This window comes from Prionailurus bengalensis, chromosome E2, assembly GCF_016509475.1.
Source record: "Prionailurus bengalensis isolate Pbe53 chromosome E2, Fcat_Pben_1.1_paternal_pri, whole genome shotgun sequence".
In the NCBI taxonomy this organism is placed as follows: Eukaryota; Metazoa; Chordata; class Mammalia; order Carnivora; family Felidae; genus Prionailurus; species Prionailurus bengalensis.
Window position 1 is genome coordinate 62,416,108 of NC_057352.1, and position 72,089 is coordinate 62,488,196.

At 43.2% G+C, this 72,089-nt stretch overlaps 1 protein-coding gene and 2 long non-coding RNA genes across 4 annotated transcripts; 2 read left to right on the plus strand and 1 right to left on the minus strand.

Annotated features, from left to right (window-relative positions):
- Positions 1 to 2,228: 2,228 nt before the first annotated feature.
- LOC122494640 lies at positions 2,229 to 11,445 on the plus strand. Of its 2 annotated transcripts, none has more exons than XR_006300229.1 (6): positions 2,229 to 2,423; positions 5,898 to 5,990; positions 6,072 to 7,280; positions 8,450 to 8,609; positions 10,099 to 10,261; positions 11,165 to 11,445. It is a non-coding gene; the product is annotated as an uncharacterized LOC122494640 (long non-coding RNA). The 2 variants fall into 2 exon arrangements; XR_006300228.1 differs by having other exon boundaries at positions 2,240 to 2,423; positions 7,035 to 7,280.
- LOC122494641 lies at positions 10,260 to 45,249 on the minus strand. Its single transcript, XR_006300230.1, has 5 exons — positions 44,917 to 45,249; positions 14,277 to 14,416; positions 11,997 to 12,053; positions 10,551 to 10,611; positions 10,260 to 10,436 (listed from the first exon to the last, which is right to left on the minus strand). It is a non-coding gene; the product is annotated as an uncharacterized LOC122494641 (long non-coding RNA).
- LOC122494639 (histone-lysine N-methyltransferase SMYD3) lies at positions 36,428 to 37,948 on the plus strand. Its single transcript, XM_043599971.1, has one exon. It carries the CDS (start codon positions 36,468 to 36,470, stop codon positions 37,752 to 37,754), a length of 1,287 nt encoding a protein of 428 aa, XP_043455906.1. The 5' UTR covers positions 36,428 to 36,467; the 3' UTR covers positions 37,755 to 37,948.
- Positions 45,250 to 72,089: the final 26,840 nt, after the last annotated feature.

Sequence of the window (72,089 nt, forward strand, 5' to 3'; positions counted from 1 at the left end):
TTGTCATCCATTCTTAGACCCTACCTCTCTAGATTGGAGCATTCACTCCATTTCCTTTCAAAATTGATTGATAGGTATATATGTATTGCCATTTTATTGCCTGTTTTGTTGTGGTTTCTAATGAGTTTCTCTGATCCTTTCTTGCCTTTCTTTCATGTATTGCTTATTTTCTTTAGTGATATATTTTGATTTCTTTATCTCTATTCTTAGCATACGTATGACTGGTTTTAGGATATGGCTACTGTTATGTGTTTATATAACCTCTTCTGCATTTAGCAGTTTGTATTAAGTTGATGGTCATTTACCTTTGAACCCATTACTTTCTCCTCCCTAGGTTTTTGGTAGATGTTATTATATTTCAAATCCATTTCTCTGAGTACTGTAACTGATTTTTTTCCAGAAATGTTCATTTTTTACTTGAATTGTGTCTTCTACCTCTATACTGTCACTGTTGGTCTCTCCTTTCCACTCAAAGAATCCCTCTTAATATTTCTTGCAGGACTGGTTTTGTGGTACAAACTCCTTTAGTTTTTGTTTGGGAAAGTCTGTGCCTCCTTCATCCTGAAAGATAGCCTTGCTGAATAGAGTATTCTTGGCCGCTGATTTTTCCATTCAGCACTTTGAATATGTGATGTCACTCATATCTGGCTTGCCAAGTTTCTGTTCAGAAATATGTAGCTAGCCTTATGGGTCTTCTCTTCTAAGTTAAGGACTGTTTTGCTGCTTTTACGAGTTTTTCTTTATTCTCACCCTAATTTGTAACTTTGCTTACAAAAGTTTGTGTGTTGGCCTGATTTTGATGGGAGTTCTCTAGTCTCCTGGATGTGGATGTTTGTGTCCCTCCCCCAATTAGGGAAGTTTTCAGCTATTGTTTCCTCAAATAAATTTTCTTCCCCATTTTCTCTTCCTTCTGGACTCCTACAATACGAATACTATTATCTTTGCTGTAGTCACTGAGTTCACTTAGTCTCATCTCATGTTGCAGAATTCTGTTCGCTCTCTTTGGTTCAATGTGATTAATTTCCATCACTCAGTCTTCGAGGTCACTAGTTTGTTCGCCTGCTTCTTCCATCCCTCTGTTCATTCCAGCAAGCGTGTTTCTCCTTTATTGTGTCCTCAGTGTCTACTGTGTTATTTCTTATCTCCATGTCAGGGGTCTCACTCTTCTACTCATTTCACAACTCCAGTGAGTATCCTTATGATCATTGCTTCAAATTCTGTATCAGGTATGTTCCTTATATCTCTTTGGCTTAGATCTCTGGCTGTGGCTTTGACTAGGTCTTTCATTGTGGATACACATCTCTGTGTGTGCATTTTGTCTGGCTCTCTGGCTCTATTTCTCTGTGTTAAGAAAGTCAGCTGTGCCTTCTCATCTTGAAATTAATGCCGTTATGAAAAAGAGGTCCTGGAGTCCTCAGCAGTGCACGTCTCCTTTTATAGGCCCTGGACCTTCAGGAGGATATCATATGGGTGTTGCTCACTCCCTGCTGTTGTGTCTGGGTTACTTTTCCTTTCAGTGCAGGGGTCTGCACTGATTGCGTGCCTGTTGTGGGCTGTGCTTGCTCTCAGTGGTGTCAGTGGGACCCAGGCAGGCCAGCTGAGTCAAGAATCAGCATGAATACATGTGTCTCCTGTGGCCTAAGCATTGTGTGAAATGCCATGTTTACGTTGCGTCTCTACACAGGCAGGGACCTGGCTATCACTCATCCTCCTGGATCACCCAGTGCTGGGTCAGCTGACCTCCAAAGCACCAGGATCTAAACTCAAGGGAATTCAGCCCCCTTGGGTTTTAATGCCAAATGTTATGGAGATTAGTCTTCCCTGTGTCAGCTCCTTGGTGCGAGGGCTCACTTTCTCTGCTCCTTCTGCAGGCAGCCAGCCTCCAACTTTCTGACCTTCCTAACCTTCCTGATGCAGCTTCTATTTAGGTGTGGAGTTTGTTGTGCCAGTCTTGGATCCCTCTCTGGTTCATGGACTTGGATGTGGAAGTTATGCAGTTGAAAACATGGGAGAGGGTGGGCTCAGGGTCTGCTTAGTCTGCTATTATTAATTTTTTAAATGTCTTATTATTTTGGATTTTTGAGACATGGGCAGACAGACTCATCTCACCCATGCACTTCAGGATTTGAAAGGAACGTTCCCACATTTGCTTCTAGTATTTCTCTTTAATGAGGTATAGTTTACATATAACAAAGAGCCTCAAATTAAAGGGTATAATTTGATGAGACTTGTTCTCATGGATACAGCACCATGAAGTCATATGGTTGCTCTCTAAACCTTAATCATGATCCCTTTGTGTCTAGCGCTAATGTTGCTTTTGGAGTAAGGACTTTTTTTTTTTTTTTTACGTTTTCAGATATCGGCCAGGTGTCTGAAGGCCTGCACTAGGGTACCTACCTCCTTTTCGGATAGACTGTATTCCCGTAAGTATTGCTGTCGATCTACCTTTGGACTTTATCCTGCGTTGTATCTTTCAGTCTGTTCACTTAATTTTGTTGGAGTACTTTAATGCTGAGGGATGCATAATTGGATTGATTTTCACTAAATGCTACGAGCTGCAGTTCCAATCATGACAGAAAGCACGTGCTTCCTGTGTTAGGTACTCAAGAGCAAGGCAGATACCCTGGGCACTTGAGCTGAGTATGTCACTGTTTTTGCCAGCCCTCTTCCCTTCCCTGGGAGACAAGGGTCTCGTTTTGGTCACACAGAAATGTAGGTGAAGTCAGCAGAGAAGGGTCCCTTCTCTTCTCTTCCGTTTGTCTCTCAGACTCCCTGTCACTACCTTCTGCCTGTCCCTTTCCCTGACTCAATCCCCCAGGCCCACTGCTCCACTCCAGCCATGATCAGGGTGTCCTCCAGCTGCTGTCCTTCTGCTCTGGCCATCGCTCAGTGAGGAAACTGCAGGATGATTATGTAGTCCATGGGTCTGATCAAGAAATCTCTGCTCCTCAGAGTCCTCCTACACTTGGTGCTGTCTGTGGGGACCTGGCATCCTGGGCATGGGTCTGACCCTCACTCCTCTACCACAGTCACTGCTGGTCCCTCATCCTTCTCCACCATTAGATCTCAGCCATTTCCTAAGGACAGATACCTGTATGATCCCAAGGCACCATGGAGTCAGGGAATATTTCCAACATAATTGAGCATAAGCACCCCATCAATCTAGATATAGGAATTTCCCATCACCCCGGAAAACTCCCTCAGGTTCCCCTGCACAAAGGGTGATCTTGCTTCTATCCTCCATCACCACCATTTCTGGCACTTTGTTACCTGTGTGTACAGGAACCCCACTGTGTGCACTCAATGGGGACTGAGAGTAGATGGAGCTAGAAGCAGACGCTGACACAGAGACAAAACGATGAAAGGTAGATTAGGGGACAGTAGGAAGGACAAAGTGCAGGGGACAGGATGGGCAGGGAAAGCATTCAGGTAGATCTGACACCTTCTTAAAATGTATATATAATCACCATAGTCTGTCACCGTGCATAGTCCTGTTCAAATTTCAAAAGAGTTGTCCTACAAGGCAAAGAGATTTTGGTTTATTTCCCTCTGATCTTATGTTTTCCTACATGCATTCTGTCTTCTGTAGTTTATCTGTGGCCTCAGATGAACATTTTAGTGTGTGGCTGCATCTGTGAGATGATGTGTAATAGAAAATGATTGTCTTCAGATCTAGGTCTCTGAATGTACACATTCTCATAATTATCTTTTCTTTCATGGTGTGGCAGGGCCCGAATTCTAATAGAAAAACGAGGGACATTGTCTTATTTTTTAAAACAGTGATTCCCACTGCCTGGGCTGAGTTGTTAACAGTCTTAGTTTAATGAACTCCCGTGACCATCTTTTTTGGAGGATCATTGTGTGGAGATATCTTCATTGAAACTGTGAGAAGCGTGAGGGGACCCTTCCCAGAGATTTTGCAGACGCTTTATGCACTGAATGTCTTCTTTTTCTCTTGTTCTTAGAAACAAATATTACCCCTGTTTTCCCAGATAACACAGCTGAGGCTCTGTGTAGGTCCCACTGAGAACTGGTATTAGGGCTGAGACAGCAGGAACACAGGCAAAGCGTCATCATATTGTGAGACAAGTTTGAGGAGATGCAAAGCTGTAGTCAGGGTGATGACAGGGGTCCAGCAGTGGTGTCATCTGGCCAGCCCTGAATTGTAGGATGACTCAGCTGATCTAGACCCTGTCTCCACTTTTAGTCTCTTGAGGGATATGAACTTGGGCATACAGCATTTTCATAAGACCAAGTTAAATACCCCATATATCCAGGGCTCTTTTCCCCCCACAAATATCCAGAACCTTCAGGAAAATCCAGGGAGACGAGAATCTTTTTAGGTGATTACCTGCATGCACTTTGGCAACACACTGACATTTTGGAGATGAACGCTGCATTGTGCACTGAGAGCGATCCCACATAGCAGCTCCATATGGACCTCACACTCCCTGCTCAGGCTGTGGCCGGAATGACCTCCAGCTGGATGTCACTGACCCCAACACCCTCCCCTCTGCACCACCTCAAACTCTGCTTACTGTGCTCAACTTCCCTTCTATTCCTGTATGATTCAAGGCTCCCCCGGTTTTGCCCTGGATCCTCACTGGTGTTTCCATGTTGGTGATCACAAGGTCTGCATCGTTTAATGAATGTCCCTCTGTCACACAGGACACCTGGTGCTCTAAAAGTTAGGGTGCACCTCATTCATTACAGAACCCAACACATTGTGTCTCCAACATACGCCCCAGTACTGCTGATACATCTGCTTTTGTGTAAAAACTCCTCTTTCATTTGACAAGAGAAACGTATAGCTCACTGTATTACAGGGACATGCCACTGCCCATTGTATGTATGGCCTGAGAAACTTGAGATATGCTACAGTGTCCTCAGGCAGTTTGTAGTTGGATTGCCAAGACTCACAACCGTCTCTACATCATTCCCACAAAGTCAATCATGAAGAAGATGAATATACTTTACCAGCCACTCAGCCAGTTCAGGTCATCTTAACAAATAGAGTAGGTGGAGGAGCTGGTAGAGGAGGGGGAGTTGGCCCATAGCCCATGACTGGTGGTGAAGGGTGGTCCACGGGGTTCAGCCTGCAAGGCGATCCTGGGAAAGGACCAGGACTCTTGCATACAAAATAGCCTGGGGAAAAGAAATGAGAGGTATGTTCATAGGACAGAACAGAGCACCAACACCAGCAAAAAGCGGAAACCCAAAGCAGCAGTGCTCATATCCTACTAGCTTCCCCACCACCAGGTTCCAAGAGTATGGGTATGGGTAGAGACCCATATTTGGGTTCCACTTACAGCTTTGGGGTGGGGAATACTAGTGTCCCCACGTGTCTGGAAACGTAGAAACAGCACGGGCCATTTTCCTAGAAGATTTATAGGCGGAATACTAAATTAACAAAGTAGCATATTCCAGATAGGAAGGCAACTATGTCCAGGATCACACTCCACCCTTCATCCTCTCCACCCCAGAGGCTGTTTATTGTGTCTGTGAAGAACTACAGAATGAGAAGGAATGACAATACCAGTGTCCACACATGGAATCATAGTCCTCGTGGCTCAAAGCTCTGCCTCTAAGCCCCTGCCTGTGCCCAAACTACTGTCCCGACAATGGGGTCTTCTCCTCTCTGGAAGTGCTATCCATGGGCACAGAGGCATATGGAGAGATGGGGATCCTGAGGGCCTGTAGAGGACCTGGGAAAGCATGCTCTTAGAGAAACAGGTAACCTATACATGTTAGTTGGGTTCAACTAATTTATTTTACTTCAGAGGTACTTCTCAGCTTAAGTGCAGTACACTTTGCAGGGGAATTGTGTTCTCTGGAAAAATGAGCTGAAATTCTAAAAGACAAAATTAACACAAATGCACTTTGATGTCTGGTGTAAGTTTCCATGTTTTAGCTGTACCTGTGACACAGGACACGAGAGAACGTGCTCATGTGAACACAAGTGAAGGACACCGTGGGCACTTGCCACACAGGTACTTTTGGATTTTTTCTCTTCACAACTTAAGTTTCAGTGCATGTTTTCCATGACAAATATGCCACCTCTTATAGTTCAGATATTTGTGCCCAGGGCACACCTGAAGGGACTCTGGACAGCATGTTTACCAAAATGCTGATGGGTATGAAATTTACTTTGTCTAAGACCATTGTAAAGGACACATACAAAAATATGAGTTGGAGTGAAGGCAGTTCGCATTTTCAAATTGTAACGATACCCACAGATTTTTCTGAGCACGTTAAAATCCTCAATAGAAGGAAACAGGAGAGGAAGACACAGCAAGAGCAATGATTCCACATTGAGGAGATCCACAAAGAATGAGGCAAGGTAGGAGACTTCCAAGTGGAGTGTGGTGTCATCCTCCTTGATTTATTCCAGGAACACATTAGAAAAGCTCTATGGTCCCCACCTTTAGGCATGCTTAGCTGCTCAAGTTACCACAAACAGATGCCAGCTGGGAAACAGGGAAGCCCGTAGACTCGGCAGTAAAGGTTTTGCATTTGGGAAAAAAAAAAAACAGCAGACAGACCATACGACACACAAACCAGAGACAATGGCAGGAGAGTGTCCTGTACAGAAAGATGTGGCAGTCCGTAAAGACTTAGAACTGAAAATGGCCACAGCATTTACTTTGTGCTTCTCGGCAGTTTTGGCAGAGCCAGTGTCGATGTCACTCTTGGTTGTGATACCTACTTCTGGATCTTCAAAAAGCCCCAGAAGGGATGCAGGTTTATTCTGATTTGAGTAGACTGTTGGGAGGTCAAAAACAAAACAAAAAACCCTCCCCTCATACTTCCGACAACTTAAAGTCTTTGTCCCAGTGAGATCCCAAATTACATGCACAGGGTGTCCCACATGCCTCTGGTGATACCCAAAAAGAACTTGAAGAACCATCCCTTATAACTTGATGAAGACTCCTAAAAGCCCTGACTCAGATGTATTCATCACTCATCGAACAACTATGGATGGCTGGGGGCACAACTAAATGGACATACATTCCGTTGTGCCTCATGCCTCACAGATCCCAGCACGTGGACTGTGTACAGGGCATTTCTGCTGAAGCGCTATGTCTGATTTTCTGCATACGGCCCCATTCCTTCTCCACAAGAGACGCCTGTACCAACCCATGGTGGGGGAAAAGACGAAGATGAGATCCTGAGCAACTTGAGGATTATGGTAATGGCAGCAGACACATTCCCCTTGCATCACAATGGTCTGTGGTACCGCCTCTGCACCTTGGCCCAGGACCTAACAGCAACAAAATAAGGTGAGTGTGTTTTACAAGTCAACTCCTAGTGCTCAGATCATCTTACCAAGTGTTGCAGGTGGAGGGGTTCCGGGTGGCCTCAGGGCCACTAAGGTTCAGGAGGTGGACGTGCCTAATAGTCCATGGGGGTGGGGCATGAAAAATCGTCCAGTTAACGGAGGAGGTCCCCAGGATCCAGACTGCCCTGCAGAACAGAAGTGACAGCTACATCCATATGCCAGACAAGAGAACCAATACCAAAAGCAGCTGTAACCCAGAGAAGAGTGTGTCAGCACCTGCCACCTTCTCTGCCACCAGGATCCAAGAGAGTAGCATCAGTACCTGAAAACTCTGTCCCTGCCACTGGATGCCACCACACATCACTGCCCATGTCTGCAGAAGTAAACTGGCAAGGGTCCTGTCCTAGAGGGTTAACAGAAGTAATTACAGATTAATGAAGTAGCATTCTCCAGACAGGCAGCCATCGATGTCCAGGTTCACCCTGCATCCCTCCTCTACGCCAACTCCAGATGCTCTGCTTTTGCTATATTAAGAACACAAAAAAATGAGTGGGAATAAATGGCTCATATTCTGCTCATGGAATCACAGCTACTCCTGGCAACATATTCTGCAGCCGGACCCTCACTGTGCCTCCTCTGCTCCTCTCCCTGAGAAAGGAGTCTGCCCTCTTGAAGTGTTGTCAAAGGCCTCGGAGACCTCTGGGCAGTGGAGGATGCCTGGAATCTTGCAGGGGAAGGAGAGTCTTCTGTGAAGAACGAGTTACTTGTGGTGAATGTCTACAAAGCTCAAATGTGTTCATCTTAATTCATAGGGAATTCTGACTTTAAGCATACTACAAGACACAGAGTCATTATGTGCAATGGAAAAAGGGAGAAATTCACATAACAGATTTCATGCAAGTGTTTTGGTATAAAACTGGTATGTGTCATGAGACTATATCAGCTCTAACAGTGACTGGGGACACAACCAGAAACTGCTCCCAGAAACACAATTGAAGGACACAGTGTTCAACTTGTTTTTACCTAAGGTATAGCTGGAGGATTCCAGACAAGTCATTTACCGACAAAGACGGTAAGGTGATGAGTGATGATACTGGCTTTCTCTATGACCACTCTAAATGGCACAGGGCACATAATAGAAAGTTGGAGTCATGATGTCGTTTCTAACAGGTTCATCTCCTAGTCAGAATCAAGAAAGGAAGACACAGCAGCCACACTGTTCCCACAGAGGTGAGGTCTGGAAGGGATCACCCAGGCCGGGAGACATCTGTTTGGAGTGTGCAGTCATCCTCCTCTCATTATTTCCTGAAACTCACGGAAAAACCTTAAGGTACTCAGTCTCTAAGCGCTTTTGGCTTCTAAACTTACCACAGAAAGCTGGCAGACTAAAAATTGAGAAGCCTATGGGCTCCTGGATTATGAGTGTGCATTTGGAAAAGAAAGAACAGACATAGCACACAACATGCAAAACGAGACAAGGCCGGGAGAGCATACTGTACATAAAGATGAGGGTTTCCCAAAAGAGTTACAACTGAGAATGGCCCCGGCATTTACCTTACCCTTGTCTGCATTCTTGGTACAGTCAGAGCCGCTGTAACCCACAGAGGTTTCAGCAGTTTCTCGATTTACTAAAGACCCTAGAAGGGACAGAGGTTTATTCTGCTTTTAGAGGACTGTGCGGAATGAAAACAATCCCTCAACTCATTCCTCAAATATCTTAAACTTTTCCCTACAGTCAGGTCCCTCAGCAGAGGCAGAGGGTATCCCAAATGCCTCAGGTGACCCCCAAGGTTAAGGGGGAGAACCGTCCCCTCACCTTGATAAAGACCTCACGGTGCCCTAGTTCATGTTGTTTCATCATTAATCACATAACTGTGGACAGGTCAGGCGCAACTAGAAATTTAGAATTCACCAGTAAAACAGTTTTCTCAGTATACATCATGGGAAATCACGATTTCATTGCAGATCAGGAATTAGTCTGAGGATGCTTGAATTCAGCATCCGACTCTTAATTTTGGCTCAGGTCACGATCTCACAACTTGTGAATTCAAGATCAGCGTTGGGTTCCTCACTGACCGTGTGATGCCTGCTTGGCATTCTGTCTATGCGTCTCTCAAAATAAATAAACTTAACAAAAAAGAATAACATTGAGAACACTGGTTTGGTGTATAGCCTCAATGAGTCCTCAAGAAGGGTGCATTTCTTCAGGCAAATTGTTCAATCTCCCAGCTTATCTACAAGCTGCCTTCCACATGAGAGCAGTTAGTATATAAGGAAAGACTAATTTGACACTATTGAGAAAAGGAAAACTGTCAGAAGTTAGCAGTGAAGCTGCAGAGTTGCACTGATACCATCAGAGGACTAAGCTAAGCTTTATGGAACTTGAGTGGACGGATGTAGGGCTACAGTTCCCAAAACAAACCAAAAGAAAGACTTTTCAAACTAGTGAATAAATGACCTTCTCCTCAAATAAACTAAAGTCTTCACATTGTATCCGGGTGGGAAGAAAGTTTCCAGGCTCTTCAGACAGGGGGATGCTAGAGGAGGTGGGAGGGTCACCGTCAGAGGAGGGGCATGAGCTCCACCAGTCACAGGGACAAGTGCCTCACTGTCTGTGGCACCAGAGGACAACACCCTTCTGTCACCCCTTCAGACCACCTGCCGTCCTTAGTGCGTGTGATTCTTTCCAGACCACACGATGGTCACACACAGGAACAGGTTGCACAGCAGAAATTAGACTGTGGCACATCACAACGTGCTCCTTACCTCTCCTTGAAGGGTTCTTGCAGTGATTGGTTTCTGCCTCGTGTATCCCTCAGGCAGCCTCTTTGGTTCCATCCCGTCCAGTCTTGGATACAGAAAAATAATGGACTTCTATAAGAGTTGCAACACCACGTCGTCTACTAGACAAGTAAGAGTGCAGGCGTCATCCCTGGAAACACCCATAAAAACGCAAGTCAAATGACCACACCTGTATTTCAAGTAAGCGACCTCCCTGCCCTGCTCCGCCATCTCCCTGTCCCAGATCTGAGTCTTGATCTGGGGGAGAAAAAACACATCCACCTTCAGTCGGAAGGTGGTGCCAGACTGTGCACCAAAGAAAGAGGAGGAAACAAGAAAACACTTACCAGGTTGTCCTGAGCATTCTTCTCATGAACTGCAAGCGGAAAAAGCCAACAATGAAAAGCCTGTGGTGAGGGATTCCAAGGGCCACTACACTCACCTGCGTGAGGTGCTAAGGGTTCAGTATGTCAGGCAGAACTCAGGTTACCTGGTATCTAAAGGTGAGCTCTGCCTGCTGCAGCTGTTCCCGTGTTTGTTCAATTTGTGGCCTGTGAGTTACAATTGCTCTTGTCAGATAAGGCCCAATATTGGGTATGATTTTAAATAAGCTGCCCAGGGGCGCCTGGGTGGCTCAGTCGGTTAAGCGTCTGACTTCACCTCAGGTCACGATCTCACGGTCCGTGAGTTTGAGCCCCGCGTCAGGCTCTGGGCTGATGGCTCAGAGCCTGGAGCCTGCTTCCGATTCTGTGTCTCCCTCTCTCTCTGCCCCTCCCCCATTCATGCTCTGTCTCTCTCTGTCTCAAAAATAAACGTTAAAAAATTTTTTAAAAAAATAAGCTGCCCACATTCCCAACAACCTCATATCTGTCCCCTGATACAATTTATTCTTACACATGAAACACTTTGCACATGATTATCAATGTACAGTAGGATCAAAGCTATTGTTACATCCTTTCCTTACTCATTATTCCATGCCTGTAGGGTTCAGAGTTCATAGAATTCCTTCCCATTTTCAATCTTTCTCTAACTCATCATGTGACAAGTGTCTTTTATCATAAAGATCTATTCTTCTATAATTTATATCCTCACCATGTTTCCCAGGGTTGCAAAGACAAGGGCCATGAAATGGCACTACCACGTTGATGGGTATGATTCATTGTACGACACACTGCTTTCCTACAGATTATGACAATTGACACCACCCCCGAGGAATGTTAGCATGGACAAAGTTTCCACACAGTCTGCTCACTACTTGAGATCTTCAAATGTTTAGAACCTTAATTGTTTTATTCCTTCTAAAACGTACCTTTTTTATCTGTTAATACTCTATGCATATGTTGACTTCAAACTTTTCAAAAAGATTAAAAACCAAAAAATAACAGCCGTTTCATGAGCTCCTGGTAATTACTAGCTGAACTCACTTGTACTTGTTTATTTCTTCTGTAGCTATTTTCTTTTTTTCCTAATGTTTGTTTATTTATTTATTTATTTATTTAATTTTTTTTTCAACATTTATTTATTTTTGGGACAGAGAGAGACAGAGCATGAACGGGGGAGGGGCAGAGAGAGGGAGACACAGAATCAGAAACAGGCTCCAGGCTCTGAGCCATCAGCCCAGAGCCCGACGCGGGGCTTGAACTCACGGACCGCAAGATCGTGACCTGGCTGAAGTCGGACGCTTAACTGACTGCGCCACCCAGGCACCCCATATTTATTTTTGAGACAGAGAGAGAGTGAGCACATGCATGAGCGGGGGAGGGACAGAGAGAGATGTAACAGAATCTGAAACAGGCTCCAGGCTCTGACCTGTCAGCACAGAGCCTGACACGGGGCTCGAACTCCCGGACTGTGAAATTATGACCTGAGCTGAAGTTGGATGCTTAAACGACTGAGCCACCCAGGCGCCCCTTCTGTAGCTATTTTCAAATTTTACCTGCAGCTGCTAGCTGATTCTTCTTTGCCGCCAGTTCACAGTGTCATTTTCAGCTTCCTAAGATGGGAAAGATACATACACAGTCAGGAACAAGGTCCAGAAGTTCTCCCTTTTTACCTCCCAGCACTCTTGAAGGCCTATGCAAATATCCCTTCCCCCACTTCTCCCATAAATGCACAGACTGACAACCCAATCAGAGAAATGAAGTGAACACCCCATTTAAGTTCAAGAAAATTCAACTTCTGTCTGCTGCCACGTCTCTACTATTGGAACTGTCTTTCTAGTTCTCGTTTCCTCTCCTTTATCATAAAGTCATCAAATAACATTGTACTTTGTGCCTTCCCAGAGTTGGTCTTTTGTTTGATATGGCGAAGACTCATTTCATCAGTGAGTGAAAAACCGTATCTGACCAACTGTACCCATTAGGATGAATCAAGGGATCATCACTAGTCTTACACCTCCATGGGGAGCCCTGATTCTCAGTCCAAAAGTTGTACCATGACACAGGCAATCACCTGAAAGACGACCTTCCAGAATATGGTTTCACTAACATTGCAGCTCACTCCCAGACATCGCTAGCGTTCAGGACTGCAACCCCTGCCTCCACCTTCAAAAGGCCATTCTTAGAACAACATCATCTCCTGACGTACAACCTGATATGAACTGTCACACAGTCTGGGTTTACTTCCAGGAAAGAGATTTCAGGTGGAAAACTCTCAACTTCATGGAGCCAAATCTACTTTAACAAGACTCATTCCATTGATAGTGAAGGCAGCAGAAGGCAATGCTTGGCAAGGCTGGGTTGCTGTGTTGCCCTCAGACTATTTTCTTTGTGGTGTTGACTGAGATGGTTTCAACTTGACACTTGATGTCCTCAAGAATCATACGCAAAATTGAAAATCTCTTAGCAAATGACACAAAAGCACTAGACAGAGAAAGGCACATGCATTTCCTTCTGGCCTCAGGCAGTACTTGGGCAAATGCTTGCTGGAGTGGTTGTAATGTAGTGGCTCTGTTGTAAGGGGTTGAAGATAGAGAGGTGGTCAGGGTGCTGTACCCACTCACAGAAAGAGCTTACGAGTTAACAAAAACAAGATGCCAGTGAGACAGAGCAAGCCCTAACCCCAGCTGTGGGAAGGACGAACATAAAGGTGAGTCTCCAGGGAAGAGAAGACTTCACTTTCCAACACGAGTGAGGGACTCTAAAGTCCCCCATCTCCTCCTGAGAACAAAAGGAAATACTGTACAAAGGAGGAAACATGGGACTGAATGCACCAAGTATCTGACAACCCCACAAAGACACACAAGACCAAGATGGAGAAGGAAGCCCAGGACAAAGCCAGCCTGGCAGTTGGACCCAAACTCCCTAGGACTCATCATTGATGTGGGGGGCATATATTTGAACGGCAAAGAAGCTGAACAACTTTATGGGCACAGACTTAGAAGTAAACAAGTGTAGTTCAGGGGCGGCCAGCAAAGATGAGCCCTAGTGAAGCTGCGGGCTTTGGCCAAGACTCAGAAGGGTTACACTTGAAAAATCAGGGGACAGGAAACAACTTGACTTTCTTAGGGATTGGGCCTGCAGTGAGCAATCTCACTGGCAGAATGGATGCAGGGATCCAGTACTGCTGGTACCCCTACCCACTTTCCAGAAAGCAACTTCCATTGTTTCTGCAGCAAGATAATTCATTTTTTTTCCCACACATTTTTGACCCATGTCTGGTCCTGAACAAAAATGACCTAATTGCTGGGTGACAAAACAGTGTGATGCGATTGAAATCTATAGGACAGTGTAGGTGGATCCAGGTATTAAAGTTATTAATGATGGTACCTTCCCTCTGCCGCCCCCAAAACATGACACAATGTGTGGCAAGCACTTAGGAGAAAGGAAAATGCAGGTTACGTTACAGAAAGCAAGGTAGGAAGGGAAGGTCCAATTCTACTGAATGCATTGGGCAAAAATACTCTGGACCCAGTTCCAAAAGAAATACAATTATCTCTACTGGCTGCCATGTTCTCCCATACAATACGGTCCTTGTGACAGTTCTCACATGAACATCTTACTTTTCTAATTTTTTTTAACGTTTATTCATTTTTTGATAGAGACAGAGTGCGAGTTGGGTAGGGCCAGAGGAAGATATAGAATCCAAAGCAAGCTCCAGGCTCTGAACTGTCAACACAGAGCCCGACATGGGGCTTGAACTCATGGACTGTGAGATCATGACCTGAGCCGAATTTGGACGTTCAACCGACTGAGCCACCCAAGCGCCCCCATCTTACTTTTTTGTAGGCACTTTTCTTTGTTCATAGAATTCTTCCAGGTTATGTGCTTTCTCCTTTCAGCTGTTTGACTTTTGCTTCCTTTGTGGCTTTCACAGACCTCAATGCATTACACTTGTCTTCCAGGGCGTTTTTATTTTCTGGAAAAAAAAAGGTGTTTTCTTGATAAACATGCACATGACCTGAGTCTTGATTTTGGTGAGGCAGAAAAAGCACAAGAACCATGAAGGCATGAAAGTATTCTTTCCCTTACCAATGCAAAGTCATTGCCATCATATGGGGATTTCTCCCCAACAGAAAATATAACTTCTAGTTGACAGTTATTGGACCTCAAGGCTCTTAGCTCTACATCCTCGAATTCAACATTGGCACCTTGTGGTTAAGACAGATATGAGGAAAGACTTTCACGGAAAACTGATCACACAACAATTTGTACCTCACACAGCAAGATCGTGCATTGCAATCAACAAACACTAGAGGCATGAATATAACTAGAAGACAAAGATGATGGAAAATAGTTCATGTCTAACAACTCATGGCTTTCTTAGTGGTGTATGTATGTATGTATGTATGTATGTATGCCTGTTTATCCCCCATTCACGTTGAAAATTTACTATTCAGCATTCAGAGAGAAAGAGACTATTGAGCACCTGGGTGGCTCAGTCAGTTGAGCATCAGATTCTTGATTTTGTGTCAGGTCATGATTGTAGGATCATGTGATCCAGACCTGTGTTGGGCTCCACACTGAGTGTGAATCCTGCTTAAGATTCTCTCTCTTTCCCTCTGCCCCTCTCCCCCACTTGCATGCCCCCTCACTAAAATTAAAAAAAAATCATAAAGCATAATTTAAACATATTTTTTAAAGGGAAAGGATTATACACTTTGGCTATCACCCTTTCTCTCTCAACTATATTTGGGTATTTTCTACATATCTTGGAGGGCAGAGTTGAATGATGTGATAATTACCTAGTTGTGAAAATAAAAGATAACTCCTAGTCCTTGAAATAGCAAATCTCATCTTGGCGGTCCTAGTAAAATTCCAGCTCATTGGTCAGAAAGAGTTTTGGCTCCCAGAGGCCCGCTGTCTACTGTGGTAAATGGCAGGCAAATATGCTGTGCTCACTTCACCCAATGAACAAAAACCCTCCAAAGCCAAATTACGGTAAAACTCAGCAGCCAACTCTTAACCACTTCCTGATTCTTCACATTTCTTTCTCTCTCTCTGAGTTTGCAAGGTAGCAAGTGCACTTTGAACGGTGTCATTTAAAATGTCACTAAAGTGGGTGCCTGCGAGGCTCATTCAGTTAAGCATCTGACTTCAGCTCAGGTCGTCATCTCATGGTTTGTGAGTTTGAGCCCTGTGTCGGACTCTGTGCTGACAGCTCAGAGCCTGAGGCCTGCTTCGGATTCTGTGTCTCCCTCTCTCTCTGCCCCTGTCTCTCTCTCTCTAAAATAAATAAACATAAATAATTTTATGTTTACTTGTACTCAACAAGTACAAAAAGATAGAGATCATACCGTGCACAGTTTCAGACCCCAATGCTATGAAACTCTAAATCAACCACAAGAAAAAATTTGGAAAGATAACAAATACTTGTAGACTGAAGAACATCCTATGGAACAATGAATAGTGGAATGCAAGCTGCTGCAGCCACTCTGGAAAACAGTACGGAGGCTCCTCAAAAAGCTAAAAAGAGAACTATCCTACGACACAGCAATTGCAATACAAGGCATTTATCTAAGGGATACAGGTGTGCTGTTTTGAAGGGACACATGCACCCCCATGATTATAGCACCACGATCAACAATAGCCAAAGTATGGAAAAAGCCCAAATGTCCATTGATGGATGAATGGATAAAGAAGATGTGGTGTGTGTGTGTGTGTGTGTGTGTGTGTGTGTGTGTGTGTGTGATGGAGTATTACTCAGCAATCAAAAAGAATGAAATCTTGCCATTTGCAACTACATGGGTGGAACTAGAGGGTATTATGCTAAGTGAAATTAGTAGTCAGAGAAAGACAAATATCATATGACTTCACTCATAGGAGGTCTTTGAGACACAAAACAGATGAACATATAATGGAAGGGAAACAAAAATAATATAAAAACAGGGAGGTGTACAAAAGAAGCGGACACATAAATATGGAGAACAAACAGTGGGTTACTGGAGGGGTTTGTGGGGGGGGGATGGACTAAATGGGTAAGGGGCACTAAGGAATCTACTCATGAAATAACTGTTGCACTATACGGTAACTAATTTGGATGTAAATTGTAAATAATAAAAACTAAAATTAAAAAAAAAAGAATGAATGGGTGAACCAAGAAGTTAAAGGGAAAATTAAAAAGTACATGGAAGCCAACGAAACGGATAACACCACAGTCCAAAACCTCTGGGATGCAGCAAAGGTAGTCATAAGAGGAAGTTTAGCAATCCAGGCCTTCCTAAAGAGGGATGAAAAGTCCCAGTACACAACCTAAGCTTATACCTTAAAGTAATGGAAAAAAAGATCATCAAATAAAAACCAAATCCAGCAGAAGACAAGAAATGATAAAGATTACAGCAAAAATCAATGCTTTCAAAACTGAAAACAAAAACAAAAACAAACAACAACCCCCCCCCCCAAACAGAAGAGATCAATGTAACCAGAAGCTAGTTCTTTGAAATAATTAATAAAATTGATAAACCACCAGCCAGTTGGATCAAAAAGAATAAGGAAAGGACCCAAATAAATAAAATCAAGAATGAAAGAGGAGAGATCACAACCAACACAGCAGAAATACAAAAAAGAATAAGAGAATATTATCAGCAATTATATACCAATAAAATGGACAATCTGGAAGAAATGGACAAATTCCTAGAAATATACAAACTATGAAAACTGAAAGAGGAAGAAATAGAAAATTTGAACAGACCCATAACCAGTAAAGAATTGAATTAGTAATCAAAAATCTCCCAAAAAAACAAGAGCCCAGGGCCAGATGGCTCTCCAGGGGAATTCTACCAAACATTTAAGGAAGAGTTAACACCTATTCTCTTGAAGCTGTCCCAAAAATAGAAATGGAAGGAAACATCCAAACTCTTCCTATGAGTCGGCATTACCTGGATTCCAAAACTAGACAAAGATCCCACTAAAAAGTAGAAGTATAGACCAATTTTCATGATGAACATGGATGCAAAAATCTTCCACAAGATATTAGCCAACCAGATCCAATGATACATTTAAACTTTATTCACCACGACCAAGTGGGATTTAACCTGGAATGCAAGGCTGGATCGATATCCACAAAATAATCAATATGATTCATCACATCAATAAAAGAAGGGACAAGAACCACATGATGCACTCAATAGATGCAGAGAAAGCATTTGACAAAATACAGCATCCTTTCTTGATAAAAGGATTCCACCAAAAAACTGTTAAATGATCCATGAATTCAGCAAAGTGGCAGGGTATAAAATTAATGCACAGAAATTAGTTGCATTCTTGTACACAAACAAGGAAGCAACAGAAAGAGAAATCACAGAATCGATCCCGTTTACAATTGCACCAAAACCCATAAAATACCTAGGAATAAATCTAACCAAAGAGGTGAAAAATCTATACACTGAAATCTATAGAAAGATTATGAAAGAAATTGAAGATGACAAACACACAAAAACGAAAAACATTCCATGCTCCTGGATAGGAAGAACAACTATTGTTAAAATGTCAATAGTACCCAAAGCAATCTACATATTCAACGCAATGCCTATCGAAATAACACCAGCATTCTCCACAGAGTTACAACAAACAATCCTTCAATTTGTATGGAACCAGAAAAGACCCCGAATAGCCAAAGCAATCTTGAAAAAGAAAACCTAAGTAGGAGGTATCACAATCCTGGACTTCCAGCTGTATTACAAAGCTGTAATCATCAAGACAGTACGGTACTGGCACAAGAACAGACACTCAGATCAATGGAACAGAATAGGAACACAGAATTGGACCCACAGATGTATGGCCAACTAATCTTTGACCAAAAGAAAGAAGATCCAATGGAATAAAGACAGTCTCCTCAGCAAGTGTGCTGGGAAAACTGGACAGTGATATGCAGAAGAATGAGCCTGAACCACTTTCTCACACAAAAAGACACTCACAACGGATGAAAGACCTAAATGTAAGATAGGCAGCCATCAAAATCCTCAAGGGGAAAGCAGGCAAAAACCTCTTAATGTTGGCGTCCACATCTTACTCAACACGTCTCCAGAGGCAAGGGAAACAAAAGCAAAACTGAAGTATTAGGACCTCATCAAAATAAAAAGCTTCTGCACAGAGAAGGAAACAATCAGCAAAACTAAAAGGCAACCAACAGAATGGGAGAAGATATTTGCAAACGACATATGAGATAAAGGATTAGTATTCAAAATCTATAAGAACATACCAAACTCAACACCCAAAAAACAAGTAATCCAGTGAAGAAATGGGCAAAGACACGAGCAAACACTCCTCCAAGGAAGACATCCAGATGGCCAACTGACACGTGAAAAAATGCTCAAAATCACTCATCAAATACAAATTAAATTAAATACAAATTAAAACCACAATGAAACACCCCCTCACCCCTGTGAGAATGGCTAACATTAACAACGCAGGCAACAACAGATGTTGGCAAGGAAATGGAGAAAGAGGAACTCTTGCACTGCTGGTGCACTGGCTTGCACTGCTGGTGAAGCCACTCTGGAAAACAGTATGTAGGTTCCTCAAAAAATGAAAAAGAAGACTGTTCTACAACCCAGCAGGTGCACTAGTAGGTATTTATGCAAGGGATACAGATATGCTACTACGAAGGGACAAGTGAATCCCAAAGTTTATAGCAGTACTATCAACAATAGCTAAAGTATGGAAAAAGCCCAAATGTCCATCGATGGATGAATGGATAAAGACGTGGTATATATACACACATACATACACATACACACACACACACACACGCACACACACACACACACACACATATATATATATATATATATATATATAATATATATATATATAAAATGTATATGTGTGTGCGTGTGTGTTTGTATACACATACATACATACACACACCATGGAATATTACTTAGCCATCAAAAAGAATAAAATCTTGCCATTTGAAACTACATGGATGGAGAGCCTCCTGGGACCTAACACTAACTGTAAACATAACCCTAACCATAACCCTCACCCTCTAGCACATGAAAAGTAAACCAGATCCACAGCTGCACATGTGCCCTCACTTCAGCCCTCCATGAAATTAACAACATTGGTGTCGCTTCGGCCTTAGCAATTCCCTGTACAGAACTCTTACCCTAGCTAAGTGTCTATCCCCATGGGGACCCAATTCAAAAGTCTGACAACAGCACGCACACGGGTTCGAGAATCAGTGCAACAATACTCGGCATGGAACATGGAACATCACCATGTCTTTTGCAAAGTGTGATTGCAGCTGCACGACAGGATTCCTGAGGCCTATTCCAAGGGTGGCCCAAACATCTCTCTGGCCTTGGATCCTATGAACTGATACTGACCAGCATGCTCCCTTATGTACTCTACTCAGCCCTTTGGGGAGACAACTGCACTGTTGTGGGTTCAGTGCCTGGAGCCTCCTGGGACCTAAAACTAACCCTAACCATAACCCTAAACATAACCTTCAACTTACACCTAACCCTATCTCTAATTGAACCCTATACTTGACCCCCACCTTTTCTAGGGCCCTCAACACAGCCCTTGAGGGAGATCATGAGACTGGAGTCGCTTCAGCCCTGTCGACTTCCTTGGACTGAACCCTAACCTAGCTAAGGCTTTCTCCCCATGGGGACCCAATTCTAAAATATGACAACAGCCCCCACAAGGGTTCGAGAATCGGTGCAAAAATAACTCAGCATGGAACGTGGAACATAACCATGTCATTTCAAAAGCATGACTGCAGTTGCACAAGAGGATTCCTGAGGCCTACCTGAAGGGTGGCCCATACATTTGCCTGGCCTTGGAACCCAAAGACTAATCCTGACAGGCACCCTCCCTTGTGTCCTACACTCAGCCCTTCGGGGAGACAATTGTTCTGCTGTGCGTTCAGTGCCTGGAGCTTGCTGGGTTAGGACCTAACCCTAACCCTAATCATAACCCTAATCGTAAACTTCAATCTACACCTAACCCTATCTCTAACCCAAACACTACACTTGACCCGCACACTCGCATGGGCACTCAATTCAGCCCTCCAGCAAGATCACGAGACTGGAGTCTCTTCGGCCGTGGCCACACTGCTGGAACGAACTCTAACCCTAGCTATGGCTCTGTATGCATTGGGACCCAATTCCAATGTCTGACAACAGCTCTCACACTGGTTCAAGAATTGGTCCAGAAATAGTTGGCATGGAACTTGGAACATCACCATGTCACTTCCAAAGCACGAGTGCAGCTGCACGGGAGGAATCCTGAGGCCTACCCAAAGGGTGGCCCATACATTTGTTTGGTCTTGGAACCCAAATACGAAGACTGACAGGCACCCTCCCTTGTGTACTACACTCAGCTCTTCAGGTTGACACCTGCTCTGTTTGGGGTCAGTGTCTGGAGTCTCATGGGACCTAACCCTAACCCTAACATAACCCTAACCATAAATATCACCCTACACTGAACCCTATCTATCTCATTAAGTCTACACCAGACCCACAGCTGCGCATGTGCCCTGACTTCAGAGCTCCATGGAATTCACAACCCTGGAGTTGCTTCGGCCCTGGTGACATTCCTGGACCAAACCCTAAACCTATCTAAGTGTCTCTCCCATGGGGAAACAAGTCCAAAAGCTGACAATAGCACACACAAGCATTCGAAAACAGGTGTAGAAATACTTGGCATGGAATATATATCATCACCATGTTATTTCCAAACTGTAACCCTAAACGTATCCCTAACAATTACCCTCACCCTACACCTACCCCTATATCTAACCCTACCCTACATTGAACCACACCCTTGCATGTGCCCTCAATTCAGCCCTCGAGGGAGATCACAAAACTGGAGTTGCTTCGGGCCTGGCGACTTCCCTGGACCAAATCCCAATGCTAGCTAAGGCTCGGGGACCCAATTCCAAAGTCTGACAACAGGACGCACACAGGCTCGAGAATCAGTGCAGAAATACTTGGCACGGAACGTGGAACATCACCATGTCATTTCCAAAGTGCGACTGCAGCTGCACGAGAAGCTTCCTGAGTCCTACACGAAGGGTGACACATACATTTCTCTGGCCTTGTTAGTCAAAGGCTAATCCTGACAGGCACCCTCCCTTGTGTACTCCACTCAGCCCCTCGGGTTAACACCAGCTCTGCTGTGGGATCAGTGTCTGGAGTCTTCTGGGACCTAAACCTAACCCTAATTCTAAACATAATCCTTACCCTACACCTAACCCTATCAACCTCAATAATCTACACTACACGCATAGCCATGCATGTACCCTCACTTCAGCCCCCTATGGAATTCACAACACTGCTATGGCTTCTGCCATGGTGACGCCCCTGCACCGAACCTAACCCTAACTGAGGCTCTGTCCCCATGGGGACCCAATTCCAAAGTCTGACAAGAGCATGCACATGGGTTCGAGTATCGGTGCAGAAATACTCGACATGGAATGTAGAACATCACTATGTCATTTTCAAAGCGGAACTGCAGCTAAACGAGAGGATTCCTGAGGCCTATATGAAGCTTGCCCAATATTTGTTTGGCATTGGAACACAAAGACTAATCCTAACTGGCACCTTCCTTTGTGTACTCCACTCAGCCCATCAGGGAGACAACTGCTCTGTGGTGGGGTCAGTGTCTAGAGACTCCTGGGACCTAACCCTACCCCTAACCAGAACCCTCAACCGAAACCTAACCCTATGTCGAAACCTAATGCTACACTTGACCCGCACCGTCACATGGGCCCTCACTTCAGCCCTCAAGGGAGATCATGAGACTTAAGTCTCTTTGCATCTGGGGACATCCCTGGACCGAACCCTAACCCTAGCTAGGGTTCACTCCCCATGGGGACCCACCAACGTCTCGCAACACCACGTGCTTGGGGTCCAGAAGCAATGTAGTATCATTCGGCATAGAAACTGGAACATCACCAAGTCATTTCCAAAGCCTGAGTACAGGTGCTCAAGAGAATTCCTGAGTCCTAACTGATGAGTGGTCCATAGAATTGTATGGCCTGGGACCCAAAGACTAATCCTGACCGGCACCCTCCCTTGTGCCCTCAACTCAGCCTTTCAGGGAGACAACTGCACCGGTGTGGGTTCAGAGCAGGGAGAATCCTGGGACCTAACCGTAACCCTAACCCTAACCAGAACCCTCAACAGAAACCTAACGGTATCTCGAACCCAAACCCATGACTCACACCGTTGCATGGACCCTCAAGCCATCGAGGGAGATCATGTGAGTGGAGTCGCTTCGGCCCTGGTGTCATCTCTGGACCGAACCTTAACCCTAGTTAAGGCTATCTCCCCATAAGGACCCAATACCAAACTGACAACACCACGCACCTATGGTCCAGAAGCGGTGCAGGATCACTCAGCATAGAATCTGGAACATCACCATGTCATTTCCAAGGTCCGGTGGCAGCTGTCTGAGAGTATTCCTGAGGTCTACCCAAACACTGGCCCACAGCGTTGACTGGCCTTGGAATCCAAAGACTCATCCTGAGGGCACCCTCCCTTGTGCCCTCAATTCAGCTCTTTGGGGAGTCAACTGCACTGCTGTGGCTTCAGCGCCTGGAGCCTGTTGGGACCTAACGCTAACCAGAACTCTCAACCAAAACCTAACCCTATCTCGAAAACTAACCCTACAGTTGAGCCACACCGTCGCATGGGCCCTCACTTCAGCCCTCGAGGGAGATCACAAGACTGGAGTTGCTTTGGCTCTGGTGACGTCCCTGGACTGAAACCTATCACAAGCTAAGATTCTTTCCCAATGGGGACCCCATACCAAAGTCTGACAACAGCAAGCGCCTGGGGTGCAGAAATGGTGCAGGATCACTCAACAAATAATCTGGATCATCACCATGTCGTTTCCAAAACCCAGCTGCAGCTATCTGAGAGGGATCCTGATGCCTACCCAACCAGTGGCCCAGAGAGATATCTGGCTAGGAACCCAAAGACTAATCCTGACCAGCACCCTCACTTGAGCCCTCAACTCAGCCCTTTGGGTAGACAACCACACTGCTGTAGGTTCAGTGCCTGGAGCCTCTTGGGACCTAACCGTAACCCTAACCCCAACCAGAACCGCCAACAAAAACCTAACCCAGTCTCGAAACCTAATGGTACACTTGACCCGTACCATCACACAGGCCCTCACTTCAGCCCTCGAGGAAGATCACGAGATGGGAGTTGCTTCAGCTCTGGTGACGTCCCTGGACCAAACCCTAACCCTAGCTAAGGCTCTCTTCCCATGGGGACCGAATACCAAAATATGACAACACCACGCACCTGGGGTCCAGAAGTGGTGCAGGATCACTCCACATAGAACCTGGAACATCACCATGTCATTTCCAAGGCTGGGATTCAGGTGCTCAAAAGTATTCCTGAGGCCTAACCAACCAGTGGCCCATAGAGTTGTCTGGCCTTGGAACCCAAAGACAAACCCTGACCGGCACCCTCCCTTGTGCCCTCAACTCAGCCCTTCAGGGAGACAAGTGCACTGTTATGTGTTTAGCGCCTTGAACCTCCTGGGAACAAGCCCGAACCCTACTTCTAACCCTAATCAGAAACCTCAACTGAAACCGAACCTAACTCGAACCCAAACCCTACAATTGCTCCACATCGTCATATTGGCCCTCACTTCAGACCTCGAGGGACATGACGAGAAGGTTTTGCTTGGAGCTGGAAATGTCACTGGACAGAACCCTAACCCTAGATAAGGCTCTCTCGATATTAGACCCAATAACAACGTATGACAACACCACATGCCTGGGGGAACACAAGCGGTGCAGCATGACTCCACATAGAACATGTAATATACTATGTCCTTTTGAAGGACAGTTGAAGCTCCAGAGAGATTTCCAGAGGCCTACCCGACTAGTGGCCCATACAGTTGTCTAGCCTTGGAACTCAAAGACTAATCCTAATCGACACCCTCCATTTTTCCTTCAAATTAGACTTTCGGGTACACAACTGCACTGCTCTGGTTTCAGCGCCTAGTGTCTCCTGGAAAATAACCCTAAACCTATGCCTAAACCTAAACAGAACCCTCAACCGAATCCTAACACTATCTCAACCCTAAACCTACAGTTGAAAAGCACCGTCGCATGGGTCCTCAATTCAGCCCTAGAGGGAGATCACAAAACAAGAGTCGCTTACGCCCAGGCGATGTCCCGGTAACAAACCATAACCCTAGTTAAGGCTCTCTACCCATGCGGACCCAATAAAAAAGTCTGACAACACCACACCCTGGGGTCCAGAAGTGGTACAGGATCACTCGGCTTAGAACCTGGAACATCACCATGTCATTTCCAAAACCTGGCTGCAGCTGCCCGAGAAAATTCCTGAGGCCTACCAGACCACTCTCCCATACAGTTGTCTGGATTGGAACCAAAAGACTAATCGTGACAGGCAACCGACATTGGAACCTCTCCTCAGCCCTTCGGGGAGACAACTGCAATGCTGTGGGTCCAGCCCCTGCAGTGTTCTAGGACCTAATCCTCACTACTAACCCTAACCCTAAACCAAACCCAAACCCTACCTTAATTCTAGCCCTAAATCCTATACCTAACCGAAACCATGGCACTAACCTACCCTAAACCCAAAAGCAACAATACTAACCCTAAACCCCAAATCCTAAAGCAAACCCTAACTGTAACCATAAACTTAAACCCTAGACCTAAACACTAAACTCTAACCATAATCCCTAAAGCATAAACACTAAACACTAACCCTAACCAAACATTGACCCTGACCGTAACCCTAAAACCTAACCACTAACACGTAACCACCAAAACCTAACCCCTACCCCAAAACCTAAAACCTAAACTCTAAACAATAAAACCTAAATCCTAATCCCTATCCCCTGACCCTGACACTACCCTGACCGTGGCCCTAACCCTGAAGCTAATGCTGATACTAACACTAACACCTAAGCCCTACCCTAACCCTAACCATCACCCCAACCCTAGCCCCTAAACCCTAAACCTAACCTTCACCGTAATCCTAACCCTTTAAATCTAACCATCTAATCTAACCCTAACCCTGAACCCCAAACCGCTAACCCTAACCCCTAACCCTAACCCCATGGACAGTCCTTCATCACCAGTCATGGGCTATGAACCACCCCCCCATCCTCCACCTCCTCTATTTGGGTAGATAAACTGAAGTGGTTAGGGATTTCTAAAGCATATTCATCTACTTCGTGAAACACTTTGTGGGAAAAATGTAGAGATGGTTGTTAGGGCTTGGCAATTCAACTGCAAAACTGCCTGAGGACTTTGTAACATATCTCAAGTTTCTCAGGACATATGTTCAATGGACTGTATCATTTCCCCGTAATGAGGTCAGCTTTAGGTTTCTCCTGTCAACAAGAAAGAGGATTTTTACACAAAGACAGATGTATCGGGCGTACTGGTGCATATTTTACAGACACAATGTTTTGAGTTCTGTGAAGGATGAGATGCACCCCTAAGTGTAGGTGACTTAGGTGTCCTGTGTGAAATGGGGCACATGCATTATATGACATAGACCTTGTGGTCACCATAATGGAAGCACCAGTGAAGGAGTGGGGGAAACTTGAATCACACAGGAATAGAAATTTGAGAAATTAGAGGACAGTAAGCAGAGTTTGAGGAAGTGCAGAGGGGAGGGTACTGGGTTCAGTGAGATGCAGTTGCAGGCCATTCCTGACCACAGCCTGAGCAGGGAGCATGAGTTCCACACGGAGCTACTATGTGGGATCACTCTCAGTGCACAATGCAAGGTTCCTCTCCAAAATGTCATATTTGTCAAAGTGCACCCAGGTGATCATCTAAAAAGGTTGTTGTCTCCCTGCGTTGTCTGAAGGTTCTGGATATTTATGGGTGAAAAAATGCCCTGGATATATAGAAAATTTAACTTGGTCTTAAGGAAATGCTTGTCTGCCTAAGTTCATATCCTTCAGTGAGACTAAAAGTGAAGACAGGATCTAGATCAGCTGAGTGCCTGCATTGGCCTTTAGCCTGGGTAAACCTACAATTCAGGGATGCCCAGATGCCACCCCTGCTGGACCCCTGCATCTATCTCCTTAAACTTCTCTCACAATATCCCGAGGGTTTCCCTGTGTTCCTGCTATCTCAGCCAGAATACCAATTCTCAGTGGGACCTACACAGAGCCTGAGATGGGTTATCTGTGAAAGAGGGGTAATATTTGTTTCTAAGGACATAATGAAAAGAAGACATTGAATACAGAATGCATCTGCAAAATGTCTGGGAAATATCCACTCACCCTTCTCACAGTTTCAATTAAGATATCTCCACACAAATGATCATCAAAAAAAGATGGTCACAGAAGTTCATTAAACTAAGACGGTTAACGCCTCAGCCCAGGGATTGGGGATTGCCACTTTAAAGAAGACAACGGCACACTTATTGTATTAAGATTCAGGCCCTGCCAGACAAAGAAAGAAAAAGATAATTACGAGAATGTGTATATCAGAGTTCTACATCTGAGATCTGAAGACAATCATATTCCATTACATATAGACTCGCAGATGCATCCACACACTAAAGTGTTCATCTGAGGCCACAGATTAAGTACCAAAGAGGGAATGCATGTAGGAAAACATAAGACCATAGGGAAATAACCCCAAATCTCATAAATCTCACTGCCTTATACGACAACTATTTTGAAATTTGAAGAGGACTGTGTGAGGTGACAGAGTATGGTGATTATATATCTTAAAAATGTGTCAGATCTGCCTGCATGCTTTCTCTGCTAACCCTGTGCTCTCCACTTTGTTTTTCTTAGTATCCCTTAATAGTACTTTCACTGTTCTGTCTCTGTTTCAGTGTTTGCTTCTAGGAGGACCTACTCTCACCCCCCATCGAATGCACACAGTGCGGTTCCTATACACACAGGTAACAAACTAGCAGAAATTGCAGTGATGTAGGATAGTAGCAAGATCTCCCTTTTTGCAGAGGAGCCCAAGAGAGTTTTCTGGGGTGATGGTAACTTCCTATATCTAGATGCATGGGGTGCTTGTGCTCATTTATTTTAGAAATATTCACTGACTCCTGGTGCTTGGGGTCAGATAGACAGGTACCTGACCCTAGCATATGGCTGATTTCTAATGGTGGGTAAGGATCAGGGACCAGCAGTGACTGTGGGAGATGAGTGAGGAGGCCACACATGGAGTCAGATCCTCCCTCAGGATGCCATGTCTCACGGACAGCAACCTTGTGCAGGAGGTCTCTGAGGATCACATATTTCTTGATCAGTCCTGAGAATGCATAATCCTACTCCAGATTTCTCACTGAGGGATGGACAGGGCAGAGGCCAGCAGCTGGAGGACACCCTGATCATGGCTGGAGTGGAACTGTGGGCCTGGGAGATTGAGTCAGAGAAAGGGAAAGGCAGAAGATAGTGGCAAGGATTTTGAGAGATAAAGGGAAGAGGAGAGAAGGCAATGTTTTCTACTGACTTCACCCACATTTCTGTGTGAACAAAAGGAGATTCTTGTCTCGCAGGGAAGGGAAGAGGGCCGGAAAAAAGACAGGGTGACATTCTCAGCTCAAGTGCTCAGGATATCTGCCTTGCTCTTGAATACATATCATAGGAAGCCTGTGCATTCTGTCATAAGTGGAACTGCAGCTCATACCATTTAGTGAAAATTAAAGCGATGATGAAGACCTCATCATTAAAGTATTGCAACGAGAGTATGTGAACATACAGAGAGATACAATAGAAGCAAAAGTCCAAGGGTAAACCAACTGCAAAACTTATGGGAATATAGACTATCGGAAAAGGAGATACCCCAATGCCAGCTTTCAGACACCTGGACAATATGTGAAAACGTGGAAAAAAAAGTAGTCCTTACTTCAAAAGCAACATTAGCATTAGACACAAAGGGATCATGATGGAAGGTTTAGGGAGAAACCATATGATTTCATGGTGCTGTACCCATGGTCCTGTACCCTCAATCTCATCAAAGTATACCCTTTAACTTGAGGTTTGTTATATGTAATTATACCTCATTAAAGAGAGTTTCAAAACATAAAATAATAGAAGCAAATGTGGGAAAGTTCCTTTCCAATCCTGAAGTGCATGTGTGATATGAGTCTGTCTTCCCATGTCTCAAAAATCCAAAATAAGAAGACATTTAAAAAATTAATAATAGCAAGTAAGAGGACCCTGAGCTCACCCTGTCCCATGTTTTCAACTGCATAACATCCACATCCAAGTCCATGAACCAAAGAGCGATCCAAAGACTGGCAGAACAAACTCCACACCGAAGTAGAGAGAAGCTGCATCAGAAAGGTTAGGAATGTCAGAAAGGTGGAGGCTGTCTGCCTGCAGAAGGGGCAGAAAAAGTGAGCCCCACACCAGGGAGGTCATACAGGGAAGACTAATCTCCATAACATTGGGCATTAGAACTTAGAGGGGCTGAATGCCTTTGTGTTCAGATACAGGAGCTTTGGAGGTCAGCTGACCCAGCACTGGGAGATCCAGGAGGATTAGTGATAGCCAGATCCCTGCGTGTGTAGAGAGGCAATGTAAATATGCCATTTTACACAATGCCAAGGGAACAGGAGACAGATGTATTCATGCTGATTCCTGAGTGTGTTGGAGGACTTCTCCAACAACGAGGGAGCTCACAGGCACCATTATTCTCCCCCAGCCTCCCAGAATAAGCATAGAAGCACCCACAAGAGGGTGAGGCTGCACAGACACTTTCTAACTAACCCATTAGCAGTGCTCCAGTCCCAAGGGTTCACTAGGGGACTCACCAAACCAAACCTGCTGGTCTCAGGCCAAACATTTTTCAAACCACAAGGGCACCCTGTCTGACAAGCTGCATGCATAGCTGCCACAACATGCTGTGCACATCTGCACCTCACCCAGCTGTACATATCCAGGCACCCTCATCTGTCTCACTAAGCCACATGTCCCCAGGCACAGACATGCTCTGTGCATATCCTCAAGCCCCTAGCTTCCACCGCTGGTCCACAGCCCCCAGCCACCAAAGAACATCGGGAAATCTGGCATAGGACTTGTAGCCCTGTGAAATTTTGCTAACACTCCTGCCCTGTGCCCAAGTTATCCAGCGGGCATACCACCCCACAGCTGGCCTGCCTGGGTCCCACTAACACCACTGAGACAAAGCACAGCCCACAACAGCATGCAATCAGTGCAGACACCTGCACTAAAAGGAAAAGTAACCCAGACACAGCAGCAGGCTGTGAACAGTACCCATACGATAGCCTCCTGAAGGTCCAGGTCCTCTAAACGGAGACATGCACTGCTGAGTTCTCCAGGACCTCTTCTTCATAACGTTATTAGTTTCAAGAGCAGAAGGTACAGCTGACTTTCTTAACACAGAGAAACAGAGACAGAGAGACAGACAAAATGGACACACAGAGATGTTTATCCACAATGAAAGACCTAGTGAAAGTCACAGCCAGAGATCTAAGCCAAAGAGATGTAGGTAACATACCTGATACAGATTTGAAAGCAATGATCATAAGGATACTCATTAGAGTTGTAAAATGAGTAGAAGAGTGAGACCCCTGACTAGAGATAAGAAATAGTACAGTAGACATTGAGGACACAATAAAGGAGAGACACACTTGCTGGAACTAACAAAGGGACGGAAGAAGCAGAGGAGCAAACCAGTGACCTCGAAGACTGAGTGATGGAAATGAATCACATTGAACCAAAGAGAGAGAACAGAATTCTGCAACGTGAGATGAGACTAAGGGAACTCAGTGACTGCAGCAAAGATAACAATATTGATATTGTAGGAGTCGCAGAAGAAAGAGAACAGGGGGCAGAAAATTTATTTGTGGAAACAATAGCTGAAAAATGCCCTAATTGGGGGAGGAAACAAACGTCCACATCCGGGAGGCTAGAGAATTCACATCGAAATGAACAAAATCAGGCCAACATCCAGACATATTGTAAGCAAACTTGCAAATTACAGTGACAATAAAGAAAAACTCTTAAATGCAGCAACACAAAGAGACCTTCACTTAGAAGGGAAGACCCATAAGGCTAGCTACCAGATTTCTGAACAGATACTTGGCAAGCGAGAAGCAAGTGACATCACATATTCAAAGTGCTGAATGGAAAAATCAGCAGCCAAGAATACTCTATCCAACAAGTCTATCATTCAGAATGGAAGGAGACACAGACTTTCCCAAACAAAAACTAAAGGTGTTTGTACCACTAAACCAGTCCTGCAAGAAATATGAAGAGGGACTCTTTGAGTGGAAAGGAGAGACCAAAAGTGACACTATAGATGTAAAAGACACAAATCAAGTAAAACATGAATATTTTTGTAAAAAATAGTTAAGGAACTCACAGATATGGATTTGAAATATAATAACATCTACCAAAAACCTAGGGAGGAGAAAATAATGGGTTCCAAGGTAAATGACCATCAGCTTAATACAAATTGCTAAACACAGAGGAGGTTATATAAATAACCCAGCAGTAACCATATATCAGAAACCAGTCACAAATATGCTAAGAATAAAGATAAATAAATTAAAATACTTCACTAAAGAAAATAAGCAAAACATGAAAGACAGACAAGAAAGGATCGGAGAAAATCATTAGAAACCACAAGAAAACAGGTAATATAATGGCAATACATACATACATAGCAATCATTTCTTTGAAGGTAAATGGAATGAACGCTCCAATCTAGAGACATAGGGTGTAAGAACGGATGAAAAAAAAAAAACTAGAGTAGAAATACTTGTATCAGAAAGAATACACTTAAAACAAAGTACATAACAAGAGACAGAGGAGGACGTTATATAACAGTAAAGGGTACAGTCCAAAAGGAGATATAACAACTGTAAATATATCCCACAATTAAGTGGGATTTATTCCCAAGCTGCAAGGGTGGTTCAGTATTTGCAAATCAATCAATGTGATACAATATATCAACAGGAGAAAGGATAAGAACCATATGATCGGGGCACCTGGGTGGCTCAATCCTTTAGCAGTCCGACATCAGCTCAGGACATGACCCCATGCTTCGTGATTTCAAGCCCCACATCAGGACTCTGTGCTGAAAGCTCAGAGCCAAGAGCCTCCATCGAACTCTGTGTCTCCCACTCTCTTTCTGCCCCTTCCCTGCTCACACTCTGTCTCTCTCAAAATTAATAAACGTTAAAAGAAAAGAACCATACGGTCATTTCAATACATGAAGAAAAAGCATTTGACATACTACAACACCCATTCATGATTATAACCCTCTAAAGTAGGTTTACAGGGAACATACATCAATGCAATAAATGTTTTCTATGAAAACCCTGCAGCTATAATCAACCTTAATGGAGAAAATCTGAGAGCTTTTCCTATAAGGTCAGGGAAAACACAAGGATGTTTACTCTTACCACTTTTAATAAACATAGCACTGGAAGTCCAAGCTACAGCCAGCAGAAAAATCAAACAAAATGAAACAAAACAAAACGAAACGAAACAAAACAATGTAAAGTAAATTAAAGTAAAGTAAAGTAAAAGAAAAGAAAAGAAAAGAAAAGAAAAGAAAAGAAAAGAAAAGAAAAGAAAAGAAAAAACTAATCCAAATCTGGAAGAAGTGAATCTTTCACACTTTGCAGATTACATGACACTATATATAGAAAACCCTAAAGAGTCCACCCAATAACTGCTAGAAGTGATAAATGAATACAGCAATGTCACCGGATACAAAATCATTGTACAGAAATCTGTTGCATTTCTAGACAATAACGAAGCAGTAGAGAGAGAAATTAAGAAAACAGTCCCATTTACAGTTGTACACCAAATAATAAGGTATCTATGAATAAATCTATCCAAGCTGGTGAGCGACCTATACTCTGAAAAGTATAAAACAGTGATGAAAGAAATACAAGATGACACAAAAAATGGAAGGATATTCCATACTCATGGATCGGAAGTACAAATTTCATGGAAATGTCTATACTTCCCAAAGCAACTGACACAATTAATGCAATCGCCATCAAAATAGCAACAACATTTTTCATAGAACTAGAACAGTCCTAAAATTTGTACAGAACCACAAAAGACCCAAATCTTCAGAGTAAACAACCTTTATGTGAAGTGATAATTATGGATGGAACTATGCCTCTGGATCTTCTGCTCCAAAACAAACACAGTAGTCAGCCTAAGCATTTGAACAAACGTTAGACATATCCCAACCAAGGATCATTCTACAAAATACATTCTACAAATGTACCCTGAAAACTTTGCAGATTATGAAAAATATGGAAAAATCTAAAAATCGCCATGGCCAAGTGAAGCCGAAGGAGACAGGATGACTGTCATGTGCCAGCTGGGATGAGTCTGGGACAGAAGAGGTTAAAACTGAAGCAATCTGAATACAAATATAAAGTTAGTTAATACTACCATATCTCTTTGGGATATTGATTGTGATCATGTATCAACTTAGAGGACATCAATAGTCAGAAAACACTCTGATGTATGTGGAGACTCAATAATATCTTCCCAATTTTTCTGGTAACTAGAAACCCACCACGATTGAAAAGATTATTAGTAATCATGGTTTTATGTTTTCAACACCTAATATTATATGACTAGTTCTAGTATTAGTTACTAGTGATGGCCATGTACCTATTCTTGTTGTTCTTACTATTGTGTAATTTAAATAATAGCATTCATGGTACAGAAAACTCAATGCACGATATACACTTCATAGAAACATCCACTTTACATATTTTAAGATAATAACGTATGTATACACTACTGTATTATGTGGTATGTAAATTAAGTGTTTTTCGGACCTTAAATGAACATGTCATTAAATGGCTTTCCATAAAGGCGGTTATCCTAGATAATGAATGATACTCAGATTTTACAGGATGTACTTCACATCATGCCTGAACAGTGTCCAAAAAAGAAAACATATGTACACATGGCCAGATGGATCATTGTGACTGGCTCACTTATTGTAAAGAATCCTTGCTTTAATATTTTCATGCATATTTTTAGCAGGAATACAAGAGAATGAAATATTTCCAAATCAAAGATATGTTCAAAGGCTGGGAGAATGATAGGGTGTTCAAGGGGTTTCAGAAGGAAAAGATGTGACCATGAAGTGGCAGTCACAGGCAAGCAGGTTTCTCTCGTCCACTTTGACAGGTTTTCATGAGGGGATGTCCATCACAGCATGTGATCTGCAAAAGGGTAAGACCCAGAAGTACCAGAGGGAAAGACACGCTTTAGGAAGAGGTGACTTGGAAAGGGTGCTTCTGTGCCTAAGTGATGGCTCAGAAACCTGGCTGGGTGTCCCTGGGTCAAAGATTTCAGGAGGCCAGCAGTAACCTAGACTCACAAAGATCGTAGTAACATACATCAATGTAATTTAGAGTCACAAAAATCTTAGAGCCACAGAGTTGATCTTCATCTATGATTAGGAGATGGTCAGTTTTACAGGATATGATCATTGGGCCGGCAGTAGATGGCTAAAATATTATTTAGGGTTATGTTTTTAATAAAAAAATTGATGTGCAAAAATATGGGTTTGGAATGTAAAGAAAACTCACAGGACCATCATGGAGTTACTTACGTTAAGGCCTCATGTCACTAACCCTAAATTCATTCCTATAGGAATGTAACCTTTAACCAGTCAGCAATGAAATTCCCAGTCAGTGCTGGAAATTTAACTGATGGACCCTTGCCATTCCCTCAGGGAGGAAATCTCGCCTAAATAAGGTATTCCATGCCACTAAATTTGTTTTAAGTTTATTTATTTTGAGAAAGAGAGAGAGAAAGAGAGCACATGCAAGGGAGGGGCAGGAATAGAGGGAGAGAGAGAAGCCCATGACCACGAGGTCATGATCTGAGCCAGGATCAAGACTCAGACACTTAACCAAGTGATCCAGACCCCAAGAATGTGGAGTTTCAAAGGTTAGTAGGCTTGGCTGGGATACAGCCCTGAGGGCACTGGCCTAATCCTTGAGAGAAGGCAGCAAACTACTTACAGGCAGATGGTATGGAAACAGTGACCTGTACATCACCTGGTGCACACAGTGGGGCAATTATACACTCATCATGGGGAGCATTCCTGAGAGGCAGTGTTCACAACAAGGCGACAAAGGAGCTAGGACAGAGGAGGTGTGTGGGACCATTTTCCTCCTCTTCCCCACAGCATAGACACAGAGCCATCTGCTGGAAACAATGTCATCCCCACACTGGCTGCCTAAGATGCTAACACCAACCCCACATTCCTGTGCTCTGGTGAGACTGGCCTTCTAGGTCAATCAGGCTTGCCTCAGTCCCAATGGAGGTGTCCCCTTCCCCAGGAGACCAGCGGAAGCCCATGACCACACCACCTCTCTTGACCAGACAGTTCTGCAGAGCTTCACTTCGAGTGGCAATCATTTCAAGTCTCATTTAAGAAGCAGATCAGAGCTGACCTAGATAAAACTCAGAACATTCTGGCCAAGGACCATACATTGTCCATGCAACTGGCCTGAAGGAGAGTGCAGCCAGAACACAAAACAGTGTATACAACACACACTACAGACACTCCCTGATGTGTCAGCCCCTGGACATTAGATGACCTCCTCTTCATAAAGCCATTCATCTCACAGGCAGGTAACATAATGAGCTTTTGTAACACAGAGAAGGCAAATACTCAGCCAAAATTCCAAGACAAGAGGAATGCATCCCAAATGAAAGAACAAGATAAGGTCATGGACAGAGAAATGGAAGGAACACTTTCAAACTCATTCTATGAGGCCAGCTTGGCCTTGAGTCCAAACTGGACAAAGACTCCACCAGAAAGGAAAACTACAGACCAATTTCCCGGATGAACCTGGATGCAAAAATTCTCAACAAAAAGTAGCAAAGCGGATCCAACAATACATACAAATAATTTTTCACCACAATGAATTGGATTATTCCTGGGATGCAATTCAATATCTGCAAATCAACTGATGTGATACATCACATTGATAAAAGGATAACAACCATATGATCCTCTCAATAGATGCAGAAAGAGCATTTGACACAATGCAGCATCCTTTCTTGATGAAAAAAAGCACTCATGAAAGGAAGGATAGAAAGATCTTGTCTGAATACCAGTATGTCCAGATACGAAAGTCCCACAGCTAATATCATCTTCAATGAGGAAAAACTGAGAGCTTTCCCCCTAAGGTCAGGAACACGACTGGAATGTCCACTCTCACCACTGTTATTCCACAAACTGTTGGAAGTCCTAACCTCAGCAAGCAGACAACAAAAAGAAATACGAGGCGTCCAAACTGGCAAGGAGGGTCAAACTTTCCCTCTTCGCAGACATGATACTTTCCAAGGAAATCCCAAAGACTCCATGGAAAAACTGTTAGGACTGATACTGGAATTCAGGAAAGTCTCAGGATATAAAATCAATATACAGAAGTTGACTGCATTTCTATATACCAATAATGAGTCAGCAGAGAGAAATCAAGGATTGATGTACTTTACAATTGCACTGAAAACCATCAAACACCCAGGGGTAAACATAACCAAAGAGGTAAAAGATCAGTACACTTAAAACAAAAGAGAGGCGCCTGGGTGGCTCAGTCGGTTAAGTGCCAACTTCGGTTCAGGACATGATCCCGCATTTGTGGGTCTGAGTCCCGTGATGGGCACTGTGCTGACAGCTCGGAGCCTGGAACCTGCTTCAGAGTCTGTGTCTCCCTCTCTCTCTCTTTCTGCCCCTCCCCTGCTCATGTGCTCTCTCTTTCTCTCTCTCTCTCTCTCAAATATAAACAAAGATTAAAAAAATAAAGGAACAAACCAAACAACATCTATGAAAGAAATGGAAGAAACACAAAGAAATAGAAAAACATTCCATGCTCATGGAAGAGAAGAACAAATATTATTAAAATGTCAATACTACTCAAAGCAATTGACACATTTAATGCAATCCCTATCAAAATAACAACAGCAGGCCAGCTGCGGGAAGCGGAGGACGACTGAGGTGCCGACCTGAGGTGATGGAGCCGCCGAAGGTGGAAAAGTTCAGCTCCGCCAACAGGGGAAATGGGCTGCGCGCCTTGGTGCAGCTGCGCCCCGGAGAGCTGCTCTTCCGCTCGGATCCCTTGGCGTACACGGTGTGCAAGGGGAGTCGTGGCGTCGTCTGCGACCGCTGCCTCCTCGGGAAGGAAAAACTGATGCGATGCTCTCAATGCCGAGTTGCCAAATACTGCAGTGCCAAGTGCCAGAAAAAAGCTTGGCAAGACCACAAGCGGGAATGCAAATGTCTTAAAAGCTGCAAACCCAGGTATCCCCCGGATTCTGTTCGACTTCTTGGCAGAGTTGTTTTCAAACTTATGGAAGAAACACCCTCTGAATCGGAGAAACTTTATTCATTTTATGATCTGGAGTCAAATATTAACAAACTGACCGAAGATAAGAAAGAGGGCCTCAGGCAACTTGTAATGACATTTCAACATTTCATGAGAGAAGAAATACAGGATGCTTCTCAGCTGCCACCTTCCTTTGACATTTTTGAAGCTTTTGCAAAAGTGATCTGCAACTCCTTCACCGTCTGTAATGCGGAGATGCAGGAAGTTGGCGTTGGCCTATATCCGAGTATGTCTTTGCTCAATCACAGCTGTGACCCCAACTGCTCCATCGTGTTCAACGGGCCCCACCTCTTGCTGCGAGCGGTCCGCGACATCGAGGCGGGAGAGGAGCTCACCATCTGCTACCTGGACATGCTGATGACCAGCGAGGAGCGCCGGAAGCAGCTGAGGGACCAGTACTGTTTTGAATGTGACTGTATTCGATGCCAAACCCAAGACAAGGATGCTGACATGCTTACTGGTGATGAGCAAGTATGGAAGGAAGTTCAAGAATCGCTGAAAAAAATTGAGGAACTGAAGGCACATTGGAAGTGGGAGCAGGTTCTGGCCATGTGCCAGGCGATCATCAGCAGCAACTCGGAACGGCTTCCCGATATCAACATCTACCAGCTGAAGGTGCTCGACTGCGCCATGGACGCCTGCATCAACCTGGGTCTGCTGGAGGAGGCCTTGTTCTACGGAATTCGGACCATGGAGCCGTACAGGATCTTCTTCCCAGGAAGCCACCCAGTCAGAGGCGTGCAGGTCATGAAGGTCGGCAAGCTGCAGCTGCACCAGGGCATGTTCCCGCAGGCCATGAAGAACCTGAGGCTGGCTTTTGACATTATGAGAGTGACACATGGCAGAGAGCACAGCCTGATTGAAGACTTGATCCTCCTCTTAGAAGAATGTGACGCCCACATAAGAGCATCCTAAGGGGCGCAGGCAAAGATGGCTCATATCCATATCGAATGCCTGGTGGAGGTCACATGTGCTGCACTGTTTGTGGGCCTCCCCTCTGGGAATGCTAGGCTGTGTTTATGTAGGTAAATAAGCAGGCATACCATGTGCAAACCACAAGAATCATTAGTTGTAGAGAAGCACAACAATAAATACAAAAAAAATTGGTTGAAAAAAAAAAAAATAAAAAAAAAAAAATAACAACAGCATTCCTCACAGAACTAGAACAAACAAACCTAAAATTTGTAGGGAGCCAGAAAAGACCCCAAATTGCCAAAGTCATGTTGAAAAAGAAAACAAAGCTGGAGACATTAAAATCAGGACTTTATGGTGTATTAGAAAACCGCAATCATCAAGACAGTATGGTACGGGCACAAAAACGGACACAGACATCCATGGAACGGAATAGGGAACCCATAAATGGACCCTCAAACATATGGCCGAGTAATCTTTGATAACACTGGAAAGAATATCCAATGGAAACACAAAAGTCTCTTCAGCAAATGGTACTGGGAAAACTGGACAGTGAGAAGATTGGACCTGGACTATGCTCTTAAACCACACACACAGACACACACACACACACACACACACACACACAAACACACACACACCTCAAAATGGATGAAAGATATAAATGTAAGAAAGGGACCATCAAAATCCTAGAGGAGAAAACACGCAATCTACCTCCTTGATCCTGGCCACAACAACTTCTTGCTTGTCATGTCTCCAAAGCAAGGGCAATAAAAACCAAAATGAACTATTAGGACCTCAAGATAAAAAGCTTCTGAACAGCAGAGGACACAATCAGCAAAACTGAAAGGCCACTGAATGAAATGGGAGAAGATTTTTGCAGGTGACATATCAGATAAAGGGTTAGTATCCAAAATCTATAAACAATTATCACACTCAACACCCAAAAACCAAAAAATCCGGTGAAGAAATGGGCAAAAGACGTGAACAGACACTTTAAGAAAGATGACATCCAGATTGGTCACACATGAAAAGATGCTCAATCTCACTTGTCATCACTGAAATACAAATCAAAACCACAATGAGATATCCCCACACACCTATCAGAATGGCTAAAATTAACATCTCCGAAAAAGACAGATGTTAGCAAGGATGCAGAGAAAGGGAACGCTTTTGAAATGCTGGTGGGCATGCAAAGTGGTGTAGCCACTCTGGAAATAGTATGGAGATTTGTCAGAAAAACTAAAAATAGAACTACACTAGACCCCAGCAATTGCACTACTACGTATTTATCCAAAGGATACACTAACGCTGAGTTGAAGTGGCACATGCACTGCAATGTTTATAGCAACATTATCAACAATAGCTAAATTATGCAAATAGCCCAAATGACCATTGAGAGATGAATGGATAAAGAAGATGTGGTATATTCATACAATGGAATATTACTCAGCGGTCAAAAAGAATGAAATCTTGCTATTTGAAACAACATGGATGGAAACGGACTTGATTATGCTAAGCAAAATATGTCAGAGAAAGACACACATCATATGATTTCTCTCATCTGTGGAATTTAATACAACTGATGAACGTAGTGAAAGGAAAGCAAAAATAAGATACAAACAGAGAGGGAGTCAAACGATAAGAGACTCTTAAATACAGAGAAGAAACTCAGGGTTCCAGGAGGGTTACTGAATAGGGTTATGGGCTAAATGGGTGATGGGCATTACAGGCACACTTGGGATGAGTATTGGGTATATTTTGTACTTGATGGATCACTAAATTCTACTGCTGAAACTGTATTCCACTATAAAGTAACTAACTTGGGCTTAAATAAAAAAAAAGAAATATTAAAAAGAAGTAAAGAAATGTACTACCAGTCAAAAGAAAAGAATATTTAAATCAGGCTCTTAGAGTGGAAATCTAGGACTAAAAGTGTTACAGACAAGAAAGGATCAGAGAAAACATCAAGAAACAATGGCAAAACAACTAGTAGAATGGCACTAAATATATACCTATTAATAATCACTCTAACGTTTTTTTTTTTAAATTTATTTTTTGGGGGATAGAGAGAGACAGAGCATGAATGGGGGAGGGGCAGAGAGAGAGGGAGACACAGAATCGGAAACAAGCTCCAGGCTCTGAGCCATCAGCCCAGAGCCTGACGCGGGGCTTGAACTCACGGACCGCGAGATCGTGACCTGGCTGAAGTCGGACACTTAACCGACTGCGCCACCCGGGCGCCCCAATAATCACTCTAAATGTACATGGACTAAATGCTCCAATCATAAGACATTGGATAGAGGATCAGAATGGACAAAACAAGCAAACAAACAAACAAAAACAACACCTATCTAGATGCTGCCTACAAAGTTTTATTTGGACTTAAGTCACCTTCAGATTTAAAGTGAGGGAACGAAGAAACATTTATTATGCCAATAATGTCAAAAGAAAGATATAAGTAACAATACTTATATCAGGCAAAATAACCTTTAAAACCGAGACTCTATTTTGGTACCCTTTGGGTAAATACCTAATAGTGACATTTCATGAACCCAGTATTTATAGCAGCATTATCAACAGTAACCAAACTATAGAGAAAGCCCAAGTATCCATCAACTGATGAAGGTATAAAGAAGTTGTGGTGTGTGTGTGTGTGTGTATGTATGTATACGCATATATACATATGTACATATGTGTACGTTCATATATACAAACATATGTATATACAAAGAAATATAACTCAACTTCAAGAAGAATGAAATCTTGCCATTTGCAATGATGTGGATGGAGCTAGAATGTATTATGCTAAGTGAAATATGTCAATCAGAGAAAGACAAATATATGATTTCACTCACGTGGAATTGAAGAAACAAAACAGATGAAAACATGGGAAGGGGGCAGGAAACGAGAAGAGTGGTAACAAACCACATGAGTCTCTTAATGTTAGAGAAAAAAACTGAAGGTTAATGGAGGGAAATGGGTCAGCGCTGGGCTAGATGTGGGATGAGTATTAAGGAGAGCACTTGTGATGAGCACTGGGTATTGTATGTAAGGGATGAATCACCAAATTTTACTCCCGAATCCGAGAATGCACTGTATGTCAACTATGACTTAAATTAAAATAAATAAATAAATGAATAAGTAAATAAAAAAATAAAGCTATAACAAGAGATGAAGATGGACGCTATCTCATACTAAAGGGGACAATGAAACAAGAAGATCCAATGATTGTAAATTTTGATGCACCCAACATGCGATCACCAAGTATATAAAATATTTAACAACAACCATAAAGGAACTCATTTTTTATAATATAACGATAGTAGAGGACTTTAACACATCGCTCACATCAATGGACAGAAGCTGTAAACAGAAAATCAACAAGGAAACAATGGCTTTGAATGACACACTGGACCAGATGGGTTTAACAGATATATTTAGAACACTCCATACTAAAATGGCAGAGTACATATTCTTTTCTTTTTTTTTTCTAAATTTTTTTTTCAACATTTATTTATTTTTGGGACAGAGAGAGACAGAGCATGAACGGGGGAGGGGCAGAGAGAGAGGGAGACACAGAATCAGAAACAGGCTCCAGGCTCTGAGCCATCAGCCCAGAGCCTGACGCGGGGCTCGAACTCCCGGACCGCGAGATCGTGACCTGGCTGAAGTTGGACGCTCAACCGACTGCGCCACCCAGGCGCCCCAAAGGCAGACTTTTTAGTAAGAAGAGAGAAAGGACTCCAATAAATAAAATCACAAATAAGAAAGGAGAAATAACAGTCCACACCACAAAAATACAGTTAGAAGTTAATATTATGAACAACTATATGCAACAAATTGGACACTCTGAGAAAAATGGACAAATTCCTAGAAACACACAAACTACCAAAACTGAAACAGGAAGATACATAAAATCTGAAAACAGAAAGAAATCAAATCAGTAATAAAAAAAATCTCCCCCAACACAAGAGTTCTGGGCCAGATGGTTTAACTGATGAATTCTCTCATCCATTTAAGAAAGAGGTAATATGTATTCTCCTCGAATTATTACAAAAAATAAAAAAGAAGGAAAACTTACAGATTCATCTTATGAGGCCATCATTACCCTGATACCAAAACCAGATAAAGCCTCCACTAAAACCAAAAACTGGCGGGGCGCCTGTGTGGCTCGGGCTGTTTACTGTCTAACTCTTAATTTCGGATTAGGACATTATCTTGTGGTGCGTGGGTTCGAGTCCCATGTTGGACCCTGCCATGACAGTGTGGGGCATGGCCAGGATTCTCTCTCTCCCTATCTCTGAGCCCCTCCCTCACTTTTATGTACTCAAAGGAAAGAAATAGACATTTAAAAAATGTTAAAAAATTTTTTAAATAAAACTGCAGCCCAATAGCCTGATGACTATGTATGCAGAAATTCTTATTAAAATACCTTCAAATTAAAGTCAACAATACATTAATAGAATCATTTACCATAATCAAGAGGGATATATCCCTGGGCTGCAAGGGTGGTTCCACATTCACAGATCAATCAACATGATGCACCACAGTAATAGAAGAAAGGATAAGAACAATAGGATGCTTTCAACAGATGCAGGAAAACTATTTGACAAAATGTCACATCCATTCATGATAAAACCCCTCAGCAAAGTACATTGAGAGTCAAACTACCTGCACATAATAAAGGTCATCTAGGAAAAACCCACAGCTCATCTCATCCTCAATGGGGAAAAATTGAAAATTTTTCCTCCAAGGTCAGGGACAAAACAGGGATGACCCTTCTCACCACTGTTATTCCACATAGTACGGGAAACTCTAACCACAGCACTCAGACAACAAAAAGAAATAAGAGGCATCCAAATCGGCAAGGAAGAAGTAGCACTTTCGCTATTTGGAACTGACATGATGTGTTCTATAAAAAACATGAAAGATTCCCTTAAAAATTGCTAGAATTGATATATGAATTTCACAAGTCACAATATACAGAAATCAAGGAACATAGATGTATTGAATTTCTAACACAAATCATAAATTAACACAGAGAGAAAGTAAGGGATCAATCCCATTGACAGGCTCACAAATACCACAAGAAACCAGGATAAACCTAACCAAAGAGGTGAAAGATCTGTACTCTAAAGTCTATGAAACACTGATGAAAGAAATGGAAGAGGACACAAAGAAATGGAATACATTTCATGTTCATGGATGAACAAAATACTGTTAAAAAAGCTACACTCCTCAAAACAATCTACACATGTAATGAAATCCCTATCACACTAACAAAAACATTTGTGACAGAACAAGAACAAATAATCTCAAAATTTGTATGGAATAACAAAAGTCCCCAAACAGCCAAAACAAACTTGAAGAAGAAAAGCAAAGTTGGAGACATCACAATTCCAGACTTTAGGTTATATTACAAAGCTGTACTGATCAGAACAGTATGGTACTGGCAAAACAACAACAACAACAACAACAACAACAACAACAACAACAACAAAACACAGAGGCATAGATCAATAGAATAGAAATGCAGAAATGAACTCACACCTATATGGTCAATTAATTCTCAACAAAGCAGGAAAGAACATCCAATGGAAAAAAAAACATAGTCTTGGGACACAGGGGTGGCTCAGTCAACAAAGCCTGTGATTGTGAATTCAGCTCAGGTTATGATCTCAGGGCAGTGCAGAGCATGCATGGGATTCTCTGTCTCCATTTCTCTCTGCCCCTCTTCTGCATGCTCTCTCTCTCTCTCTCAAAAATAAGTAAATAAACTTAAAAAAAAAGGCTCCTCAACATATGGTTTTGGAAAAACTGGACAGCATCCTGCAAAACAAAACAAAAACAACAATGGACCACTTTCTTACAACATACACAAAAATAAATCCAACATGGACAAAGACCTATATGTGAAACCTGAAACCATAAAAATCCCAGAGGATAACACGGGTAGTATCTTATTTGACATTGCCTGTACAAACGTCTTTGTAGATATATCTCTAGAGGTAAGGGAAACACAAGCAAAAATAATGAGACTTCATAAAAATTAAAACCTTCCGTCACCAAGGAAATAATCAACAAAACTAAAACACCTACAGAATATTTGCAAACGACATCGGATAAAGGGTTAGTGCCCAAAATATATACAGTTATACAGCACCCAAAAAATGAAAAATCTGATTAAAAATGGGCAGAAGACAAAAATGGACATTTCCCGAAGGAAGACATATACCTGGCCAAGAGACAAATGAAAAAATACTCAACAATACTGATCTTCAGGGAAATACAATTCAAAAGTACAATGAGATAACACATCACATCTGTCACAATGATGAAAATCAATGAAGGATGAAACAGCAGGTGTTGCCAAGGATGTGGGGAAAGAATAACCCTCTTGCACTGTGGGTAAGAATGCAAACTGGTGCAGCCAGTCTGGAAAACATTATGGAGATTTCTAAAAAAAAAAAAAAAAAAAAAAAAAAACTGGAAATGGAAGTACCTTACAATCCAGCAATTTCACTACTAGGTATTTCCACAAAGAATACAAAATCTTCAAAGGGATACACGCAACGTGATGTTTACAGCAGCATTTTTTACAAAAGCCAAATTACAGAAACTATCCAAGCATCCATCAACTGATGAACAAATTGAGATGTGGTCTATGGAATGTAATATTATTAGGCCGTAAAAACATGAAATCTTGTCATTTGCCATGAGCTGGATGGAGAAAATGTTACCCTGGATGAAATAAGCCTTTCAGACAAAGACAAATACCAGATGATTTCACTAACACATGGAAATAAAACAAAGCGGGGGGCGGGGGGGGGGGGGAAGACAGTGACAAACAGACTCTTAACTAGGAAACAAACTGAGGGCTTCCAGAGCAAGGTGGGGAATGGGTGAAACAGCTGCTGGGGATTAAGAAGTGCACCTGGGATGAGCACCGGATGACTTGTGGAAGGGTTGCTCTATATTTTACACCTGAAACTAATACTACACTGTATCTTTACTCACTGCAATTTAAATTCAAGATAACGTACCTTAATGACAGGTACCTACCAGGTTTTCTGTAGTTTGCAATCACTTAATTAGGTTGGAAAAATAAACATGAAACTTTTTAAAAGGCATGTATAATGTGGGGGACAGTTTGTGCCCTTACCTCGGTCACTGGTTCTAGCAGGACTCGGAAAGTGGGTCCCAGCTCATTCTTTAAGGAGTTCCCAAGACGAGCATTTCATGTATTCATGTCCTAACGGAATGCAGCTCCCGTTCTTCTGAATTTCTGTCAGGGTTTCTTCCTGGAAACAAGCCTGAATCTGGAACAAACCATCGACTGCATCGATGAGGTGATGTCGTGGGACTCCGCAATCCACGAGACCTTTAGTAAAATATGTCTTGTTCAAATACTGTCCGGGAAGGGGAGGAATGAAACACGGGAACAGCCCAGAAAACGCAAGGGCCTGTGCAGCTCAGCAACCAGCTTGCCCAGGGAAGCCACCCAGAGCCCACTCCTCAGCACTCAGTACAATAAGACAAATTCTCTCTGGCGACTCAGGAGATGCCAAGTTGCTACAAAGCTCCCAAGATCTCCCCTGGGGCGGGCGGCACACCCTGCTGGAAATGCAGCTCTGCTCTCTCTACTGAGGCAGCGGCAGAGGCCCTGAGTACTCTGGGAGCAATCAAAGCCCTTCCTGCTCTCAGGTGCCCTGGGTCAGAAAAGCGGATGGTGCGCCCTCTGCTGGCCATCACTGCCTGGGCAGAGGAACCTGCCTCTCTGGGTCTGTGGTGCTCGAGCTCTCTCTGTTGGCCATCATGGGCATTCTTGCAATGGGGAAGGCCCTGGTTGCTCAGCTGAGACACTGAAGGTGCCTGGGCAACTAAACCTGTTCTCCACAGTGGGAAAGGTTTTAATGACAGGGCCTGGGACACAAAGAAATCTTTTCCTTCTCCTTTCTTGTGAGTGAAGAATGAAACCGAATTTATTAACGTAATGACATCATTTGTAATATTTAAACAATGTTCACAGAAAAATAGACCGCCAAGTTACACTTACTGAGCAAGTGGTAATTGTGTTTACCACCAAAATACTTAGGTTAGATAAAGATGGACAACTTTGAGAGAGATTCCGGCGTCAGCTATGGAATGAATGAGTCCTAGGGATACAAGGGACAGCCAATGTAATGGAGTCAATCCTGTAATAATACTGTTGCATGCTTTCACAGGATAGCTACACTTGTGCTTAAGTACAATATAATTTATAGACATATGGAATGACTACAATGTATGACTAAAACTCATACAACAAATGTGTGAACAATATTTCAATTAAAAATAGACATCCTTTACACTATTTTTAATTTCTCCTTCTTTGCCAATAAACTATCATTCCTGGGGCGCTTGGGTGGCTTAGTCGGTTAAGCGTCCGACTTTGATGCAAGTCGTGATCTTGCAGCCCATGAGTTTGAGCCCCGCGTCAGGCTCTGTCCTGAGAGCTCAGAGCCTCGAGCCTGCCTCAGATTCGGTATCTCCCACTCTCTCCCCCCTCCCCAGCTCGGGCTCTCTCAAAAAAAGAAAAAAGAAACATTAAAAATGAAAAATAATTCCTAATTTGGAACCTGTGAAATTCCATTTATACCAGATTCTCTAACATCACCATCTTGATGTGGAGGGCTTATCTGAAAAGTCACTAATAATATCTTTGATGACACATATGTGACAAGGTCAGAATGAAACTTAGAGGGAGCTATGAATCAGTTGTGAATTTACAGTATGTATCCTTGGCTAATATTTCCAATGAAATGTGCTTTAGGGACACGGATGGATGAAATAATGTCCACCAGTCATATAGGTAAATATCCTGTAGGACCATTATGCCTTCAATTACTAATTGCCATCTCTTCAGCATTAAAAGAAAGCTGGGACAAGTAAATGTCTTTGAATTTGATGTAAGAGAAGACTAGAGTGTTTTAAAGTGTTCACCTACCTTCTGGAATCCTCAGATTAGTTGTGGACAGGAGGATAGCAACCCCCGATTGGGATGCACACCGCTAGTCCCAGAGGAAGGATATGGACCTTATTGTCAATTTTTTTAATCAATATCAGCAGTCCACCTCTGCCAGGTACAGACTTCAGGACCTGGGGACAACATGATGCCTGATGCCTGGGTTCAGAACTTGAGGAAGGCCAGCTGGTGGGGGAGAGGGGAAATCCAACAGGGCCTGGGGCAGTGAGAGAGATGGCCCCAGGACACCTCCCCACAGGGCAGACTTGGAGTATACCTGCCAAAGAGCAGCACAATCTCCCTCAAGACATCCCTCTCCATGACAGAACATGAGGCTGAGCCTCACAATTCCAGAAGAAATGAGGGATACCCATCTGTTCAATTCCAATGGCTTCTGAAGAGCTTGGACCCAGGGATGTTGGAGTCTTGGGGTCATGGAACTCTGATGCCCATGATACAAGCCCTTTCTGCCCCAGCACTCAGAGCCACCTCATACATCCCCTCTCCCCTGACGCATCTAACGCCATCCACATACCTTGAGCAGGTGTCTACCTTCCTCTTTGTACTTCCTCTTTGTCACTGTTTCTCTCTAACCACATCTCTCTCTGTTTCTTCCTTTCACTCTTTAGGGAGTGGTGTAACATACAGTGCTAACCTTTATTCTTATACATGTGAATATCCAATTTTCCCAGCACCTGTTATTCAAGAGACTATTCTTCTCCACTGTGTATTTTTGACTCCCTTGTCAAATACTAGTTGACTGTGCATGCATGGGTTTAGATTGGGCTCTCAATTTCTGTTCCATTGTCTTGTGTGTGTGCTTATGCAAGTGACATAACTGACTTCTTTGTGTTAGAATGAAGCTTGAAATCAAGAAGTGTGATGCCTCCTATTTTGTCCTTTCTTGCATTGGCTACTTAAGGTCTTTTTGTGGTTCCAAACACATTTGAGGATATGTGTTTCTAATTGCATAAAAATTGCATCAGAGTCTTGATAGAGATAGAACTGAATCTCTAGAGGGCTTTGAGTAGTATGGACATTGTATCTGTATTAATTCCTCCTACAGATGGACATGGGGTGGCTTTTCACTGACTTGTGTGTTCTGTTTCTTCCATGCAAATTGAATTTCTTCCATTTCTTCACACAGGTTTTGTAGTTTTCTATAGAGATCTTTCACCTCCTTGGCTAAATTTATTCCAATAAATTTTATTGTTTTTGATGCTATTTTAAACGTATGGCCAACTAATATTTGACAAAGCAGGAAAGAACATCCAATGGAAAAAAGACAGTCTCTTTAACAAATGGTGCTGGGAGAACTGGACAGCAACATGCAGAAGATTAAAACTCGACCACTTTCTCACACCATTCACAAAATTAAAATCAAAATGGATAAAGGATCTGAATGTGAGACAGGAAACCATCCAAACTCTAGAGGAGAAAGCAGGAAAAGACTTCTCTGACCTCAGCTGTAGCAATTTCTTACTTGACACATCCCCAAAGGCAAGGGAAATAAAAGCAAAATGAACTACTGGGACCTTATGAAGATAAAAAGCTTCTGCACAGCAAAGGAAACAACCAACAAAACTAAAAGGCAACCAACAGAATGGGAAAAGATATTTTCAAATGACATATCGGACAAAGGGCTAGTATCCAAAATCTATAAAGAGCTCACCAAACTCCACACCCAAAAACAAATAACCCAGTGAAGAAATGGGCAGAAAACATGAATAGACACTTCTCTAAAGAAGACATCCGGATGGCCAACAGGCACATGAAAAGATACTCAACTTCGCTCCTTATCAGGGAAATACAAATCAAAACCACACTCAGATATCACCTCACGCCAGTCAGAGTGGCCAAAATGAACAAATCAGGAGACTATAGATGCTGGCGAGGATGTGGAGAAATGGGAACCCTCTTGCACTGTTGGTGGGAATGCAAATTGGTGCAGCCACTCTGGAAAACAGGAAAAAATTTCCTCAGAAAATTAAAAGTAGACCTACCCTATGACCCAGCAATAGCACTGCTAGGAATTTACCCAAGGGATACAGGAGTACTGATGCATAGGGGCACTTGTACCCCAATGTTTATAGCAGCACTCTCAACAATAGCCAAATTATGGAAAGAACCTAAATGTCCATCAACTGATGAATGGATAAAGAAATTGTGGTTTATATACACAATGGAGTACTACGTGGCAATGAGAAAGAATGAAATATGGCCCTTTTTAGCAACATGGGTGGAACTGGAGAGTGTTATGCTAAGTGAAATAAGCCATACAGAGAAAGACGGATACCATATGGTTTCACACTTATGCAGATCCTGAGAAACTTAACAGAAACCCATGGGGGAGGGGAAAGAAAATAAAAGTGGTTAGAGTGGAAGAGAGCCAAAGCATAAGAGACTCTTAAAAACTGAGAACAAACTGAGGGTTGATGGGGGGTGGGAGGGAGGGGAGGGTGGGTGATGGGTATTGAGGAGGGCACATTTTGGGATGAGCACTGGGTGTTTTATGGAAACCAATTTGACAATAAACTTCATATATTGAAAAAAAATAAAATAAAATGTATTTATTTAGTTTAGTTTAGATTTATGTATGCATTTCTTTTATTTTTTCAAGTTTTTATTTAAATTCCAATTGGTTAACATACAGTGTATGTTAATTTCAGGTATAGAATGTAGTCATCCATCACTTACATACAACACCCAGTGATCCTCACTGCTAGCGCCCTCCATAGCCCATCACCCATTTAACCCATGCCCCTGCCCACCTCACTTATAGTAACCCTCCATTTGCTATTTATAGTTAAGAGTCTGGTTTCTGGTTGATTTTTATTTCATTCAATTATGTGAGGGGTCACATTTATTGATTTGCATTTCTGAAACATCCTGCCTTTACAGGGAAAAAACCCTTCATCACGGTCAATGATCCTTTTCATGTGATCCTGAATTTGGTTTGCCTGTATGTTACTGGGAATTATTCATCTATATTCATCACGGGGATACTGGCCTATAGATTTCTGTTCAGGTAGTATCCTTTCTGGCTTCCTACCAGGGTAATTCCAGTCTCATGAAATGAGTTTGGTGGTGTTCATTCCTTTTGAATCAGTGAGAGGACTGCTGTTAGTTCTTCTACAAACGTTTGGTTAAATTCACCAATGAATCCACCTGGTCCTGGGGTTTTCTTCCTTGGCAGAACATCGATTACTGATTCAATTTACTTACATTGGTTATCTTCTTGTATTGATACAGTCTTCCTTTAATGGGTCTGTGCAAACCTTCTATATCTTCCTGATACAATCTTGGTAGGTTGTGTGTTTCTAAGAACCTATCCATTTCTTCTAGGTAGGTAGTTTTCTGTCATCTAATTTGGCCATAGTCGCCACTTTGTCTGCTTTATGTTTCTTTGGTATAAGGCATAATATCTTCTCTTTTATGTATAATTCTTCTGAATTTGGTCCTCTTTATGTCTTAGCATAGTCTATGTATAGTCCTGACAATTTTGTTTCACTCTTCTGAAAACACACTGTTGGTCTTCTTCATATTTTCTACTGATTTAATGGTCTGTTTCATTGGTTTCCATTCTCATATGGATTAATTTCTCCCTTTTGAGAACATTGGGCATAGATTGTTTTTTTCTTCTAGTTCTTAGAAGTTTGGGGCGCCTGGGTGGCGCAGTCGGTTAAGCGTCCGACTTCAGCCAGGTCACGATCTCGCGGTCCGGGAGTTTGAGCCCCGCGTCGGGCTCTGGGCTGATGGCTCAGAGCCTGGAGCCTGTTTCCGATTCTGTGTCTCCCTCTCTCTCTGCCCCTCACCCGTTTATGCTCTGTCTCTCTCTGTCCCAAAAATAAATAAACGTTGAAAAAAAATTAAAAAAAAAAGAAGTTAAAGGTAGGTTGTTCATTTGAGTCTCAAAATCTATCCTCCACACATGCAAATACAGTGGCTCATCAGAGAACATTCAATAGGTCTTTTCTGTCCTATTTCTCATTCTCAGAACTCTGAGAAATAGAATCCGAAAATTTATTTGAAGACACAATAAATGAAAACTTCCCTAATGCGGGGAAGGAAACAGATCCAGAGCAGGAGGCACAAAGAACCCCCATTATATTCAACAGAAGCAGATCCACACCAAGTCGTATAGTAATTAAAACCTAAAATGTCGTGATAAAGAAAAATTTTCACAGCAAGAAAACAAAAGTTGACAGTTACCTACAAGGGAAACCCCATAAAGTTATCACTGGATGTATTTCAGAAGAAACTTTAAAACCGTAAGTGAGCAGCACGGTTTGGTAAAGGTGCCGAATGGAAAACATCTGCAGCCAAAGAGAGTCTATCCAGCAAACTATCATTCAGATGGAAGGAGAGATCAAGAGGTTCCCAAATAAATACTAAGCGAGTTCACAATCAACAAACCACCCCTGCAAGAAATGTTAAAGTGGACTCTTTAAGTGGAAAAGAAACACCTAAAGTGACAATATTAAAGTGTGAAACGCAAAAGCAATAAAAATGAGTATATCTGTAAAACATCAGTCAAGGTATTCACAATATGAAAGGTTTTGAAATAGGAACACTACATAGCTACAACACGGGAAGGAGAGGAGTAAACAACTGGTTCAAACTTAAACAACTATCAACTTAATATAGACTCCTATATGCAGAAGTGGTTAGGTACAAACCTAATAATACCCACAAATCAAACACTACTAATACATATGCAGAGTATAAAGACAAACAATTTAAACTGTGAAATTGTGAAGAAACCCAGCAAATGAAAAAAAGAGAAAGAGAATAAAGGATCAGAAAAAATCAGAAATAACCAATATCAAGTAATAATAGGACAAGTACATGTCTATCAATTACTTTGATAGAAACAGAATAAATGCTCAAATCAAAGGCACTGGGTGACAGATAGGGGCAACTGGATGGCTCAATCGCTTGAGATTTCGACTCTTGATTTCGGTTCAGGCTATGATCACAGGATCATGGGATTGAGCCCCAACTGGGCTCTGCACTGAGCATGGAACTTGGTGAGGATTCATTCTCATTCTCATTCTCTCTCTCCCTCTCTCTCTGTCTCTCTCTTCCCTCATTCCCCCCACCCGCCCTCCCATGCCTGTGCTCTCTCTCTTCATAATAAAAGGCACTGGGTGATAGAATGAGTAAATATATAGGACCCATCTATCTTCTACCTACAAGAGACTAATTATAGAACTAAGGTTTCAAAAGAAATCTGCAGTAGCAGTACCTTTATCAGACAAAATAGATTTAAAAATAAAACTGTAACAAGAGACAAAGAAGGACACTATAATAATAAAAGATACAATCCAACAAAAAGATAGAACAATTGTAAACATATATGCGCTCAACCTGAGAGCACCCAAATACACAAAGCAGTCCAAAACTAAATAATTGATAGTCATCCAATAATAGTAGGGCACTTTAACACCCCAATGACATCAATGGAGAGATATTTCCATCAGAAAATCAACAAGGAAGTAGAGACTTTGAATGATAGAGTAGACCAGATGGACTTAAACAATATATTTTAGACATTCCATCCTAAAACAGCACAATACACATTCTTTTCACGTGCACATAGAACATTCCCCACACTCGATAAAATATTAGGTCATAAAACAAGCCAAAACAAAATCAAACCAATCAACACCGTACCATGTGTCTTTTCAGACCACAATGCTATGAAACTAGATGTCTACAACAGGAAAAAAAAATCTGGAAAATGTACAAAATCATGGAAGTTAAATAACATGCTACTAAACAATCAATGGCTCAACCAACAAATCAAAGAGAAAATCCAAAAAAACATGGAAACAAATGAAAATGAAAACACAACAATCCAAACTTCTGTAAAGCAGGAAAACTGGTTCTAACAGGGAAGTTTATAACAATACAAGTCTGCCTCAGGAATAAAAGAAACAAAAAAACAAACACTGAAGTAAACTCCATAACTTTATAAAATAAAAACCAGAAAAAGGACAACAAACAAAACTCACAAAGGACAGAATGAAGAAAATAATTAAAATCAAAGAAGAAATAAATGATATAGAGATTAAAACTATGCACCCAATGTATCAAAAACGGATGAGGCAGTGTGTGAAATCCTATCATACTGAGAGAGGCAGGGTGGCGGTGTGAAACAGTCCAGAGCCAAGCAAGAATGGGGCAAGGCAAAAACAACCTCCAGTGCAGAGAGACAGGGGTGAAAAAAAAATGAACACACTCCCTCCCAGATGCAGGGCGGTGTCCACGCATAAACATCTCCCCGCTCCAAGTGGGAGTGCAAACATAACTTACTTCTTGTCCTAGACCTAACCCTAACACTAACCCAAATCCCAACACCTAAACATAACAGCTAACCCTAACCATAACCCTAATACTAATCCCTGTCCCTTACCCTACTCCTAAACCCAAACCTAACCCTACCGAACTGAGAAAGTAAACAAACCCTGAATTAACCCTAACCTTGTGCCTAAACCTCTAACCCTAACCCTATAACTCTAACCCTAAAACCCTAACCCTAATGCTCTAACTTTACCCGCTAACCCTAAAATTATAAAACCTAAAACTAACCCTAACCCTAACCATAAAACTCTAACACTAACAAAAGCTAACCGCTAATCGAATCTCCACACCCATAACCGAACCCAAGTCCTAGACCTAGACCTCACCTTATCCCTAAACCTAATGCAAACCCTAACACTAATGCTATCAACTTACCCTAACCCCACCATCTAACCATTACCCTAACTCTCAAACCCAAACCATAACCCTAAACCTAAGCCTAACCCAAGCCCAAACCTAATGCCTAAACCTAACTCTAACTCCAAACCCTAACCCTTAACCATAACACTAAACACTAACCATAACCCTAAACATAACCCTAATGCATAAACCTAACTCTAACCCCTAACACTAACCCCTAACACCAACCCTAACCGTAACCCTAACCCCTAACACCAAACCCAATCCCAAACCCTAACCCAATGCACACGACACACAGGAATGGTGTCACATCCACACTGGTGAAGTCCCTGGTCAGAACATTAACCCTAGTTAAGGATCTTTCTAGATGGGGACCCAATTCCTATCTCTGAGAACACCACAAACAAATGGCCCAAAGCGGTACAGAATTACTCGACATCATGACATTTCCAATGCCCGCATGGAGCAGCACAAGGGGGCTGATGAGGCCCAACTGAAGATGGCACACAAACGAGGCTGGTCCTGGAACACAAAGACTAAGCCTGAACAGCCCGTTCTGATGAGGCCCACACACAATCCTCTGGGGAGACCACTACACTGCAGAGGTTCAGCGCTTGGAGCTTCCTGGGACCTAACCCTAACCTTAACTGTGACACTCACATACCGCTCAAACTAAACCTCACCCCAACTCTAAACCTAACCCTACACATGACCCGCACCCACGCATGGACCCTCATTCAGCCCTCAGGGTGATCATGGCACTGGTGTCGCTTTGGCCCTGGCAACATCCATGGAACGAACCTTAACCTTGGCAAAAGCTTTCTCCTAATGGGGACCCAATTCCTAAGTCTGAGGACATGACGGACATGGGGCCCAGAAGCGGAGGAGGATTACATGGCATGGAACCTGGAACATCACCATGTCATTTCCAAAGACCAGAAGGAGCTCCACAGGGGACTTCTTGAGGTCTAACCGAGGAGTGGCACTGGTACCCAAAACTCAGCCTGACTGGGACCCTCCTTAGACCCCTCTATTCATCCTTGTGGGGTGACAATGGCCCTACTGGGGGTATAGTGCCAGGAGCCTCCTGTGACCAAGCCCTAATCTTAACAGTGACCCACAGTATACACGTGAACCTAAACCTCACCTCATCTTTAACACTCACCCTACACCTGACTCGCACCATGCATGTGCCCTCATATCATCGATTCAGGGAGATCACAGGACTGGTGTCACTTCAGCCCTGGAGATTTCCCTGGCCAAAACCCTAACTGTAGCTAAGGCTTTCTGCATATGGAGACCGAATTTCCACAGTCTGACAAGAGCAGGCACAATTGGTTGAGAAGTGGTGCAGGATAATTTTGCGTGAAGCGTGGAACATCACCATGTCATTTCCAAAGCAGGGCTTCAGATGCACAGGAGGATTCCTGAGGCCTACCGAAGAGTGCGGATATAGGTATGGGGCCGTGGAAGGCAAAGACTAATGCTGACCGGTACCCTTCCTTCTGCACTCCAGTCAGCCCTTCGTGGAGACAACTGCACTGCTGTAGGTTCAGGGTCTAGAACCTCCTGGGAACTAATCTCAACCATAAACAGAAACGTAACCCTAACGCTACACCTAAACCTAACACGAACTCTCACACTAACTCTAAACCAGACCCACACCCGCCCATGTGCCCACATTTCAGCCCTCCATGGAATTCACGAGAATGGTATCGCTTCGGCCCTGGCGATGTCCCTGTACCGAACCCTAACCCTAGCTAAGGCTCTCTCCCCATGGAGACCCAATTCCAAAGTCTGATAACAGCACGTACATGGGTTCCAGAATCGGTGCAGAAATACTCAACATAACATGGAACATCACCATGTCATATCCAAAGCACGACTGCAGCTACAACAGAGGATTTATGAGTACTACACGAAGAGCTTTCCATACAATTGTCTGGACTTTGTACCCAAAGACAAATCCTTACTGGAAACCTCCCTTGTGTACTCCACTCAGCCCTTCGGGGTGACAACTTTGGGGAGACAGCTGTATGAGGGGATTCCTGAGCCCCACCAGAGTGGGGGCCCATACATTTGACTGGCCAGGGAACCCAACGACTAATCCTGACCAGCACCCTCCCTTGTGTACTCCACTGAAACCTTCGGGGAGACAACTCCTCTGCTGTGGGTTCAGTACCTGGAGCCTCCTGGGACATAACCCTGACCCTAACCTTAACCCTAACCCTAACCCTAACCCTCACCCTACACCTGATCCTATCTATCACACTAACTCTAAAACAGACCCAGAACCAAGAATGTGCCCTCACGTCACCCTCCATGGATTCACAACACTGGTGTCACTTTGGCCCTGGCAATGTCCCTGGACCGAACCCTAACCCTAGGTAAGGCTTTCTTCCCATGGGGACCCAATTCCAAAGTCTGACAACAGCACGCATACGGGTTCAAGATACAGTGCAGATATACTCGCCATGGAACGTGTAACATCACAATGTCATTTCCAAAGAGCTAAGGCAGCTGCACTAGAGGAATTCTTAGGCCTAACCGAAGGGTGGCCCATATATTTCTCTGGCCTTGGAACCCAAAAACTAATCCTGACTGGCACCTTCCCTTGTATACTCCACTCAGACCTTTGGGGAGACATTGCTCTGCTGTGGGGTGTCTAGAGACTCCTGGGACCTAACCCTAACCCTAAACATAAACTTAAACATAACCCTCACCCTACACCTAACCCTATCTGTAACCCTAACCCTATACTTGACCCGCACCATCGCATGGGCCCTCACTTCAGCCCTCGAGGGAGATCACGAGACTGGAGTCGCTTCAGCCCTGGCGATGTCCCTGGACCGAACCCTAACCCTAGCTAACCCTAGCTAAGGCTCTCTCCCCATGGGGACCCAAAACCAAGTGTGACAACACCACGCACCTGGGGTCCAGAAGCGGTGCAGGATCACTCAGCATAGAACCTGGAACAACACCATGTCCTTTCAAAGATCCGGCTGCGGCATCCCGAGAGGATTCCAGAGGCCTCACTGACCAGTGGCCCAAAGAGTTGTGTGGTCCTGGAAGCCCAAGACTAATCCTGACCAGCACCCTACCATGTGCCCTCACCTTATTCCTTTGGGAAGACAACTGCACTGCTGTGGGTTCAGCGCCTGGAGCATTCTGGGTCCTAACACTACCCTAAACCTAAGCCTAACCAGAACCCTCAACTGAAACCTAATCCTATCTCAAAAACTAACCCTCCACTTGACCATCACTGTCGCATGGGCTCTCACTTCATCCCTGGAGGGACATCACGAGACTGGAGTCACTTCAGACCTGTCAACATCCAGGGATAGAACCTTAACCCTAGCTAAGGCTCTCTCCCCATGTGGACCCAATACCAAAGTCTGACAACACCACATGCCTGGGCTCCAGAAGTGGTGCAGGATCACTCGGGATAGAACCTGGAAGGTCCCCATGTGCTTTCTAAGGCCTGGCTGCAGCTGCCTGATAGGATTCCTGAGGCCTACTACACCAGTGACCCATAGAGTTGTCAGGCCTTGGAACCAAAAGACTAATCCTGACTAGCACCCTCCCTTGTACACTCAGCCCAGCGGGGAGACAACTGCACTGCTGTGCTTTCAGCGCCTGGAGCCTCCTGGGACCTAATTCTAACCCTAACCCTAAACATAATCCTAACCAGAACCCTCAACCGAAACCTAATCCTATCTTGAACTCTAACCCTACACTTGACCCGCATCATCGCTGGGCCCTCAATTCAGCCCGCGAGGGAGATCATGAACCTGGAGTCGCTTCGGCCCTGCCGACTTCCCTGGACCTAACCCTAACCCTGGTTAAGGCGCTAACCCCGTGGGGAACCAATTCCAAAGACTGACAACAGCAAACACACGGTTTCGAGATCAGTGTAGAAATACTCTACACGGAATGTAGAACATCACCACGTCATTTCCAAAGCACGACTACAGCTGCACGAGAGGATTCCTGAGGCATATCCGAAGTGTCTCCCATACATTTGTCTGGAATTGGAACCCAAAGACTTATCCTGACTGACACCCTCCCTGGGGACACCACTCAGCCCCTCAGGGAGACAATGGCACTGTTGTGGAATCAGTGCTTGGAGCCTCCTGGGACCTAACACTAACCGAAACCGTAACCCAAACCATATCCCTCAATCTACACTTAACCCTATCTCTAACCCTAACCCTGTACTTCACCTAAAACTTCGCATGGCCCTCAATCAGCCCTCTAGGAAGATCATGAAACTGGAGTCGCTTCAGCCCTGGTGACTTCCCAGGACTGAACCCTAACCCTAGCTAAGGCTCTCTCCCCATGTGGAATAAATTTCAAGTCTGACAACAGCACACACATGAGATCGACAATCAGTGCAGAAATACTCAGCATGGAACATGGAAATTCACCATGTCATTTGCAAAGCGCGACTGCAGCTGCATGAGGATTCCTGAGGCCTACGTGTAGGGTGGCCAAAACATTTTTCTGGCCTTGGAACCCAAAGCCTAATGCTGACCGGCACCCTCCTTTGTGTAGTGCACTCAACCCTTCAGGGAGACAACTGGTCTACTGTGGGTTCAGTGCCTGGAGTCTCCTGGGACCTAACACAAACCCTATCCATGACCCAAACCATAACCCTCACCCTACACCTAACCCTATCTAGCACACTAACTCTACAGTGGACTCACAGCCACACATTTTCCCTCACTTCACCTTCCATGGAGTTAACAACACTGGTGTCACTTCAGCCCTGGCAACTTCCCTGGACCGAATCCTAAACCTAGCTAAGCCTCTCTTCCCATGGGGTCCCAATTCCAAAGTCTGACAATACCACGCAGACGGGTTCAAGAATCGGTGCAGAAATACTCGGTATGGAGCGTGTAACATCACCACGTCGTTTCCAAAGCGTGACTGCATCTGCACAAGAGGATTCCTGAGGCCTACCCAAAGGATGGCCCATACATTCATCTGGCCTTGAAACCCAAAGACTAATCCTGACCAGCACCCTCCCTTGTGTCCCCCACTCAGCCCTTTGGGGAGACAAAGGCTCTGCTGTGGTGTCAGTGCCTGGAGCCTCCTGGGACCTAACACTAACCCTAAACATAACACTCACCCTACACTTAACCCATTCTCTAACACTAACCATACACTTGACCCGCACCCTCCCATGTGCCCTCATTTCAGCCCTTGAGGGAGATCACAAAACTGGAGTCGCTTGAGCCGGGTCTATTTCACTGGACCGAATCCTAACCCTAGCTAAGAATCTTTCACCATGGGGACCCAATTCAAAAGTCTGACAACAGCCCGTTCAGGGTTCAAGAATTGGTGGAAATACTCGGCATGGAACGTGGAACATCAGTATGTCATTTTCTAAGGGTGACTGCAGCTGCAAGAGAGGTTTACCGAGGCCTACCCGAAGGGTGGCCCAGATATTTGTGTGGCCTAGAATCCAAAGGCTAATCATGACCGGCACCCTCCCTTGTGTCTTCCACTCATCCCTTCGGGGAAACATCTGCACTGCCTTGGGTTCAGTGTCTGGAGGCTCCTGAGACCTAAACCTAACAGAAACTCTAACCAGAACCCTCAGGCGAACCCAAACCCTATCTCGAACTCTAACCCTACACTTGAAGTGCACCATCACATGGGCCCTCACTTCAGCCCTCCAGGAAGGTCACGAGACTGGTCTCGTCAACACTGGCGAAGTCCCTGGATCGAACCCTAACCCTAGCTAAGGCTCTCTCCCCATGGGTACCCAATACCAAAGTCTGACAACCCCACGCGCCTGGGGCCCTGAAGCAGTGCAGGATCACCTGGCATAGAACCTGGAACATCACTATGTTGTTTCCAAGCCCCACTGTAGCTGCCCCTGAGAATTCCTGAGGCCTACCCGACCAGTGGCCCATACAGTTGTCTGGCCTTTGAAACCAAAAATTAATCCTGATGAGCACGATCCACTGTGCCCTCACTCAGCCCTTCAGGGAGACAACTGCACTGCTGTGGGGTCAGCGCTTGGATCCCCCTGGGAACTAACCCTAACCCTAACACTAGCCACGATTTCAACAGATCCCTAACCCTATCTCAATTCAAAGCCTACTCATGACCTGCACCTTCGCATGGGCCCTCACTTCAACCCTCTATGGAGATCACAAGACTGGATTCGCTTGGCACTGGTGATGTCACTCAATCGAACCCTAAATTTAGCTAAGGTCTCTCCCCATGGGGACCCAATACCAAAGTCTGAAAACACCACATGTCTGGGTGCATGAAGCGGTACAGAATCACTCGGCAAAAAACCTGGAACATCACCATGTCCTTTCAAAGGCCTGGCTGCAGCTGCCCAAGAGGATTCCTGAGGCCTCCCTGAAGGGTGACCGATACATTTGTCTGGCCTTGGAACTCAAAGACTAATCCTGACCGGCATCCTCCCTTGTGTACTCCACTCAGCCCTTCGGGGAGACAGTTGCTCTGATGTGGGGTCAGTGCCTGGAGTCTCCTGGGACATACCCTAACCCTAACTGTAATCCTAACCCTAGCCTTCAACCTGCTCCTAACCCTATCTATCACACTAACTCTACAGCAGGCCCACAGCTGTGCATGTGCCGTCACCTCAGTCCTCCATGGAATTCATGATACTGGTGTCGCCTCAGCCCTGTCGATGTCCCTGGTCCGAACCCTAACCGTAGCTATGGCTCTCTCCCCATGGGACCCAACTCCAAAGTCTGACTACAACATGCACACGGGTTCGAAAATAGGTGCAGAAACACTTGGCATGGAACCTGAAACATCACCATGTGATTTCCAAAGCGCGAGTGTGTCTACAAGAGAGTATTTCTGAGGCCTAACTGAAGAACGTCCCATAGAGTTGTCTGGTCTTGGAACCCAAAGACTAATCCTGACTGGTACCCTCCCTTGTGTACTCCACTCAGCCCTTTGTGGAGACAAGTGCACTGTTGGGGTTTCAGTGCCTGGAGCATCCTGGGTCCTAAATCTAACCCTAACCTTAACCCTAACCCTAACCCTCAACCTACACCTAACCCTGTCTCATTAAAAAGGACAACATCAGAATCAGAGGGCTCCCAGAAGATGAAGAGAGAGACAAAGGGGTAGAAGTGTTAAGTCAGCAAATCATAGCGGATATTTTTTTTTTTTACCTAGGAAAAGGCACAGACATTAAAGTCCAGGAAGCACAGAGGACTCTCATAAGATTCCACAAAAATCCACCAGTAAAAGGAATATCATATTCAAATTCACAAAATACTCAGGCAAGGAAAGAATCATGAATGCAGCAAGGGAAAAAAGTCCTTAACCAACAAGGGAAGACAACAAAGATCAGGTTTGCAGCAGACCTACCCACAGAGGCTTGGCAGGCCAGAAAGGAGTGGCAAGATATACTCAATGTGCTGAATCAGAAAACTATGCAGCCAAGAATTCCTTATCCAGCAAATCTGTCATTCAAAATAGAAGGACAGATTAAAAGTTTCCCAGACAAATAAAACTTAAAGGAGTTCGTGACCACTAAGCAATTCCTCAAGGAATTTTCAGGGGGGCTCCCTGAGGGGAGAAAAGATAAAAAAAAAAAGAATAAAAAAACACCAAAAGTACCAAAGACTGGATAGCACAAAAAAAAACCACCACAAAATCCAACACTACAAGACACATAATGGCAATAATCTCATATCTGTGAGTACTCACTCTAAACATCAATGGCATAGATGCTCCAATCAAAAGACACAAGGTAACAGGGTGGGGAAAAAAACAAGATCAATCTATATGCTGTTTACAAGAGACCCATATTAGACCTAAACACACCTTCAGATTGAAAGTAAGGGGCTGCAGAACCATCTATCATGCTAATGATAGCCAAAGAAAGACGGAGTAGCCTTACTCATATCAGACAATCTAGACTTCAAAATAAAGACTGTAACAAGAGATGAATAAGTGTGTTGTATCATAATTGAGGGGGTCTATCCACCAAGAAGACTTAACAATTGTAAACATTTATGCTCCCAATGTGAAAGCACCCAAAGATATAAATCAATTAATCACAAATATAAAGAAGCTCATTGATAATAAAACCATAATAGTATGGGACTTCAACACCCCATTATGACAACAGAAAGATCATTTAAACAGAAAATCAACAAACAAACAATGGATTTGAGTGAGACACTGGACCAGATGGACTTAACAGTTATATTCAGAACATTTCATCCTAAAGCAGCAGAATGTACATTCTTCTCCAGGACACATGGAACGTCTGCAGAATAGATATCATACTGGAAAACAAATCAGCCCTCAACAAGTACAAAAAGTTCGAGATCATACCGTGCATATTATCAGACCACAATGCTATAAAACTCAAAATCAACCACAAGAAAAAATTTGGAAAGATAACAAACACTTGGAGACTAAAGAACATACTACTAAAGAATGAATGGTGGAATACAAGCTGGTGCAGCCACTCTGTAAACAGTATGGAGGTTCCTTAAAAAACTAAAAACAGAACTACCCTACTACCCAACAATTGCACTGCTAGGCATTTATCGAAGGGATACAGGTGTGCTGTTTTGAAGGGACACATGCACCACCCCCATGATTATAGCAGCACTATCAACAATAGCCAAAGTATGGAAAGAGCCCAAATGTCCACCAATGGAAGAATGGATAAAGAAGTGATATATATATATATATATATATATATATATATATATATATATATACACACACATACACATACATACATATACACACACACACACACACATAGTGATATAGTGATATATATAAGTGGTATATATATTATATTTATATAAGTGATATATGTATGTGTGTGTGTGTGTGTGTATATGTGTGTGTATATATATATATATATATATATATATATATCTCAAAAAGACTGAAATCTTGCCATTTGCAACTACGTGGTTAGAACTGTAGGGTATTATGTTAAGTGAAATTAGAGAAAGACAAAAATCATATGACTTCACTCACATGAGGACTTTAAGAGACAAAACATATGAACATAAGGGAAGGGAAACAAAAATAAAATAAAAACAGTGAGGGGGACAAAACAGAATGGACTCATAACTATGTAGGACACACAGAGTGTTACTGGGCGGGATGTGGGAGGGGGTTGGGCTAAATGGGTAAGGGGCATTAAGGAATATACTCATGAAATCATTGTTGCACTATATGCTAACTAATTTGGATGTAAATTTTAAAACTTAAAAAATAAAATTAATAAAAAAGAATGAATGGGTGAACCAAGAAGTTAAAGAGAAAATTAAAAAGTACATGGAAGCCAACGAAACGGATAACACCACACCCCTAAACCTCTGGGATTCAGCAAAGGTAGTCATAAGAGGAAGTTCATAGCAATCCAGGCCTTCCAAAAGAGGTAAGAAGGTCTCAGATACACAGCCCAACTTTATACCTTAAAGAGCTGGAAAGAGAACAACAAATAAAACCAAAACCAGCAGAAGACAAGAAATGATAAAGATTACAGCAAAAATCAATGCTATCGAAACTGAAGACAAAAACAAAAACACACACAGAAAAAAAGCAACAACAACAAATAACCCCCTCCACCCACACACAAAAGAGTAGAACAGATCAATGAAACCAGAAGCTTGTTCTTTGAAATAATTAATAACATTGATAAACCACTCGCCAGTTGGATCAAAAAGAAAAAGGAAAGGACCCAAAGAAATAAAATCACGAATGAAAGAGGAGAGGTCACAACCAACACAGCAGAAATACAAATAATAAGAGAATATTATCAGCAAATATATGCCAATAAAATGGACAATCTGGAAGAAAGAGACAAATTCCTAGAAATATATAAACTAACAAAACTGAAACAGGAAGAAATAGAAAATTTGAACAGACCCATAACCAGTAAAGACATTGAATTAGTAATCAAAAATTTCCCAAGAAAAAGAGCCTAGGGCCAGATGGCTTTCCAGGGGAATTCTACCAAACATTTAAGGAAGAGTTAACACCTATGCTCTTGAAGCTGTCCCAAAAAAAGAAATGGAAGGAAAACTTCCAAACATTTTCTCTGAACCCAGAATTACCTTGATTCCAAAACCAGAAAAAGACCCACTAAAAAGGAGAAGTATACACAAATTTTCATGATGAACATGGATACAAAAATCTTCCACAAGATATGAACCAACCAGATCCAACAATACATTTAAACGTTACTCACCACGACCAAGTGGGATTAATACCTGGAATGCAAATCGGGTTCACTATCCACAAAACAATCAATGTGACTTATCACATCGATAAAAGAAAGGACAAGAACCACATGATCCTCTCAATAGATGCAGAGAAAGCATTTGACAAAATACAGCATCCTTTCTTGATAAAATCCCTCAAGAACGTAGGGATAGAAGGATCATACCTCGAGATCATAAAAGGCATATATGAAAGACCCGAAGCTAATATCATCCTCAAAGGGGCAAAACTGAGAGCTTTCCTCCTAGGTCAGGCACAAGACAAGGATGTCCACTCTCGCCACTGGTATTCAACATAATATTGGAAGTCTTAGCCTCAGCAATCAAACAACACAAAGACATAAAAGGCATCCAAATCGTCCAGGAGGAGCTCAACCTTTCACTCTTCATACATGGCATGAAACTCTATGTGGAAAACCCACAATAGTCAACAAAAAACTGCTAGAAATAATACAGGAATTTAGCAAACTGGCAGGATATAAAATAAATGCACAGAAATCAGTTACATTCCTACGCACCAACAATGAAGCAAGAGAAATAGGGATCAGGGAATCGATCCCATTTAAAATTGCACCAAAACCCATAAAATACCTAGGAATAAATCTAACCAAATAGTTGAAAAATCTATACACTGAAAACTATAGAAAGCTTATGAAAGCAATTTAACTAGTGTTAAAATGTCAATAGTACCCAGAACAATCTACATAGTCCACACAATACCTATCAAAATAACACCATCATTCTTCACAGAGCTACAACAAAGAATCCTACAATATGTATGGAACCAGAAAAGACCCTGAATAGCCAAAGCTATCTTGAAAAAGAAAACCAAAGTAGGAGGCATCACAATCCTGGACTTCAAGCTGTATTACAAAGCAGTAATCACCAAGACAGTATGCTCTTGGCACAAGAACAGACACTCAGATGAGTGGAAGAGAATACGAACACAGAAATGGACCCAGAAACGTACGGCCAACTAATCTTTGACAAAAAGGATAGAATATCCAATGGAATAAATACAGTCTCCTCAGCAAGAGTGCTGGGAAAACTGGACAGCGACATACAGAAGAATGAGTCTGGACCACTTTCTCACACTCAAAATGGACGAAAGACACTCAAAATGGATGAAAGACCTAAATGTAACATAGGAAGCCATCAAAACCCTCGAGGAGAAAGCTGGCAGAAACCTCTTTGATGTTTGCTTCCACAACTTCTTAGTCAACAAGTCTCCAGAGGCAAGGGAAACAAAAGCAAAAATGAACGATTAGGACCTCATCAAAATAAAAAGCTTCTGCACAGTGAAGGAAACAATCAGCAAAACTAAAAGGCAACCAACAGAATGGGAGAAGATATTTGCAAAAGACATATGAGATAAAGGATTAGTATGCAAAATCTATAAAGAACATATCGAACTCAATACCCAAAAAACAAGTAATCCAGTGTAGAAATGAGCCAAGACATGAGCAAACACTTTCCAAGGATGACATCCAGATGGCCAAATGAAACATGAAAAAATGCTCAACATCACTCATCATCATGGAAGTACAAATCAAAAACACAATGAGATAACACCTCACCCCTGTGAGAATGGCTAACACTAACAACTCAGGCAACAACAGATGTTGGTGAGGAAGCGGAGAAAGAGGAACTCTTGCACTGCTGGCGGGAATGCAAACTGGCACAGTCACTCTGGAAACCAGTAGGTAGGTTTCTCACAAAATGAAAAAGAGGACTACCCTACAACCCAGCAGTTGCACTACTAGGTATTTATCCAAATGATACAGATGTGCTATTTTGAAGGGAAAGGTGAACCCCAAAGTAATAGAAGCACCATCAACAACAGCTAAAGTATAGAAAAAACGCAAATGTCCATCGATGGATGAATGGATAAAGAAGATGTGGTGTACACACACACACACACACACACACACACACACACACACACACACACACACACACACTAGAGTATTGCTTAGCAATCCAAAAGAATAAAATGTTGCCATTTAACCTGCATGGATGGAACTAGAGGGTATTATGCTAAGCGAATTTAGTCAGAGAAAGACAAATATTATAGGACCTCACACATATGAGGACTTTAAGATACAAAACAGATGAATATAAGGGATGGGAAGCAAAATAATATAAAAACATGGAGGGGGTCAAAAACATTAAAGAAAACCTCTTAAATGTGGAGAATAAACAGGGTTACTGGAAGGACTGTGGGAGGGCTGATGTGCTAAATGGGTAAGGGACTTTAAGTAATCTACTACTGAGATCATTGTTCCACATTATGCTAACTTGGATGTAAATTTAAAAAATAAATTAACTAAAAATTAAAAAAAATTAACCCAGTTAATAAAAGACATCCCAACAGAATATTGTTGAAAAGGTATCAGTCATGAGTCCTCACTAAGGTTTGTACCTAAGTGGCTTTCTTAATTTCTCTAGTTTCTCATAAATACGGACAGTGCGCTCTGACACAAATCTGCTCTTGCCCTGCCTCAAGGTGAGCAGAAAGAATATATTCACCTTTGACTTGGCTTGTTAAAAAGAAAAGAGAAAAGCAAATTCATTTAACATAAAGCAAGTTTTACTCATGATGCAAAATCTGCTTGACTACTTTGGACATAATGTATTGCATTTGTTTATGGCTGACTTTGCCTAAATTAGTGAATCTATTTAAATGACCAAATATTGCACATTTCACTTAGTTGCAAACACACACACACACACACACACACACACACACACACACACACACAAATAGCATGAAACAAAAGTGAATAGGATATAACATAAATGCAGTAAGGACATAAAAGATTAGTTTTCCTATAAAACATAAAATAACTGCTTTGGCAACAGTTTTCCATTTGATAACTTCACAAGCAAATTTATATTGACTTCCAATTTATTAGCCATTTTTCGAAATACTATGTTTAATGATAACTCTAAATACAAATGGGATTATTTTTCAGAAAGAGGGAAACATTTTTTTCTCCTTAGTATATTAATTAAGCTGAAAACTGAAAGGATATCAGTTTTGTAAAAGACAATCCCAACAGACAACATTGTTGGTATCTGAACCATCATGTCAGTAAAAGTAGTCAGTGAGGCTGTATCCTTGACTGAAAATCATGCACCATTTGTGGAGGGAACACCAGAAACTCTCCTCCAACGTGATGGTTGTCATTCAGGAGCTGTATTTTTTTTTATTTGATGAAATGGCATGTTCAAACTATCTTTATCATGACTCCAGTCTCTGGTTTTTTAAGTCCAGGTCAGTTCTAAAATGGTCTTAATTCATTTGCCTTGGGTAACTTCTCTTAATCCTGAATACCCAAATAAAAGAGACCTCAAATCAATTTTTTCATCATTAAAGAAAATAGGTCTACCAAAACGACATATTCCAAACCTTACTAGCTATGATAGTATGCTTATCTCTTCCAAGTTACTAAAAGATTACTGATTGTATTCAGCTTAATGGTCAACCTGGCATTTAATGGGAGCCTAGGGAAACAACAGTAATGTATTTTTGGAATTTCAGGCTATTTCTTTGTTTCAATCAGCAGTCACTATAAATATGTTATGGTCTACAGATTTATTCTAGACCTATTTTCTATGTTTAAGTTTATATTTGAGAGAGAGAGAAAGAGCATGAGCCAGGGAAGGGCAGAGAGAGGGAACACAGAATCGCAATCAGGCTCCAGGCTCCCAGCTGCCAGCACAGAGCCCAACATGGACCTCAAAGTCACCAACAGTGAGATCATGACCTGTGCCAAAGTCAGAGGATTAACCAACGGAGCCACACAGATACCCGAAGACCTATTTTAAATTTGCAAATATCAGACTCCAAAAGTACTGACTATTATCTAAGCCTTTAGCTCATTCACAAGTTGCAATGACTTTGAACAAAAGTAATTTTGATAAGATGCGCTAGTCTTCTATTTTTAGGAGCTACACAGACATAGAAGCAGGAAACCAACAGCTTCCTCATACACAACTTAAGAATCATCTCTACACCCCTGATGCCAATTTAAAACAACCATTATATGGCCACTTGATCAACATTCATAAGGTCATGGCAATGGTTTGGAAATGCCAAATGAAACCAGAGCTCAACACATGTAAGGAGTCACACCATGACCCTTAGGATTTCCATCTACATGTCCAAATGACAACTATTAACAGCTGCTTTCCTGTCAATTTAATGATGGTACAACTTGCATGAATGCAAATATAACATACTTTTTAAAACAAAGATCATTCTGAAATAGACAATCTATGCAGAAAAATCCTAAGTTCTATTTCAAACAATCAGCTGCACCCAAAGAAAGAGCGATACTCTCTTAACTATAAATAACTGACTTTCAAAATCTACAACGTGTTTTCACCAATACAGCTCAGTCATGTTACCAAGAACACATGGTAAACTCTTACAACAAAGGCAATGACCTTTTCCTCCATATTGTAGGAAAAAAATAACCGCTATTATCTTGACGTTATGAATTCATTGTATAACTCAGACCTGTTACAAAGGAAACAAACTCACTCAGTATTCTTACTGGCTAAATTTTGCAAAGGGAAGAATACGTTTATATAATCATTAAGGATAACAGAAATTATAGCAGTAAAAAATCAAAGGATGTGAGAATGAAATTCAACCTGTGGGTATAATTACTCAGATACTAAACTTAATCCCATTTCCTGAATTGTTACACCAGCTTTACACGTACCATTGCTTATATCATACCAGGCTGAAGTATGGCTTTTCCCCGTTCATCTTGGGGACATATGGTAGATGAAAGAAAGTGGGCTTTGGAGCCCATAAGAACAAAGTTATCCAAAGGACAGCACTTACTAGTACTGTGATCTCAGAAACATGACCTACTCTCTTTTGAGCTTCAGATTGTTGATTTTCAAAATGAAAATAATCATACTTACCTCACCTGGAGGTTATGATGTCCGTGCTAAAGATGTAATTCCAGTGCCAGCCAGGAACTTGGAGTATAGAGGTAGAGGGAAGATGCAAGTCTATACAAATAAATAGAGTTATAACTTGGGCTAAGGGCAAACTGGGATTAGCACTGTGTGAGCAAATAACGGGCACAAGGGCATAGAGAAAAAAAAAAAACCCATGTAGGTAGTGACTAGGTACAACAGACAGAAACCTGTGATGGAATGGATTTGCCCCCAAAATCCATACATTGAAGTCTTAACTACCCATGGGACTGTACTTGGATACCAGATCTTGAAAGGTAAAGTGGAGGTCGAATGAGCTCATTTGTGGGGAGGGACTCTAGTCTGATAACCGGTGTCCTATAGGAAGAGAGTGGGCAACTACACACACAGAAGGAAGACCACGTGAAGACAGTGGGAAGGAGGCCATCCACCAGTCATGGAGAGAGGACACCCACCCTGGCCACACCTTGATCTGAAGTGTGAGAAAATAAATAAATCAATTTCTGTTGCTTAAGCCACCCAGTCTGTGGTACATTGTGATGGCGGGCCCAGCAGAATAATATGAAATCCTAATATTTACTTGCTCAGCAAAATGGTGTGTGAGCCTTTGAAGGAGTTGGGCACTGTTCGAGGGCCCTAAGGAACCAGCCCTAAACAAAGAGAGTTTGGTCTTTGGATCCCATGGAGCCAACAATCTGGCAGGGACTACAGTAGGCGACATCCAGCAAGCAAGAAAGAAAAACAGATGGTGCCAAGGGCCAGGAAGAAAAAGAATGCAGGAAAGGGATATGGGGTGTTCAGGTCGGAGAAGGAACAGTTTTCAGTTTTACATAGAGAGCTAGCAGAGACTCCACTGAGCAGGTGATGTCAGAGCAAGGTTATGACAGAAATGAGGGAGTATGTCTTGTTGGCACGTGGAAGTATATCCCCGACAGAGAGAGGCAAAGTGAGTGCAAAGACCTGAAGCAGGAGTATGTGCCTGACAAGCTCAGGGAACAGGGAGGGGCCAGTGTGGCAGCAGCCCAGTAAAAAAGGGGAGGGGAATAGGAGAAGCCTACAGGGAGGTAGCAGAGTCTGGGGAGGGTAGCACCTGTGTGGTGCAGAGCTGGAGTCAGGTGTCTGGAGACATGAACAGCTGTGGGCAGCACATAAAGACTTAGAGGCCCCAGATGCTGGCATATAGAAGCCTGAGGCTAGCTGAGATCACCCCAGAGTAAGGGCGGATGGAAAGCAGATGGGGGACAGGAAGAAGATGAGGACCTACCAACACAGACACTGGTGAGCAGCGGCCCAGACGGTGGGAGGAGGAAGGAAGTAATTTTTAAAGAAAGGGGGTAATCAAGTGAGACCGTAAAATGGTGCCACGTAATCCACATACTGAAGTTTGAGACTTCACTGTGACCTTCAGCTATGTGTGTCATCCATTAAAGAGATGAGAAGTAGGGACGAGTGGGAGAGGAAGCCCATTCAGACTCAGCTGACAGAGAAACAAGGGAAGTTCTGCAGGCACCGGCACGTGCACTGCTAGGCATAGGAAGACAAAGCAGGTGGTGCTGGATGGGAAGTGATTGCTCCCCGTGGGCCGGGAGAAACAGCTGCAGGTGCACAGGAAACACTAATGCTAGTATGTGCCACGCGAAATATTTGTACTTGCTTAAGCTCTATCAGAGCAGATAACCATGGACAGTTAACCATGAGATAAAAATAACCTAACTGTAAAGTCAATATCAAACCAATTGTTGACCCAACACAGATAGGCAATCAAGGAAAGATGAAACGAAGTAAAAGGAACTCAGCGAACACAAACCCCACCTGTTTACCAGTAAAATCACCTCTAGCATTTCTAGTTTTAGAGGCCCCGCCTGCCTAGGGACATTCATGAAATGGCCATGGTATCCTGACCGTGGAAAAGTAGCATAATCACTTGTTTCCTAAATAGTGACTCATTTGAATGGCCACACGAGGGTTTTAGTCTCTTCCAATCGGTGAAATGGACCTTCCCGTGAAGAGGCGGATATAGGGCAAGAAGACAAGTAGACTGATGGAGCTGCTTTAAAATGTTTTTAGCTTCACTGTTTTTTTGAGAGAGAGACAGAGAGACAGACAGACAGAACACACGTGGGGAAGGGGCAGACAGAAAGTGAGACACAGTATTTGAAGCACGCTCCGTGTTCAGAGTCATCAGCACAGAGGTGAAGCAAGGGTTCAAAACCACAAACCGTGAGACTATGACCTGAAGTGGGACACTTAATCCACTGAGCGGCCAAGGCAGTGCAAAATACGTCTGGCCTAAAAGGAACATCAAGGCTACATCGCCTATGAAGGGGTGCAGAAGGGGCACATGCATGATCCCCTCCCATGCCAAGGTGTGGGAAAGAACATGAGTGACACCCCTCCATCACAGAGACAGTGGTGCAATGGTGACCCCCTCCCTTGATGTGGGAGGGCGCAAGTGTTAACCCCCTCCTGTCCAAAGGGGGGGAAAGATAATGCTTGAAAACCTTTCATACCCAGGGTGGAGGAAGTACTACCTAAGCCTTACCCTACCCCTTATGTCAGTGCCAACCCTAACACTTACCTTAAGAGATGTGTGTTTCTTCAGCTGTGAAAGTGAAAGAACCATTCGTGAAATATCACATTTAATAGTGACACCACTACTCTCTCCCTAAAAGGTGGCACTGTGCATGGGTGACCATCTCACACACCAACCAGGGGCAAGGCAGAATCCTGAACCACCTCTGGCGTCAAGTGGGGTGGGGCACATGTTTGAACGCCCTCCAATGTTGAGGGGGGTTATGTGCATGTGTGAACACCCTTCCCACCGAGGTAAGTGGGGCCAAGCATGAACACTGTCCCTTGCTGAGGGAGGGTTGTGTGCCTATACAAATGGTCTGCCTCACAGAGCGGGGGTTGTGGGCATGCCTGAACCCCCTTTGGCAGGGAAGGGGGACTTTGCACCTGCGTGAACAGCATCCTGGCGAGGGGAGCGGGGAGCATACGTCAACGCCCTCCCTGGCCGCATTTCTTCAGCTGTGTTTCTTCAGCTGTGAAAGTGAAAAGAACCATTCATGAAACATCACATTCAATAGTGACATCAGTACTTCCTCCCTGAGGGGTGGCGCTGTGCATGGGTGACCGACTCACATGCTGACAGGGGGCCAGGCGGAAGCCTGAACCACCTCCTGTGCTAAGTGGGGCAGGGCGCATGCACCAACGACCTCCCTGGCTGAGGTAGTGGTTCTGTGCATGCCTGAACACCCTTCCTTGCCCAGCGGAAGGGGGCACATGTGCAAATGCCTTCCCTCATTGAGGGTAGCTCACCAGTAGGGAGGGCTGTGCGCATGCCTGTACAGCCTCCTGTGGTAGTGGGCAAGGAGCATGCATGCA

What these genes read in the sequence shown, in the direction of transcription:
- LOC122494639 (XM_043599971.1), top strand. Translation starts at nt 36,468, where the DNA reads ATGGAGCCGCCGAAGGTGGAAAAGTTCAGCTCCGCCAACAGGGGAAAT.